The 69,527-nt window shown below is 39.6% G+C and overlaps 7 protein-coding genes and 2 long non-coding RNA genes across 12 annotated transcripts in view; 7 read left to right on the top strand and 2 right to left on the bottom strand.

The window, feature by feature from the left end:
* The window catches only part of LOC121991295 (ras-related protein RABH1c-like), a 3,045-nt gene extending 1,401 nt beyond the window's left edge, over nt 1-1,644 (top strand). The window contains exons 4-6 of the mRNA XM_042545308.1: nt 1-26; nt 1,235-1,328; nt 1,496-1,644. The exon at nt 1-26 is cut by the window's left edge and continues 48 nt beyond it. Coding sequence (XP_042401242.1) covers nt 1-26; nt 1,235-1,328; nt 1,496-1,644 — 269 coding nt within the window. The remainder of the gene's footprint in view (nt 27-1,234; nt 1,329-1,495) is intronic.
* Nucleotides 1,645-21,747: 20,103 nt separating this feature from the next.
* LOC121988547 lies at nt 21,748-24,853 on the top strand. Its single transcript, XM_042542019.1, has 3 exons — nt 21,748-22,237; nt 22,708-22,842; nt 22,936-24,853. The coding sequence occupies exons 1-3, from the start codon at nt 21,806-21,808 to the stop codon at nt 24,580-24,582; spliced, it is 2,214 nt and encodes a 737-aa protein (XP_042397953.1). The 5' UTR covers nt 21,748-21,805; the 3' UTR covers nt 24,583-24,853.
* Nucleotides 24,854-26,244: 1,391 nt separating this feature from the next.
* LOC121988546 (protein transport protein SEC23-like) lies at nt 26,245-33,797 on the bottom strand. 3 transcript variants are annotated; one of them, XM_042542017.1, is made up of 13 exons: nt 32,908-33,797; nt 32,636-32,809; nt 31,440-31,601; nt 30,588-30,730; nt 29,692-29,767; nt 29,398-29,570; nt 29,235-29,313; nt 28,277-28,354; nt 27,913-28,074; nt 27,560-27,823; nt 27,179-27,283; nt 26,748-26,902; nt 26,245-26,420 (listed from the first exon to the last, which is right to left on the bottom strand). In XM_042542017.1, the coding sequence occupies exons 1-12, from the start codon at nt 33,682-33,684 to the stop codon at nt 26,756-26,758; spliced, it is 2,340 nt and encodes a 779-aa protein (XP_042397951.1). In that variant the 5' UTR covers nt 33,685-33,797; the 3' UTR covers nt 26,245-26,420; nt 26,748-26,755. The 3 variants fall into 3 exon arrangements, with proteins under 3 accessions (XP_042397951.1, XP_042397952.1, XP_042397950.1); XM_042542018.1 differs by lacking the exon at nt 26,245-26,420 and adding an exon at nt 26,422-26,624; XM_042542016.1 differs by lacking the exon at nt 26,245-26,420 and having other exon boundaries at nt 26,422-26,902.
* A 455-nt stretch (nt 33,798-34,252) lies between these two features.
* Nucleotides 34,253-37,637, bottom strand: LOC121988544 (aminomethyltransferase, mitochondrial-like). Its single transcript, XM_042542012.1, has 3 exons — nt 36,804-37,637; nt 35,610-35,728; nt 34,253-34,887 (listed from the first exon to the last, which is right to left on the bottom strand). Exons 1-3 carry the CDS (start codon nt 37,380-37,382, stop codon nt 34,341-34,343), a joined length of 1,245 nt encoding a protein of 414 aa, XP_042397946.1. The 5' UTR covers nt 37,383-37,637; the 3' UTR covers nt 34,253-34,340.
* A 216-nt stretch (nt 37,638-37,853) lies between these two features.
* On the top strand, nt 37,854-46,247 carry LOC121988543. The gene is made up of 5 exons (XM_042542011.1): nt 37,854-38,365; nt 42,349-42,561; nt 42,867-43,015; nt 43,139-43,207; nt 44,723-46,247. Exons 1-5 carry the CDS (start codon nt 38,177-38,179, stop codon nt 46,011-46,013), a joined length of 1,911 nt encoding a protein of 636 aa, XP_042397945.1. The 5' UTR covers nt 37,854-38,176; the 3' UTR covers nt 46,014-46,247.
* Nucleotides 46,248-46,442: 195 nt separating this feature from the next.
* Nucleotides 46,443-49,154, top strand: LOC121988545. 2 transcript variants are annotated; one of them, XM_042542014.1, is made up of 5 exons: nt 46,443-48,038; nt 48,188-48,324; nt 48,418-48,632; nt 48,728-49,010; nt 49,092-49,154. In XM_042542014.1, exon 1 carries the CDS (start codon nt 46,541-46,543, stop codon nt 47,741-47,743), a length of 1,203 nt encoding a protein of 400 aa, XP_042397948.1. In that variant the 5' UTR covers nt 46,443-46,540; the 3' UTR covers nt 47,744-48,038; nt 48,188-48,324; nt 48,418-48,632; nt 48,728-49,010; nt 49,092-49,154. The 2 variants fall into 2 exon arrangements, with proteins under 2 accessions (XP_042397948.1, XP_042397949.1); XM_042542015.1 differs by having other exon boundaries at nt 48,728-49,154.
* Nucleotides 49,155-50,800: 1,646 nt separating this feature from the next.
* Nucleotides 50,801-61,740, top strand: LOC121988542. Its single transcript, XM_042542010.1, has 5 exons — nt 50,801-51,621; nt 60,334-60,413; nt 60,689-60,953; nt 61,053-61,351; nt 61,520-61,740. The coding sequence occupies exons 1-4, from the start codon at nt 50,880-50,882 to the stop codon at nt 61,328-61,330; spliced, it is 1,365 nt and encodes a 454-aa protein (XP_042397944.1). The 5' UTR covers nt 50,801-50,879; the 3' UTR covers nt 61,331-61,351; nt 61,520-61,740.
* A 459-nt stretch (nt 61,741-62,199) lies between these two features.
* On the top strand, nt 62,200-63,377 carry LOC121990488. Its single transcript, XR_006114608.1, has 2 exons — nt 62,200-62,330; nt 63,062-63,377. It is a non-coding gene; the product is annotated as an uncharacterized LOC121990488 (long non-coding RNA).
* Nucleotides 63,378-63,942: 565 nt separating this feature from the next.
* LOC121990487 lies at nt 63,943-64,699 on the top strand. The gene is made up of 2 exons (XR_006114607.1): nt 63,943-64,376; nt 64,501-64,699. It is a non-coding gene; the product is annotated as an uncharacterized LOC121990487 (long non-coding RNA).
* Nucleotides 64,700-69,527: the final 4,828 nt, after the last annotated feature.

Below are 69,527 nucleotides of genomic sequence, written 5' to 3'. Positions count from 1 at the left end.
TGGAATCTAGACAGGTTTCTGCTGAGGCAAGTTTATTCCATCATCACTGCTATTTCATATCATATTGTAACACATTTTGCTAATAATATGTTTTGAGGCCTTGTTCTTTGAGGCGGGCTACTGCCATCTTATCTAAAGCTGAACCTGTAGCAGTAAAGGAAATATGCTTCTGATTAGGAGGAAAGAAGTTAACCTAAAATCATATATTTGATAGTTTGTATTTTGCAACTTTAAGCTTATCTCCAGATTAATTGGTTTTTCTGCTGCTGTATATACTAAATAAATCAAGCTTGAGAGTCAAGAGTGGCCAGCAGGATTATATCAAATGATTATTCTGCTTAGATTCACTAGTTCTGTTGTTTAACTTGAAAAACCTCAAGATAGTCAAATCACCTAGGTGGTAATTCAGACCATGAATTTGTCTCATTTTCATTCAATTGCCTTCTGATCAACATAGATCGTTATTGGTCCTTTATCATCTCTTTATTTGGTCATTTATTGTTTCCAACTGTTTGAAAAAAAAAACACTCATCTGTTGCTCATCTCTGGGCTTATAAGTTGATCTATTGAATTCTCAAGTGGCTTATGCAAAGAGGCTTCCCTATTTTATACTCGTCTATTCCGTGATTGGCCTACATTTTTGCTACTTGTTTGTGACTAAACCAAGTTCATTTCCACCTACTCTAATTGAGGAAGTGGTCGTTATAAATACATGGTAGACTAGTCAAAGTTGTAACTTTACTTTTTAGCCAAGAAAATGGGCATCCCATGATTGCCAAATTGACTGTTTAATATATTTTTAGTTTCGTCTGAATTTATCTTGAGTGGTGAAAATTCACAACCGGCAGGAGGTTGCTATGGTGTTCATTAAATCCTAGTTTTCCCTGGCCATAATGGAGCAAGTCCACTGTTTGTCTTTTCCTATTCGTTCTTCAGACTAACGCATTTTTGGTTTTAGCTAACAGAGTGGATATCATTGTTCTCATGTCTTTGTGGTGTTAAAAGTATAGTAGTTGGATTTTTGTGCTCGGGTCACCTCTTTGAAAATCCTAGTTTCATCATGGAACGTCACATCAGGATCAGTATATTATCCATGTCAGTTGTTGGCTGATGATATTGAGTTCCAACAGTATACGTATGTCATTAAGTAGGTGCCAAGATGGAAATATGGATATATGCATTACCATTTTGTTTTATAAGGTGCATAACTAGTAATGCATTTGTGATACTGCAGGAAGCCCAGAGCTATGCTCAGGAGAATGGTCTTTTTTTCATGGAAACTTCTGCTAAAACAGCAGTCAATGTCAACGATATATTCTATGAAATTGGTAAATCACTTTCCGGGTTTTCTTTAATCTAGCAAGCATGGTTCTATTTTTTCTTGGATGTGTGTTTGCATCATATTGTCAACGGTGTTTCTTATATTAGAATTTCGTTCGAGTGTCAATAATAACAATTAACAATTAGCCGTGAATTGCATTGTTTTCTTCTGAAGAAAAAGCAAACACCTTTGTTCCTAATGCCCAAGAAAAGAGGTGTTCAATCATTGCATCAAGCACAGGAAAGCTAATAGACATTGATGTTGAGTCTGTGAAGAACGCAGTGGGAATTTTTGAAGGCTCTAAAGTACTGATTAATTTTTGAATGCAGTGTCCAATCATTGTTATGTAAACCCTCATAGACATCGGTGCTCTTACTAATTTTTCAACTATGATTTTTAGTCTTGGTTTACTAATATATTATTTATGTGTTTTTACAGTTTACAAATCTCAAGTACTCCAGAGTTGAAATTGATGAAGTGCGGTTCGAGTGGGCTGAATGCATGCTAGATTACATTTGAAGTACGGTTCTACCTTGATGTGTTATTAAAAGAATGTTCTACCTTAATTTTGATATATATTAGCTAGCTTTTGATGTAAAAAGAATGTTTGAGTATTTTATTGATACTGTTGTAAGAAGATTATTTATATAATTTATGAATATTTGTGTATTTTATGGATATTGTTGAATGAAGAGTATTTGTATAATTTGTGAATATTTGTGTTTTTTTTTTATTATTGTCGGTTTTTCATTGTTTCGGAAATCAAATTTGTGCTGTTAAAAAATATACATATTACATCGGTTTTCCACCGCTGCAAAACCGGTGTTATTAACTAATATTACATCGGTCATTTACCGCTGCCAAAACTGGTGTTATTAACATACAATATTACATCGGTTTTACACCGTTGATAAAACAGTGTCGTTAAGTGATACTACATCGGTTAATAACCGATTCGAAGACCGGTGTCGTTAAGTGATACTACATCGGTTTTAACCCGATGTATAAAATGGCAGACTTTTAACATCGGCTTCATAGACATCGGTCGAAAATGAAATAGACACCGGTCGAAAATCGATGTCTATGAGGATTTTTGTTGTAGTGAAGGGAGCATGCTCTCGCGACCAACGACCTCTCGGTCGGGCTCCAGACTCTCGCTTCAGTACGAGTTATAAGTGAGCATGCTCTCACGCCTCCAAACTCTCGCCCCAATGCGAGTTATAAGTGAGCATGCTCTCACGCCTCCAGACTCTCGCCTCAGTGTGAGTTATAAGTGAGTATGCTCTCAAGCCTCCAGACTCGCTCCGGCACGAGTTATAAGTGAGCATTCTCTCACGCCTCCAGACTCTTGCCCCAGTGCGAGTTATAAGTGAGCATGCCCTCACGCCTCCAGACTCTCACCCCAGTGTGAATTATAAGTGAGCATGTCCTCACGCCTCCAGACTCACGCCGTAGTGCAAGTTATAAGCGAGCATGCTCTCGTGACCAACAACCTCCTGGTCGGGTTCTAGACTCTCGCCTTAGGGTGAGTTATAAGTGAGTGTGCCCTCACGACCAACGATCTCCCGATTAGGCTCTCACTCTCAACTACTAGTCGGTCGGGTTACTCCCTAGCCAGGGGCTCGCCTCACTCGCTGCTCTGCCCGGCACTCATCACACTTGTTTCACTCGCCGCTCTGTCCGGCACTCTCAATTCGCATTTTCGCTCACCGTTGTTGTTCGGTCGGCACTTACTGCCCACTCGCCGCTCTGCCCGGCACTCACCATACTCGCCTCACTCGCCGCTTTGTCCGGCACTCATCACATTCGCTCCACTTGCCGCTCTGCCTGGCGCTCATCGTTTGTGACTCACCTGCCTGACACTCACTATTCACGTCTCAATCATGGCTATGCCTGACACTCACCGCTCCTGCCTCACTTGTCGCTTTGCCCGGAACTCGTCCCTCACATCTCACTCATCACTTTGCCCCGCATTTGTTGCTCGGTCGATACCCACTTTCCTCCTTTCACGGCATTCGCATAACCGCCTGGTTGTTCTGCTCCCGTTCGTGCTCCATCCACAAGCTCTACTTGCATTCGCGCTCGATCCACGGGCTATGCTCCCATTCTCATTTGGTCTCAAGTTCCATGTCTATCCAGCGTACAGGCTTCGCGCTCACTTGGCATTCTTTTGATCACCAGGTTGGCCTTCTCTTAGTTAACTGATCAATATCGCTTGGCTATTTGTTCGGTTGTTCGCTTTGTACCGGTCGACATTTTTCCCGGTCGTGATTTATTGTCGCTCGGTTGACATTTTCTCGATCGCGTGTTTGATATCACTCACCCATCGTCTTTCGATCCGCTCAACATTTTTTGATCCAGGTCAGCATTTTTCGATTGCTAGGTCAGCATTTTTCAATTATCAAGTCGGCATTATTCGATGGCCCGGTCGCGATTTACTGTCGCTCGGTCGACATTTTTTCTCGGTCGCGCTCACGACTTTGCTCGTCCATCATTCTCTCTATTACCCAGCCGCCATTGTTCGATTGTCCAGTCGTGATTTATTGCCACTCAGTCGATATTTTCTCGGTTGCACGCTCGACATCGCTCGCTCATTCTCATTCCATCCGAACGACATTATTTCTATTTCTCGGTCGACATTTTCTTGATCGCTCGTTTGACACTGTCCGCCTATCGTCTTTCCACCCGTTCAGCATGCCCCCTATTGCCCGCTCAGCATTCGTTCTATCGCTCGGTTTAGCATTGCATGATCGTCTGCTGGATATCGCTCGATCTCCCGCTCAGCATTCGCTCTATCGCTCTGTTTAGCATCGCATGACCGCCTATTCAATGTCACTCGATCTCCCGCTCGACATCCGATCGATCGCTGGCTCGGTATCGCTCAGTTTCTCACTTGGCATTCGACCGATTGCTTGCTTGACACGATGATTTGACTCTGCATTCAGGAGGGACTTTATTGTTTGTTTAGTTGGGTCTAGTCAGTCGGACTCGCGCCTCCTTCAACTAGACTTGAAGGGGAGGCTTGTGATACAGATATAGGGTAAAAAGGAAATTAGGGAAAAGAGGAGGGGTAATTTGGGCTTTTCACATGTGGAGGGTTTTGGGGGTTTTTGTGGCACTGTTCATCATGTTGAAGGCTCTCCTTTTTTCTATGTTTTTTGGTCCATCACCAAGAAAGGGGGTCGGCCTCTTTCCCTCACGTTAAGCTCCTCGCCGGCGCTGGCGTCAGCCGCCACGCCTCTTCTTCTCCTCCTAGCGCCATCAACACGAACAGGGGGTTTTTTCTTCCTTCTTTGTGGGTTTCTCTGCCGCCGCCAATGAAAAAAGAGGAGGGCAACTTCCTCTCTCGCCGCCACCCCCGATCAACGGCCACCGGCGACGACTGCCTCCTTCCTCTTCCTTCTTCTCCTCGCGACACCGGCCACAACCTTCCTTCCCCCTTCGCCGGCAGCCTCCACACACTTCAACCCCTTCGTCGGTAGCCTCCACACATTTCAACCCCTTCGCCGGCAGCCTCCACTTGCCGCAGCCTTCCTGGCCGGCAGCCATCACACGGTGACAGTCCATGCGTCAGCAGTTCATGTGCCGACTCCGTCTTAGTTTCGATTTTGTCATTGTTGTATGCTGACCCCCGTGCTAATCAAGTTGTGTGTCGTATCCCGAGCTACCACCATAATGCACATCACTACTATGTTTTGGCTTTCGAGCTGCAGTTGAATCTCGATCTATGTGTCGTCATCATTGTATCTCGGCTTGCGAGCCACGGTTGTATTTCGGACTGTGTGCTTTGTGTCTAGCATTTGTGTTGTTGTCCTATCCTGGCCTGCGTGCTTGTGTCTTATCTTGGTCTACGTGCAGATGTCTTATCCCGGCCAGCATGCCGAGGTCGCATCTGGTTTCGTGTTGTCACTTCCGGCTCCATGACGCGTCCAACTCCGTTTCATCAGATCCAGTTCTTCATCCGACTTATCCATCTACGCTTCTGGATCACGACAACTCGAGCAGCGTCCTATCCGAGGGCGCCCCTTGGGCCAGAGACCGGAGCGATCCGATCGCTGGCTGCAAGTAGCGTTGACAAAAGGACTTTTGACGACTTGGTCAACACAGAAGTCATCTCAGCTCCCCCCCCCCCCCTCTGGGACATCGCGACTCAGTTAACATTCCATTCACCTCACCCGGCAGTCCATCTGACTCAGATTCCGAACAGAATCACTATCTTTTAGCAGATGAAGTGGATGATCCTTTAGGTTGTTTACCACTTAGATTCTTTTGATCAATTTGTCAAGCTCTTCTTCCTTCATATCAATAAAGTGAATTGAACAGTTAAAGCTCTTTGGCTTGTTGCAGTACTTGTCTATTCTTGTAATTTCAACTTCTGTTCTTCGGCCTACTGGTAGCACAACTTTATGCAGAATAGACCAAGGATGAGAACACAAACAATAGTCATATGAGGAAGAAGAGACACCCGAAGTTACTGAGACTTGGACGTTCGCTTCTTTGTCGTGCCTCCATAAACATGTCCACCACGCCACGACCATTTTTCATGAATTCTCTAGTGTTTACCATGTTGGGATTGGACCAGTCACCTCCTACTAGTTAACGTGTCTAATTAGATTTATCATTTTTTTTCTAGTATTCACTATGTTGAAATAGTGATAGGATCGCAGCATGAGGGGAGATTTTATGGAAGGCGTATTAGAGCATGAAGTTTGTTTTCATATTAAAATTGGTAAAACAAATTAGAATTGATGCATTGTTTTGTAGATTCTATTGCAAAGAGAAAGAAAAATGGATCTAGGAATGAACATTAGTTTTCAAAAAGTTGTTTCTGAAATATGCTGGTCTTTACATCCCAAGTAGTTGATTTATACGAACTTAGAAACATGTGATTTAAGTCCTGATGAATTATGAATCTCTATTACTGATGTATGCTGATGTCGAAGATAGCATTATTCGAACGAGAAGCTTTCAAATCCCCATCCAGTTTTTGTGAATTCTTGACCCACTATGTGGACAAGAAGACACTGACATTTGAAACCTCATCGACCTCAAGCCCCCTAGCATATTGTTCAGGGGAGTCGAAAGGTGCCTCCAAGGTAGGGTTGAGTGTGTTACTGCAGGACATAACTTACTATAATGGTAGGGCTTGATTATTGGCAAATCTGGACAAATAACCCTCTTCGACAATGGTCAATTATAACTTCTTAATTTACCTCACAAATAGTTGTGAGGCTAACTGTGTAGGACCACTAGATGACTGATTATATCATTTCCTTATAGGGGAGTCGAAAGGTATGACGAGCCTAACTCGACAACATTGAGCTCTTCCTAAGGGTGTCAAAAATGAACCCGATCCGACGACCCAACCCGAGTCGACCTGAAAAAATCAAGTTCGGATTGGGCATTTTTGGGTTCGGGTTGGGTTCAGGTTGGAGGGTTTTCGGGTTGAAAATTTTCGGGTTGGGTCGAGTTGGGTTTGGGTTGATCCGGGTTGACCCAAATATAGGATTTATTCGATTTTTTTGGGGTTAAATTGAATTTTATTTTGAGAATTAAGATGTTTTATGTATATTAATATCAATGTTAGTATGATAATGATGAAGTATTGGGATAAAAGTGAAGAATTATAGGAAAAATAGTAAAAAAAAAGTCATTTTGAATTGACTTTTTGGATTATTCAGGTTGGGTTCGGGTTTAGGGGTTTCAAGTTGAATTTGGGCTCGGGCTCGGGTTCGGGTTGAGTAAAAAAAAAAATCAATCCAACCTGATCCTACCCACCCGAATTGACACCCTTAGCTCTTCCATCGTATTTCTTGCAAATTGTATTCTATTTTTTGTTCAATTAAATTAAATTAGAGTGTGAATATTGTTCAATTAAATTAAAGTGCGAATATTATTTTATATAGGCTTTGAACGGTTAAACAAATTAGAATATTTAGGTGGTGTTTGGTTTAGGAGTTTAGAAATGAGAGAATGGATTCATTCTCAAATCTTGTCTTTGGTTGATGAGAATAGAATTAAAATTTTTGAATGAAACTCAAAAACTTGGGTTTTGATGAAATCCACCTCCTCTCTTGGGTTTTGATAGGAATGAGAATGAGAATTAAGTTTTGAGTGAAAATATTCTTAATATATTTGATCAATTTTTCTTTCATATTACTTTTTCTCTCATTGTTTTGTCTCATTATATTTTCTCTTTTCTCCTTCTATCATCATATTTTATCTCTCATCATATTTTCTCTCTCCTTAATTTATCTCATTATACACTCTCGCTCCGTATTTTCTCTCATCACACTTTCTCTTCATTCTCTCCCATCATACTTTCTCTTTTCTCATTCTCTTTTGTCATGATCTTTCTCTCCCATCACATTCTCTTTTATCATTTTTTTTCTTACCATACTTTTTCTTTCATCATGCATTCTCTCCTTAATCTCTCTCATCACACACTCTCTCCTCATTTTCTCTTATCATATTTTCTCTCTCTTCATTCTCTCATCATCATACTTTCTCTTTTCTCATCTTCTCTCATCATGCTTTGTCTCCCATCACACTCTCTTTCATCTTTTTTTTTCTTATCACATTTTCTCTTTCATCATACATTTTCTCTCCTTAATTTCTCCCATCATACACTCTTTCTCCTCATTTTCTCTCATCACACTTTCTATCTTTTCATTCTCTTCCATTATACTTTTTCTCTCATCACATTTTCTCTCCTCATTCTCTCTCATCATGTTCTCTCCCATCACATTTTCTTTCATCATTTTCTCTCATCACACTTTCTTTTTATTCTTTCCCATCATATTTGCTCTCTCATCACACTTTTTCTTTCATCATGCTCTCATCATATTTTTCTCTCACATTTAATTTTTTCTCTTATTTATCTCTAAGGGTAAAAAATAAAATTTAGGTTTATTCCGATAGAAAATATTCAACTAATCAAATATTATTTTTAAAAGTGATACTCATACCCATTTCTATTCCACAATACTATGATTCCTATTCCCATTCTAATTCCTAGGAAAGAATCAAACGTCACCTTAGCTCTGAGTGAATTACTTCATTAGAATGGTTCATTTTTATTTGGTGGGACAGGCCAACCGGTTATCTTAGTAGGTTGGGAAATTTCCAATGAAACTCAAGGTAAGTTATGAATTAGATGGGCCAACCCATGAGCCCAAAAATATAAAATATTAAAAAAAAACTTATTTGGAGCCCAAAAATATAAAATAATAATAAAAAACTTATTTGGCCGTAGTTGACCGTTTATCCTTTTTTTGTCAAGATAATGATACATTATGAGGTCCCTTGACCATCTATTTTCCTCCTGTAATACGTACAAGAGGGATGTCTCATCAGAACGGATAGTTAGCTAACATATGGTGGTATTGCTACTATGAAATTCTAGAGTCAAATCTTGGTTAGTCGTCAGGTGTCTGTCCGCCTCCATGTGCTATTCATCTGTCCAAGGCTAGTAGTTATCCATGATTTACCTCTTTCGTGTTGGTCTAGCAAAGACATTGGGAGCGAACGAATCACCTTTGCCACCAAGAGGTCTGACCAGGCTCAGGTGTTTGGCCTTAGCTGACATAATTTTCTATAAGTAATTACCCTTATCGCCTCTATCTTTTCTTAATCTAATTTATGCAAAAGAAGTTCTTGATTGTGAATTAATGTATTTTATGTAAAATACTAATCAAGGCACCATCTCATATATTGGAATGAAGAGGCATGATATCAATAACATTGTTATTACTGCTTATGTGGTTGAAGGATGGTTAGTCTATTGTATAGTTAAGTAACATTCTAATAGACTCTAGTCTGGTTACTGGGGCATATGTTTCATCATAGTCAAGTCTCTCTACTTGACTAAACCCTTTAGCAACTAGTCTAGCCTTGTTTCTAATAATCTCTCCATTTTCACTTAATTTATTTCTGAATACCCATTTTTTTCTATTATCTTTTTATTTTTAGGTGGTGGTACTAAGTCTCAGACTTAGTTTCTCTCAAATTAGGCTAATTCTTCTTGCATAGCTATGATCTAGTCTGGGTCAAGTAATGATTCAACTATTATTTCGGGTTCAATTTTTGAGATTAGGGATATCTGACTTAAGTTTCTGAAGGATGACCTTGAACTTTTAGGTCTGGGTCACCAATTATTTGGTCAATTGGATGATTTGGGTTGACTCTTATGGTTCTAGTAGGTTCATTCATTTGAGGTTGATCTTCTTCTTCTTGACTTAGATTTTTACTGGCTCCCCCTTGACTAGTGTTAATTTGAACAAAATCAATTGGTTGAATCTGGGTTTGTTCTAAGTTTTGGTTGATCTCTTCAAATTTTACATTTGAGGTTCTATAACTTCTATTGTTTAATGAGTATCCTACAAAGATTTCATTTTCTATTTTTGATGCAAATTTTTCTAAGTGTTCTTTTGCATTTAGTATGTAGGTTGGACATCCAAATACTTTAAAGTATTTAATATTAGGTTGTTGCTATAATATATTTTAAATAAAGTTTTATTATGAGTTATATTTATTGTGGTTCGATTTTGTACATAGCAGACTGTGCTAACAGTTTTTGCCCAAAAGTATTTTGGTAGGTTATACTTATTTAACATTGTCCTAGAGGCTTCAAGTAGTGTTCTGTTCTTTCTTTCTATAATTCCATTTTGTTGAGGTGTTTTAGGACATGAATATTCGTGATGGTAACCGTTTTCAAGGCAAAATTGGTTAAAGTTATGATTTTTAAATTCACCTCCGTTGTCACTTTTAATTCTTTTAATTTTTAGGTCTTTTTCATTTTCAACTTGTTTGCAAAAATTAGTAAAGATTTCAAATGTTTCATCTTTATTTTTTAAAAATTTTACTCAGGTGCATCTAGAGTAGTCATCTATTATTACTAGGCAATATAGACTTTCATTTATTGATTTGACCCCATGGTAATCAAATAGGTCTAGTGCAATAGTTCTAGTATTGAATCTGTTTGAAGTTGATTAATTGATTTGTGAAGAGATTTTGTTTATTTTTCTTGTTGACAATTATTACAGATTGTTGAGCCTAAGTTAGGTAATTTTGGTAGGCCTCTAACTAATCCATTTAATTTACTTAGATTTCTAAAGTTTGTGTGTGACATTCTTCTATGATATAACCAGATTTCTTATTTTTATATTAAGTAACACTTGGATTAATTACATAGATATTGTCCTTTCTAAATCCTTTTAGGCTTATAGTAAGATTATCTAAGTGCTTAGTTAAACATTCAGAAGAAAGAAACATAACATTATATTCAGAATCACACAATTGACTTATACTAAGAAGGTTGTATTTGAGTTTTTCAATAAGTAATACTTTTTTAACAATTAAATTAGTTTTGAGTTCAATATTACCTATCCCAATTATTTTGAGTTTGTTATTGTTTCCAAAGACAACTATTCCTAAGCTTTTATATGCTAATTGAGTGAATTTGGTGTAATCTCCAGTCATGTGTTTGAAACAACCATTGTCCAATATTCACTTGGTTTCCTACAACAGATAGGAGTTAAGATTAGTTTTATTTTAAGTTAATTTTAATTTCAAGTTAATTTTAACTTAATTTATTTTAAGTTAATTTAATTTAGGTTTTATTTAATTTAAATTTTAAATTAATTTTAAGTTTATTTTAAGTTAAATTTAAGTTAATTTTAATTTTAAGTTAATTTAAGTCAATCTAAGTTAATTTAAATTTTAAGTTAATTTAGGTAAGTTAACTTTTAATTTTAATTTAAGTTTTAGACTAAGTTAAGTTTTAGTTACGTTAATTTTTAATTAAGTTTATTTTAAGTTAATTTACTTTAAGTTAATTTTAAGTTTGAGTTTAATTTAATTTTTAAGTTTAAGTTTAAGTTAAAGTTGAATTTAATTTTTAATTTTAAGTTTAATTTAATTTTTTATTTTAAGTTTAATTTAATTTTTAATTTAAGTTTAATTTAATTTTAATTTTAAGTTTTATTTAATTTTTAAGTTTTATTTAATTTTTTAATTTAATTTTAAGTTTAAGTTTAATTTAATTTTTATTAATTTTAAGTTTAATTTAATTTTAAGTTTAAGTTTAAGTTTAATTTATTTTTAAGTTTAATTTAATTTTTAGGTTTAAGTTTAATTTAATTTTTTTAAGTTTAAGTTTAATTTAATTTTTAATTTAAGTTTAATTTAATTTTTAACTTTAAGTGTAATTTAATTTTGAGCTTAATTTAATTTTAAATTTTAAATTTAATATTTAATTTAATTTTAAGTTTATTCTTTTGTTTAATTTTTAATTTTAAGTTTTATTTAATTTTTAAGTTTAAGTTTTATTTAATTTTTTGAGTTTAAGTTTAATTTAATTTTAAGTTCTTAGTCATCTCATCTGATTTATGTTTTCAATCAGGGAATCCTATAATTTTGTGAGATGAGTTAAGTTTAATTTTAGGGTTTAGTTTAACCTTGTGTTAGATTTAGGTTTAGCTTTGGATTCAACAAACAGGAATTCTTTGGATAAACTTCTGGGGTATGGTGAGTCACCTGGACATCAATAGAGTAATCATGCCTTTAAGGTTTTCCAAATAGTCTCATCCACTGAACTTAATACAAAATTTTGGTCTAACTAGTTATAATTCGTAAAGGGTAGCTTCAGTTAGTTCCACTAAGTCAAATGCACCAAGTCAAAGTCATATCTTCCTAGTCATGCATAGACAGAACTTTCCTAATCTATTATTATCCAAAACTTCACTAGTACCGTAGGTCAAGTTAAATTTTTTAACCTTTTTACTCTAAAATCCTAATTACCCTGTCGGGTAGGTTTTTTTTTTGGAGGTGCAACTAGTTTGGAGCCTCTCCTGAATTATTGATTTGGATTTCTTAAGTTTTAGTTTTGGGTTTATGTCGGTTACTTTTGTAATTATAATAGACTTGATGATAGTTTGAGTTTGAGTTGGTTTTGTAGTTCTTTCTATGATTTGTCTTTGGTTTAGTTGATTTAGTTTTATGTTTTGGATTTTGATTTGGGTTATTTGATTTTACATAATATATTTTGTTTTGGGGTATATAGTATTAGTTAATTCCTACTTGCGTCGTTAGGCACGCTTTTGGAACCCAAGCTTTAGTTTGTGTTTTATTTTGAGTTATGAGTGATATGAATGATTTATTTTTTGAACTGGACTTGTATCCAAGCCCAGATTTATTGTATACAGTTTTTTGATTTTTAAGAATTAGATCTAAGTTTTTAGATCTAGTTGTAAAATTTTCTAGCAATCATTTAAGTTTGTTAATTTCAATTTTTAATGTTAAGTTTTCCTTCTCAAGTTTTACATCTTGATTTGGATTAGAATTTTCGATCTATTTCTTGAGGTGTTGATTTTCCTCAAGGAGCATTTTATTTTGATTTTGATTTTCATTTTCGGTTAATTTTTTATTTAAGCATGTAATGGTTTTGAAATTTTTTTTTGCTTAAATTAAGGTTTACCTCATCAGAATCTTTGGAAATGAGTACGGATTCGTGGCTCGATTCGGGTTAGAACCCGTCTTCTGATTCGCCTTCCGATTCTGATTCGTAGGCCATCAGTGCGAGGTAACTTCGGTGCTTCTATTCTTCGACGTTTGATTCATCCGAAGATGATTCATCCCATGTCGCCTTGAATGCTTTCTTCTTGGTTTTGTCATTCTTCAGCTTTGGGAACTCGTTCTTGTAGTGCCCCTTCTTGTTGCATCCGAAGCAGGTCACGTTTTTGTTGTTAGGATCGGTAGTGGAGTTGATCTTCTGCAAGTCATTTCTGCTGAAGTTCTTCTTTCTCCTGGTGAACATTTTTCTTACCAAGTTTACTAGGTATTCTTTGTCTTTTGGGTCTTGGTTAGACTCACCTTCAAGTTCAGGATTGGTTCTTGGCTTGTCTTTCGAGGAACTTCCAAAAAGGGCAATTCCTTTCTCGACCTGTTTTGGGTTAGTTTGTTCATGGAGTTCGAGTTCACAAAATAGTTCATCTAGCTTTAATTTGGAAAAAATCTTCGAAATCTTGTAAGCATCCATGATGGATGCCCACACTGCATTTTGAGGAAACACATTAAGGTCATACCTTATCAGGTTGCGGTTCTCCATCTGGTGGCTGATGTTGTGAAGCCCGTTGAGGATGCCCCTTAATCCTCACGTGGAGTTAACTCGTAGTTTCCCCTTCCTGCATTTATTAAATAGTTTATTTAGATAGAGGTCTCTTTTGGTTACCTTCGCGTCGCTAGTTCCCTCGTGCAATTCGATGAGCTTGTCTCATAGTTCCTTCGCATTTTCATGTGGGTCGACGCGGTTCAGTTCTTCTTTCATTAGCCCGCACTGGAGGGTGTTGAGAGCCTTGAAATATATTTGGGGTTTTTTCTTCATCTCCGGATTTCACTGTTTTGGGTCCATCAGAATTCTGGCGTTATCGACCTGAGCCTTGTAGCCTCTGGTGATGTTGAACCACTGGTCGAAGTTGGTCTTCAAATAGACCTCCATTCACTTCTTCTAGTACGGGAAGTCGTCGTTGTTGAAGAGGGAGGACGGGCAGTGCTGTATCCCTTGTTTTGGGTCATTGCTCTTGCACATAATAAAGAAAAATAGAGATGGTCCCAAAACTTTTGGTCTTGGTTTAGTAGTGTGGGATAAAAATAAAAATATTAAGACTGAATTGGTGTTGCACCAATTCAGATTGGTTTGCTATGAGAAAGTATTTCTAAAGAGGTAATTGTACTAATTTAGATTATGTCGAAAAATTTAAAACTAAAAATAAGAAAATAAAATTTTCACCCCCTTTGCCTGATTGGTGGTTGCACTAAATCAGAGCGGTACCTGCTCTGATACCACTTGTTGGATCGAAAAGAACGCTAGAGGGGAGGGGGGGGGGGGGGAATAGCGATCGTTGAAAAATCGTTATCAAGTTAAAGTACGCAGAGGAAAATAATAATGAAAACAATGCTAACACACCAAGTTTAACTTGGTTCGGAGCCTTCGTCAACTCCTACTCTAAGGCTTGCACGTGAAAGTGCTTTCGTTGAGCAATCCACTAATAGTTCGCAAAAGAGTTACACAATAAGTACAAGAACTATAAAATAAAGTTACCGACAACAAGGAAAATAAAAACTGAATCGCAGGTTGTCGGAGAAGCTTTACAGCGTCGCAGGAGGGTCTTTGGAGCAGCGCGCAAGAAAGCAGTTGCGGAGAGAAGTTGTATTTTGTGCTCCTGGTGGAAGGTTGCTTATATAGGTAGTTCTGAGCGCATGGATCCCTTCTGAGTGCCTGGACCATGACATTAGTCATCCAATCAACACGCTCCAAGCTGGCGACAAGATTGATTTTGGGCATTCCGGGTGCCCGGACCAACTTTTCCAGCAACCTTTATTTCCTGCAAAATGAAGTTAGTCCGAGACAATAAAACTTATATTACCCTGCAAAACAAGTGTTAGCACAATTATAGTCAAGAGTAGTAATTAGATTCTATCTCCTCGAAATCATTATCTAGTCAAAATCTTAACTTAGATTTTTCAAATGGATCTAAGTTGGATCGACACCTACTATTTCCTCAAACGGGGAATGCGTCCTCACCAAGTCACTCTCCTCGAGTGACTTACCTTAACTTATCATTTTGCCAGACATTCGGTCAGTCCGTCGACCTATCTGGACTTCATGCTAGCTATCCGGTCAACTTGTTGACCAAGCTAGACTTCGTACCAGATATCCGGCCAATTTGTCGACCTATCTGGACTTCGTACCAGCTATCCAGTCAATCCGTCGACCTAGTTAGATTTTTGCCAGATATTCGGTAGCCCGTCGACCTATCTGAACTTCTCCTGCACATTTTAGTTAAATTGTTAGATCACATTAAACCTAACTTAACTTACTTTGTCATTCATCAAAACCTGAGTTAGACCGTTAGTGCAACCTGCACCAACACTTGTCCCATAGTTCCTTTCCATTCTCGTGCGAGTTGAATCGATTGAGTTCTTCTTTTGTGAGTCTACATTGAATTGTGTTCAATGCTTTGGAGTCGATCTGGGCCTTCTTTTTGCCTTCTGGACTCCATCTTTCTAGATCGAGTGGTATTTTTTTTGTTTCATCAACATGTGCCCGGTACCCTCATTGGATGGTGAACCATTGCTCGATGTCCGTTTTCAGATAAACTTCCGTCTTCTTCTTCCAGTACGGAAAGTCATTTCCGTTGAAGAGAGGAGCAAGAGCAGTGCTGAATCCTTTAAGTTGGGCCATTTGTTTTGCTGAAAAAGAAAATTAGAAGGAGGTACCAAGATAGGTCTTGGATTAGTAGTGTTTGAGAGAGAAAAGAGATTGACGACTCAAGTGGTGTTGCACCGATTTCGAATAAGAACCTAATGAGAAATAATTATTTGAAATGGTGAATTTTACCAAGTCAAATAAATTATGAAAAATCGAAAATACCAAAAAATGGTTCCCCAGACTTGAGTGGTGTTGCACTAGTTCATAGCAGAACCCGACTCTGATACCACTTGTTGGATCGAGACACATGTGAGATGGGGGAGGGCGGGGGTGAATCACGTGATTTTAGAAAATTGACTTTTTTAGTTTTGAATAACAAAGTGTGCAACGAAAAATTAAGTAAGAAAGTGAAATAAACAAACAAGAAAAAAAATGATTCGATTTTTACTTAGATCGGAGTCTTCGGCGACTCCTACTCCAAGACCCAGGTCCCGCAAACCTATCAACAGGTAATTCACTAAATCCTCTTCTGAAACTGCCGGAAGAGTAATCGAATACAAAGAAAGTTGGAGAAGTTTAACATGCTACACTTCCCGTTCGCAGAAAGTAAGTACAGTAATTAACTTTTTACAGTCGGTCAACTAGAGCTTTGTGTTTGGGTGGCTACTCGGTGGCAGTCGGACATAGTAGAGTCATAGCAGGGCAGCAGTAGCAAGCTGGAGCAGTTGGAAACTCGATTTGACGCTTAGAAGTTCGTATGGAAGTTGTTGTTGAAGTCTTGGGTGAAACATCCTTTTATTGAGCATGAAAGACGCCTTCCATAACCTTGAAGGCACCTCCAATGTGAGGAATCAGATCCCGAACTACTCGCTCCTTATCTGCGATGAAGTCTGAATTTTATCCTGCGGAAGGCGCCTTTCATATGAATAGTGCAGAGGCACCTTCCATGTTCACCCAAGGCCTTTTGTGCTTCTTTTGCCCTGCAACAAGTGTTAGTCCAATAACTTAAAAGACAATGTTAGCACAATAATAATAGTAGTAATTAGATCATGTTTTCCCAAGACCAAGATCTAGTCAGAGTCTTAATTTAGATTTTTGAAATTGACCTAAATTGGACCGACGTCTACTGTCCCTTCGAATGGGAATGCACCCTCACTTAGTCACTCTCCTCCATGGACTTATCTCTACTTACCAGATGTAGAGTTACCTCTGGAATCACACATCCGGACTTCAGGAATCAAATATTTCGATCCACCGAAATCACACATCCGGTCTTCTCCTATAGGGAATCGCACATCCTGACCTACCTGAATCGTACATTCGATCTTCTTCAATCTGGAATCACACATCTCGACCCTTGCTAGAATCCCACATCTAGACTTCAACCTATCTGGAATCGAACATCCCGACTTATCAGAATCACACATCCGGTTTTCAACTAATCAGGAATCAAACATCCTAACTGGGTTTAGTCAACCCTGCACACTTGATAACAACGTTAGACTACAACAACATCTAACTTAGATTACTTGTCATTCATAAAAATATGAGTTAGATCGTTAGTACAAATTACACCTATAATAAGGGTTAATGAGTACCTTTATTATACAAAGTCTCGTATTCGGCTAATTCAAAGACTTATACATGTGGCACAAGCGATAAACTTACAACATGTTAGAAGATCCACAAATTTTATGGCGCATAATATTGCTCGTTTTACTTCTTCTTTCCCCTCTCCGCTTATTTGAGAGAGTGGGAATTTTCATACTTGGATGGAAATATTGTAATTTAATGTTTACCTTTAATAAAAGTTACAATTTTCCTCTTAAAAAAAAGGATAAATTTTCTGCATTACCCAACCCAATTTATCTTTTTTTTTTCCTTAACCCGCAGGCCAACCCAAGCCCGCTGTGGGTCGACCCGCGTGGGTCGTGGGCTTGAGCGAGTCAGTTCACCCGGACCTACCTTTAAATGGATTATAAAATTTAACTCAATTTACTTACATTGTTTGGCGAGACGAGTCATCCCGATGAGCCAAATCAAAATTGACGACTTTAGCTATCTATCAGGTCCCTTGCCCCACCAGGACTTCCTGCCAGATCTCAACTAATCTAGACTTCAGCCAGTTGTCAATCCAACTAGACTTCCTTCTGCCATATTTCAACCAATCCAGACTTCAGCTAGTTGTCAACCCAACTAGATTTTTTTCTGCCATTTCTTAACCAATCTGGACTTTGTGCTAGCTATCAACTTAGACTGACTTCAGCATGGTGTTTCGGTCTTCTAGGCCCATCAAGTTCATATCCTGCACACTGTTGGGACCTTAATGTCTGGGAGGAGGGGGTGAATAGCTAATCACTCACTTTGATCGATTCCTACAACTTGTTAGTACGCAGCTCAAACCTCCTTCTTGGTGGATAAATCTTACCGCAACCTTGATCCAAAAATCCTTAGATCACAAGAAGAGCTTGGAGCACTTAGGAGACTTCTAATAGACTTTAACCAAGTCTATTTCGTCAATCCAAACCAAGCTCCAAAGCCTTGGTTATATAGGTCATGGGTTAGAAAATCTCGCCTACCAATCGACTAGTAAGTATACAGTTGACTACCCTCTGTGAAATTCGACCGTTAAATGTCAACAGCTCGATATCAGTCGATTGATGAAAATATCAGTCGACTACTATAGTAACTACTATAGTACCTATTTAACTGCTACATTCCCAGTTGACTGCTACAATGCTGGTTGACTAGTTTTCGCAGCTGTTGGGCACAAAAATATTCTGTGTCCTGGCCTAATCGACTGGTCCAGTTGTCAGTCGACTGATAAAATCCTAAACCTAAGATTTTACCCTGAGTACAATCTTTTATGCACTCGTCTTTGCCCGCACAACGTCAACCTTGCCTTCTAGCCTCCTCTATCAGATTCACGTTCCTCATACGCCTCCCCATCCTTAACACCTTGTCTTTAGGAGCTTCCTTTAGCCTTATCCTTGTTATCGGATCTTCCATTGCCAAGAGGCTCCTCACCTCCGTGATTTCAACCTTGCCAAGTCACACTTTGACTTACATTACCAAGACTATATACTTAGACTTACACCGTCAAGACTCCACTTGGACTTACATCGCCAAAAACTCCACTTGGACTTTCACCTTTGGAAAGATCACACTTAGACTTTGCCTTTACCAAGATCACACTTGGACTTTACCTTTGTTATACCTGCATCTTGCATACTCATAACTTATATAAAATATAATAATAATCCTAATTTAAACCTTTGCCCAAACAACAAAACTTAGGATCACACAGATTGCTCCAACACACACTTGGTAGACAGATTAGACAAATATAACATCTAACTTTAATCGATTTGTTATTCATCAAAACTCAGATTTGATCATTAGTGCCAACTGTACCAACATCTTGGTGACAATCTCATTTCATAGAATTTCAAGAAACAACATGTTGTCGCTCGGTCTAGTACTGAGTCTGAATACAAGGTCCTAGCTCATGCTACTGCTGAACTCTGCTAGGTACAATCACACTTAACGGAACTCCAATTGTCTTTACCAGACCCACCGATCATTTGGTGCGACAATATTGGTGCGACTTTCTTAACTACTAATCCGGTGTTTCACGCACGAATCAAACATATTGAGATTGATTTCCACTTTGTTCATGAACTAGTCATTCATAAATTACTTCATATACACTATATTTCTATCCAAGATCATGTTGATGATATCTTCATGAAGGACCTCTCCTCACATCGATTTGCTCTTCTCCGGTACAAGCTCACGGTGTGCGCTTCCTCGTTTCGCTTGAGGAGGGGGGCCGTTATTAGAGATAATAATTCAATCGTCCAAGATAAATCACAATCAGATAAGTATAATCACATCGACTTCATAAAATTAGCCAAGCATTAATATTTGATTGGATCTCCATAAATACGTGATTACACTCTAATTTTAGCATAGTTTTCTAAATATTTGACTAGCATAGATTTATTTATAAATGAAGGGGAGCCTTGGCGTAATGGTAAAGTTGTTGTCATGTGACCAAAAAGTTATGGATTTGAATCCTGGAAACAGTCTCTTGCAAAAAGTAGGATAAGACTACATACAATGGATCCTTCCCCTGGACTCCACATGACGGAAGCTTCATGCATCGGACTACCTTTTTTTTTATAGATTTATTTATAAATAAAGATATAATTGATATAGTGAATACACTACAAAGTTTTTCTCCTTACTCATTGTTTTCTTTAACTTCAACTTTTTTGACTCATTAATCGTTGTGCAAGCCGAGGGGTTGATGAATACCTTCATTATACAAGGTCTCGTATTCAGCTAATTCAAAGACTTATAGATGCGGCACAAGCCATAAATTTACAACATGTCAGAAGATTCACAAATTTTATGATGCATAATATTGCTCATTTTACTTCTTCTTTCCCCACTCTGCTTGTCCGGGAGAGCGGGAATTTTCCTACTTGAATGGAAATATTGTAATTTAACGTTTACCTCTAATAAAATTTACAATTTTCCTCAAAAAAAAAAAAGATTATAATTTTCTCACCTAACCTAGCTCAATTTATCTTTTTTTCCCCTCAACCCGTAGGGCAACCCAAGCCGACCCGCACGTGTCGTGGACTCAGGCGAATTGGTCCATTTGGATCCGCCTTTAAATGAGTTGATAAAATTTTAACCTAATCCACTTAAATTATTTGGCAAGCCGACGAACTAAATCCAAATTGACGACTATGGCTATTTATCATAATAATGGTCATTTACTAAGAATTAATTAATCAATAGCTTAAGCCTTTAAGTGGATCATTACTAGAGTAAAATTGAGACTCCAAAATGGGAATTTATTTTAACAAAGTAGAAAGAAATCGAGGTGGAATAAAGAAAATTGGAACAGATTGAAATAGAATTGAATGAGAGATTATGATTTATGGCATTAATAATAGAATTGGATAGTATTTACGATATATTTTAACAAAAATTTTAATATTAATTATAAAAGATGTAAATATTAATTACTAAAATAAAAAGATATGTAATTTTTTTTACCAAATTTAAAAAAACATGGCACGCAGTGTGCATGCCATGAATTAATGCAAAAGACTGCTTTGCATTTAAATGGTTGCCATAATGTTTGTGGGCCCAATGATAATAATAATTTACGGTGTTTTTCATGATAAATGAAGTAGAATGTTTCGAAATTTCGCACTTTGATTTGACTATCCCAATAACGTTATGAGATGTTTTAAATGAATCCAAAGTTAATAAATAAGTTTAGTATTTAATTTCATAACATTTTTTTTTTATTTAGTTAGATTACTTAATATTCATCCTTGTTCCAATGTTATTGTAAGTAAAAATAAAATAGTTCAATTTTGTTAAAAATTTTATACATAAAATATTGTTATATTAAAAATTTCTTTATCAATTTGCTTAAAATTGATCAAATTATTTCAACATGATCAAATTCATCATAGCAATGATTAATTAATTGTTTCCAACTGTAGCAGACATTAAATGACCAACTATAGTGTAGTAACAAATCAATAACTAATATAATAGTGTAGCAGTCAATTAATTAATTACTATAATATTTTTTAATAAATCTGAATATATTAAAGAAATTTTAATTAAATTTGAATAATTTTAGATTTGTTTTATCAAATTAAATTTATTTTTAAACATGGTAATAGTAGCTTATAACTATTGTCACAGTGGTACAATAAAGACATCTTTAGTATAAAAAAATATGATAAAATACCTTTTTAACTGTTTTAAAAATATTTTTTTATAATTAACAGTTCCCTTCTAATTTTTACATTATATTTGTTATTAAAAATGAAAATAAAGGGCATTGAGTAAAAAGAAAAAGAAAAGTAGGGGAAAGTTTTGGTATATTGCCATTTTTTATTATTATTTTGCATTTTTTGAATTTTCGAGACATTCACGAATCTTGCCTACTAAATAAATTATTTGGCAAAAAATGAATGTAAATGTAAATATAAATATAGCTTTAAAAAGATAAAATAGGGTGTGTTTGGGTAAAAAATGAAACTAAGGGTGGGTTTTTAGTATGCAGCCTAAAATTGTAATTTTATACTTAAAATATGTTCGCATGGGTAAATAGGTAATTAAAATAGCAACAATCATGTGTTGGTGTTTCCTGTTTTATAGGGGATCACTGATCCATTGTCGCCTCCCTCCGCCCCACTCTTTTTCTTTGGATGCTCTCGCGGTGAACGTTGTAGCCAATGCCGACCTCGGCCGCCGCCGCCGCGAACCGCCTCCACGAGATCCTTCCGTCTAAGTCCGTGGCGCCTCCTCCCGACTCCGATCTCCGTCCTCCACGAAAGCCCCACCCCCGCCGCCGGATCCGCGGCCCCGCATTCCCAGGCGCCGCCGCCGCAGTGTCTCGGCCCAGGAAGGGCGGATCCACCTCCGGGGGAAGGAGGAGTGGCCCCAGCACCCCCCTGCTTCGATGGAAGTTCAACGAGAAGGCCGCTTCTCAGGCCGGGCGGAAGGTTGAGGATGTCACGGTCGGAGAGGTGGCGCCGCCTCCCCTGCTTCCTCGGATCTCTGCGAGGAAGCTAGCCGCTGGGATCTGGAGTCTACGGCCTCTAGACGCTGATGCCTCTGCCGGATGCGGTGGCAGAGAAGGTCCCCGAGCTCCCCCTGGCCGTGAGGTATGACACTGGCTGGATCCTCACAACCTTAACATATTGTTTCTAGGGTCCTGTTCTCTCTTGTCAAGATCCGTATGATTCTTGAAGTAAGTTTACATTTTGACATGATGCTTCGGAGAAAAATGGTGTACTTGCTTACCTTGTTCCAAATCACACAAACTGGAACATTTTCTTCAAAATATCTTACAAAATGGGGGAGGCTTTAAATGGGCATGTCTGGTTTATCCTCTAACAATACATCAAATGGATAGGTTTAGTCAAAATCAGTTCAAATCTACGATCTTTTAGCTTTAGGTTAGTTGAGTGGAACATGATCTTGGAAGCTTGAACTACCATCTAGTGCTCGTGTTGGTGGTTAGTGAACCATTAATTACGAGGATGGGATGGTGTATTTTTTGTCTCTTCCTGTGTGATGGTATATGTTTGTTCCTTGAACAATGAAAGCGATTAATTATAGCTCCACTTTTCAGCCTATCTCTTGTCATCAAAAAGTTCAGCTGCTTTACAATCCCCTTAGCACTGACCTCCATACTAAGAAGAGCAAGAAGCATGAATTTGAAAGTCCTGTCTCCGTCTTAAGTCCTCAATATGGTGAACTCCACAAGGTATATTTTTGAGTTCCATAGATTTGGTTAATATCTACACTTTTCTTCTCAGTTAGCTTATGTAATTTGAGTTGGCATATTTTTGTTGTGCAGTTTGCTGGTTTTCCTACTTCTGCAATGGAGAAGGCAACTAAATGGGATCCTGGGAGCTCAATGACATCAGAAGAGGTTTACAGATTCTACAGTCACTTGAAGCTTCTTGAAGACCAGGAGCTGAACACTGTCTCTGTTGTCTCTTCACTCAGGGCTGAGCTTGAAAAGGCTCATGCTCACATTAGTGAGCTCGAGACAGAACGGAGAACTGCAAAGAAAAAGCTGGACCAGTTCTTGAAAAGACTTGCAGAGGAGAAGGCAACATGGCGGAGCAGAGAACACGAGAAGGTACGTGCTGTAATTGAGGCAATTAAGGCTGACCTTGATAGAGAGAGGAAGAAGCGGCAGAGGATAGAGATTGTTCATTCCAAGCTTGTCAATGAGCTTGCTGAGGCCAAAATGACTGCAAAGAAGCTCTTGCAGGATTATGAGAATGAATGCAAAGCTCGTGTGCTCGTTGAGGAGGTCTGTGATGAGCTTGCGAAAGAGATTGGGGAAGACAAAGCAGAAATTGAGGCTCTCAAGGTTGAAGTAATGAAGATGAGAGAAGAAGTTGAAGAGGAGAAGAGGATGCTGCAGATGGCAGAAGTATGGCGTGAAGAACGGGTTCAGATGAAGTTAATGGATGCAAAATTAACTCTCGGGGAAAAGTATTCACAGATGAGGGAGCTAAAAGCAGAGGTAGATGCATTTTTAGCTGCAAAGAAAGCTGAAGATATGGATGTGGCAGTATCGAGAGAGGCTGAGTTACTCAAAGACAAAATAAACTCTGTTAATGTTGAGGCCATAAAGGAATTCACTTACCAGCCACCACCTGATTCTGAAGACATCTATTCTGTCTTTGAAGAACTCCAGTCAAGACAAGAAACTAACGAGAGAGACATTCAACCTTGCTGTGGTCACAGCCCCAGAAGTCATACCTCAAAGATTAACACTAGCAGTCCCGAGACAGATGTCTTTCTTGAGCATCCCATAAAACACCATGTACATGAGTTCATAGATAGCAATGACGATGCGGAAGAAGACAGTGACTGGGAAGCAGTTAGTCACGCTGAGGAACAAGGCTCCAGCAATACTCTCGATGGTAGTGAACAATATGTTAATGGTTACTGCAAGGAAACTCATGCTTCACCAAATGAAGCCAACCGGAAGGAAAGTGGGGACAACAAACTAAACACTGAAACCATAGAAGTTTGTTCTACAAACGCAAATTTAAGGAAAAAGGTGTCTTCACTGTATAGGCTATGGAGATCGGCAACACATGATAACGTAGAAGATCTCAAGAAAACATCGGTTGAGGTAAAACCTGGGAGAATGTCATTGTCAGATGGGAGGCTTTCCAATGGCACACTCACTTCAAATAATGACGAAGAGTTAAAGAAGCATTCTGTCGAGCATGCTAACGGATGGCTATCAAATGGAACCCTATCTTCTGATTTAGGATTAGGCGAAACTGGATTCAGCCCAGGGAGCATAGGACAGTGGAGCTCACCTGACTCGTTGAATCCTTATATTGCTCGAGGAATGAAAGGGTGCATTGAGTGGCCACTGGGTAATCAGAAGCAAAGTTTAAAGGCAAAGCTTATGGAGGCTAGAATGGAGAGTCAAAAGGTTCAGTTGCGTCATGTCCTTAAACAGAAAATTTAGCTCATCAATGAAAATATCTGTAGCGCAACAAGGTGAGCACATTCTTAGACTGCAAGAAATGAATGTTCCTTTGTTGAAGATGTTTCTGGCGTTACACTTCCATCAATAAAGCATTCGATACATTGTTCTCAGAGGCTACTACATTTGAACCTTCTGATAAGCAACTTTAGTATCAATCTATTTTTGAACTTTGTACTCTAGTCTACTGTAAATGCTATTAGACAACTAAATTTTCTGTCAATGCAATAATACACTGCTGTTGCTACTTGTATTAAGAACTCTTAATCTGCAGATCCAGTAGAAAATTACTAGTGAAAATTTTCTCCTTTCCCAAAAGCATCAGCCTTGAATACTTATGACACTTGTTGCTTGAAGTTCATATCGAGATATTTAAGTTTGTAGATATGATGTCTTGTTTCTTCAAATATAGTTTCCTTGTGATAACTTATAAGTTCAAGTTTACTACTACTACTACTACCACCCTTTGAGTGATCATTTTATATTTAATCTCTGATTCAGGAAATGAAAAACAGAAGTAATAATTTGATGAACAAATTTGTTGCTGCATCACTGTCACCCAGCTCATTCTGCAGGCAAACTTCTTGATTCCAAGTGCACATAATGCATGCCTTGTCTTCCAGATCCAAATCATTGTCTATTATTGCCTGTTTCCTCTGGATGATGATTCCCATTGCAATGCATTTTGCATTCGACGCTGTCAAAAGAATAATGATAAAGGATTTTCCGAGATTTTTTTTATTAGGATACACTAAAATATTAATGTCATTATTGATATAATAATCAAATTAAAATAGTTTTGATCATACTCAAATAATAAAAAATGTTTTAATATAATAGTATTCTATATATATTTTAATTAATTCGAGTCTTAGTTTATAATTATTTTTTTATATATATTATGTTTCCGAGCTTTAATTTATATTATGTTCCGAGCTTTAATCTGGGCAGATCAAACTGTCGTTGATAGACTTTATACGTGCCCAGGAAAGGTCTGGAAGAAAGATGATAGTAAGAGACAATCTCATTGGGGAAGAATGGAGCTGACTAAATTTTAAAATTAAAAGAGAATTTGAATTAGGATTATATATTTATTAAACTTTAAAATAATTAACTAATTTAATTATTAAGAAACTAAATTAGATAATTATAACACTAGATAATGTATATCCACCATTTTTTATCAAAAAAATAAAAATGTCCTATCTAATTTTTAATCTACCTCACTCTTAATCTGCTGATCTTTATTACTGGTTCATCAAATTTTTTTTATTATGATTATCTTTACAAATATATCAGTAACAATAGGAAAAGGACTACTCCTAATGGTTAATTTAGTTGATCTTTCTGGATGCATTTTAATCACTTTTCTAGTGTAATTAAATAAAGAATAATGACTCTTGTGATTGATAAATTTTTTTATCAATTTTTTTTCCATTACGAATATACTAATAAAACAGGAGATATACATGATTACTAATATGATCATACTGATGGGATGGAATATTATATCTTTACAAAATCTCACTTACGCAGAACTGTTCTTCTATGAATTATTTTTCTCTAAAATGGATCTTTTAGATTTTGCCATAAGAAAATGTTCTCTTGTGAATCCTCTACTACATTATGATGTGATCACAGAGAGCAAACAAGTACCAAGATATATTCTCAAATGCTCTTCATTCTTTTCTCACAATACAACTCAATAGAGAGAAATTTCATATAAGGGATTCTGAAAAATTAGGATAAACACCCTTGATGGTGGTAATAGTTTTGGAATACATTAAACACCCGTGAAATCAGTCAATGGCTTTGATATGCTGTCAAAGGAGTGCATTTATTATCAAGATTCGCACTACAAATGTTTTATAAGTCAAAAAGAACATAACGGAATATCCTATACTTGATAAATGGAAGCATGCAAATTATGGATTAACTGCTACTCTACATGACTATTCCAATTCTGTTTCGCTACATGACAAGGCCAACACGCCACCTCAACTTAACAATCGAGCAACAAAACCCTGGATGATTTCATCCTTGTGAATGGTCAAGGAATTTAACTAAGAACAAATGCGAAGAAGTTGAAGTGGCGCATGCCATGATCTAACTCAAACCCAAGTAAGATAGAACAAGGAGAAGCATACCTATCTCCTCACGACTGAACAGCCAATTTCTGGAGATGCTCACAGAAAACTTGAAGACTGACATCATCGGTAAATATGATATCACTGCCAGGAACAACCTCATGGGCGGAGTTATACGTTGCTGATGGGTTCAACTTTGCCAACAGAAATCTTGCCTGCAGAGGAGACAAACACGCATTTGACGATCAGCACCATAACTGAGAAAAAATGGATACAACTGATCGCCCATACAGTTCTGATGTGATCATTATATAGGGAATTCTCAGTTTATACAAGTCCTAGGAGGGTTAAGGCTATTTTTTTTACTTAAGCATTTTCGAATGAATTTAGAAAGAAAATTTTTGGTATATTTTTGCACAAAGACATTGTGCAGCGATTTCAGCAATGATGGGTTTGACATATAACACGTAGAAAGTGCAGTGTAAAAGTACCTGGGAACCGTGCTGGTCACAGACAACTAATCTGGGAACTGGAAAGCGTTCTCGGATGATTGCTTGAGCATCAACTTGAGGATCTTGTAATAGCTGAGCAAATGCCTGCAAGTGTTTAGAAATGCAAGGATCAAATTTCATACACCTTTTGTAGTACCGTAGCAGAAAATATCAAAATCCCATTAATTTCCTACTGAGGCATATATGTAAGTTGAATATGGAAACATCATAAACATCGAAAATAGTTATGAAATTAGAAAGTATTAACAATTAAAGCAATAATTTTCAATGGTACCATTATGGATATCCATCTCTAAAGATGGGGGAAAAAAATCATGTTTGTAAGAAGCTAAGTAGTCATCACAAGGAACACCATTATACCTGATGTTCTGGCTGATTCTGATATCCAATATTGCGCCACTGAGCAATGGTCACACCGTGAAAAATGACAATACTGAAATATGCATCAAACAATAATATACGATCTAGAGCTATAGATGACACATCTAACAATGCAGGGGTAGGGGGCGAATTGAAAGAGTAAGAAAGCAGTGAAGGCTGGATCATCACTACGGAGTTGGTGATACTCTCACGATTCAGCAACATACGGAAATAAGCAGTCTCATCAGGGCTGTTGTTAAAAACCTGTAGCAAGAAAATCCACCCAAAAATAATAAACAAAGAGGTGTATGGCACACTGAAATAATGCTTGTGATGTCAACGAGAGAAAGTACCTGGACAAATTGTGAGCGTCGTAAATTAAACATGAATTGTGGTAGGATCGAGAAGTTTGGATGTAGTGTAAATGAAGCAGGATCATCTTTTCGGTAATCACCAAATCGTGAACAAATGCGAATGAGAGACCTATCCAGCCATCGTGTTGCATCAAATTCTTCCTAAAGAAAATTATTAGTGAATACAAAAGAACTGTATCATCTCAAAGCATATTTCATAATTCTAGCAATAGACTAATTTTCCCTACTGGTGTGACAAAAGGAAAAAAATAAGAAAGAGAACACACTAAACTGTGCAAAGAAATAAGGATATATGCCAACTGCCAAGCCATGTTACCAAAAGCCAGATCGTAAAAGATTTTACCTCCATCTCCATTTTTAAGGATATATATCTTGCTAATACAACAGCTGCAGTTTCCTGGTCAAATCCTTCCACCAATTCCTTCACATTGAGTAATGTGACAGATAAGAAATCAAGTCTAATCATAGTAAGAAACCAATAAATTGAAATTAAAGATTTGCAAATCAAATTTAAATTAAGCTACTTCAACTATTTATATCAAATAAGGAATTCAATATTTTTAAGTTGAAGAAAAATATCCAAATAACATGTCTTAGTTTTTCAATAATCCATATTTCTAGCAATGATGAAATATTATTGTCTATCGTTCTTGCCAGTATGATATGATCAATTACAAATATCTATGATTCTATAAAGGACCAGAAATTCCTTGCTTACGTATCATTGGAAAATGCATTAACATAAATACAGTAGTAAGAAGAGGCAATACAAAAGTGTGTAAACTATAAAAACGAGTTAAAGTAGATTGGCCCACACTAGCACTTCCACGTAATAACTCTACCAAAGGCGATCCTATTCCAAGGATAGCTTCAGGTACGCCCGCCACAATTTTGATTGCTCAATAACCAATTTGTTCCCAAGGTAAGGAATAACCAGTTACGCCAAAAGATGCGGTCAATACAACCAAAACCACACCTATAACCCAAGTTAATTTGCGGGGTTTTTTAAATCCACCTGTAAGGTACACACGAAATACGTGAAGAATCATCATTAGAATCATCATACTAGCCGACCATCGATGAACTAATCGGATTAACCAACCAAAGTTGGCCTCAATCATTATGTATTGAACCGATGAAAAAGCCTATGTAACAGTCGGATGGTAGTAAAAAGTCATAGCAAAACCTGTAGCTACTTGTACGAAAAAACAAGTGTGAATGTGTGATCCCCCGTTAAGAGCATACGGACAAGGAACAATAACCTAGAAACTCATATATAAAGTGGAAAACTGGGAACTTACCTCTGTATTGGAGCCATCAACCCATTTCCTGGTAACTGTTGTAACACGTAACCTCATTTGACCATCAGGATTCTGATAGCTAAGCATCCATCAAATCGATAATTATCGTAACTTGCATTTTAAAAATGGAACATATATAATAGTAACGAAGAAAACAACATACTTGGTTAGGAATTGTATATACAACTGTGGATTTGGAATTCCAGATTGATTTGATTTTTCACTTGGTGAAACATCAAAGAAAATTGTAAGACAAGTAGTTCTATCGAGACCGCACATCTTCCATGAAGTTGTATTCCCTTGTCCTACGATAGTGTCTGCAGAGAGAGCGCCCTTCTGCAGTTGTCCATTAGTCAGCTTTGCATTCACTAGACAGAAAAATTTCAACTTTTTTTCCAAAATGCATTCCATCATAAATAAACCACTCAAGTCAAGTTCAGCATTTAAATATAATAACCTTCTCCAAGGATGTACACGGTCCAATAATTCCCTGAATTTTGATGTCCTTTGAGCAATTGATCTCTAGTGTACCACTGAGATTATAGAAAGAGCCATAAGTATTGTGTTCCTTGAAGAATTGTAAGAGTACAGAACTATATAATCACCACTGATTTCTTCCCCTAACAAAAACTATTTGGCCTATGATATCCTAATGTTCATGATAATGTTACTTTGAGTTAAAAGGTTAAAGGAACATGATTGTCTTATGGATAAAGAAAGGAGTGCTAGGAATATGCTGATTAAAAAAAATATTAGTGCACCATAAATTCAAGACAAAATAGGGGGTCTAAGCAACCTTTTGCTAGAAAGTAGAGAATCAATTGGCAATTGGCAAAATAATCAATAAATATATATGGCGCAATAGTAGTTGTTGCGTGACCTAGAAGTCACAGGTTTGAGTCTTGGAAACAACCTCTTGTAAAGTAGGGTATAGTTACATACAATACACCCTTCCCGGGGTCTCGCATTGGCGGGAGCTTTATGCATCGAGCTGCCTTTTTTTTTAATTGAAAATGTATGCCTGGAAATGCTTAATCGCTAACTAACATGCTTTGTCACAGTTTCACTACAACACAAGGATTGTGGCTGAATAAGCTCCGAGGCTCATATATAATGCTCATATATAATCAGGAAGAGTAAAACATGGAACTCATACTATAACAAATAATAAGACAGAATATTCATGTTAAAAATGCTTTTGATCGCTAATAGATCTATCTTGATTCCTTAGTTAATGTCTGCAACTGGACAGCAGATTTAACTACAGCTACCCAAGTACAACAATTTTATCTACAAAGAGATAAGTATACTGATGTGACATATAACTATTGAAAAATATTGCAACCTACTTACTTAAAGGAAAGCCCAAGAGACTGCTCGCCATCCTCAAATATTCTCTTAAATGAATCCTTAAAAACTGGATGCCCAAAACTTTCAGCAAGGACAACTAGCCCACCTGTCCTTTCAACTACTACTTTCATCTCTGCAACCCCAACCTGCATATATTTTCATGGGCAAGAAAATCATTTCACTTTTGTCATACATATAACAGATTCTATGAGAAAAAAATCAGTTGAAGCCTACAATAAAACTTATTTATCATGTTTGGCAGGTCTTCCAAAGTTAAAACACCATAAATTATATAGCAATTTGAGGAGCTATAAATAAACATCTTGTTTTCTAAAATCAAGTGGTTATGGTCTTACAAGTTAGGGTAATGTCTTAACAATACAAATCATAAAAACTGGAATATGACAATTATATGTGGTTCCTTATTTCGTCTTGGTACAATGTGGATATATGGCCACCATGCAAACTCTACAAACAAATATGCAGCCATATAAGTAGCATTTTTTATTTAAAAACTTCAAATATACATGTGGAGCATTTATTTGAAGGCTGTTGACAATCAACATGCATATTGTAAAGATAAGATATGTTTTAAAGCATTATACAGACGATAACAAAGTGTCAAGACAAGTGATAATTAAAACATTTGAAGAAAGTAACCAGTGCAACCAGTCCAACATAGACAATAAATAGCTATATAAAAATTTTAAAATTTTCACACTTTACATTGCTTCCATGCATTCGAATCCTATGTTCATCAAATATAAAACAGTATGATCGCAACAATTGCTGCATGCAACTTCCAAAGAAGTTTGCTAAAATGGAAAGATGGCTATGAGATTGAACAAACTAAACCTGATCAAGTGCTGAAGCAAAAAGGTCCAGGACATGGCCCTGGTTAACCAGCTGCTTTGCGAGATTATCATAAAACTTGATAGCTTTGTGGAAGTGGGGAGCAGCATCTTTATCAAGGTCTTTATGTGAACGGACTGGCTCTGATTGGTCTTCTGACACGATCTGCAAGTGATATACTATAAGTTCTAACAAACAGTGGATTGACTGGATTCCAAACCACCCATCATAATTTTTTTAAACAAATGACATCAGAAGGGACCAAAATTGCATGCTCAAACTTTAATCTAGCAAGGTGAAATCATATTTTAGCAACACAATTATCATCATGTAAAGGAGAAAACAAGAAAAAGAACTGCAAAGCATAATTTACACACTAAACTAGCAGCTTCAATATGAAACATACACTAAAAAAAGCACCTGAACCTAATAGAACTGAGACAGAGAGATGTTTAAGCACAGAGATGCTTGGTGACACACAACAATCATATTCGAGAGTAGTGATAGATCACAACTCAATAAACATATAAGGATTCCTATAAACACCAAGGATTCCAGTTGTAACTTGTAAGAGCATACTACACTATTGCCATCATTATCATCATCAACACCTTGAATATCCTGACTATTTAAAGTCCATCTTAACAAAATAAATCCATCACTTATGCCAAAAACTATGAAGCATATCTAATTTACACATGGTTTTTTAAAAAACAGCTTAAGTGAATGCCTAATCTTTTTGGCATACTCCCGCTTTGTGTACTAGGCAGCCCTTTTGGGAGCCCAATTTGGTTCATTGAGGAAAACAAGCAATTTAGTGGAAGAGATGGGTCCAATAACGAATAATATTAATCCCTTAGTCTCAAGCATACATCCTAAGTTGACTGTATGATGCCAGTTATCTATTTTCGTGCAATGTGAATTGATCATACTTAATTAATATTTTAATATGATTTTTTCCCAATTAAATGCAAAGCAAGATATATTTTGTTATTATTGTTACATGCTTAGTGATTTTTAATATGATTGTAAACTTGAGTGCCTAACCATATTTTAATTCCAAACTGGCTAGGCCCTGCCTAGGCTGCCGCCTGCCGCTGGGCTCTAGAACTGACAAGAATCACTTGTTAATACCTTGAATTTAATATTACAATATCATGAGGGCAAAAAGGGCTATCAAAGGAAGCAGGGTATATTACCATTCCAGGGCCAACAGTACACGGTCCCCCAATTAAAGCTATGATCCGAGCACCAGTACCAGCAATGCATGCTCCTAGTAAGCCAGCTGCAACAGAAAGGGCAACTCCAGTGCAACGCAGCGGCCGATTACCTGCCTCCACAGGCCAGCGATCTAATTGCAACTCATCTAGCAGCTGGAATGGAACAAATACGGGAAGGAAGAAAATTTTTAGCATAAGATTAGAAACGCTATCGCTCAAACTAATTTGGCCAAGTAGATAGTGGATCTCACAGCATTGAGAGTATATTCACAATCGGATGCTGGAAGCAAGAATCTATTGACGGATGTCGAAGGATGCAGCGCATTAGCCTGGTGTCCCTTGGGATACCCAGGAGCAACAGAGCCATGTCGAACACCAGCGAACGAAAGCCCCAACTGTTCCAAGACCTGCTCTTTCGTGATCTCCTTCGTACCACGGAACACATAGACCTTCGTCAAATCAGCAAAACCTAGTTCGTGGAGGAGGACCTGGGTGCCGAAGGTGATGAACCCAACAAGGGCATGGTCGGGCAAAAGGCCGATGGCGCGACGCATGGCGGACTTGACGAAGTCAAGCTCCTCCTCTATGAGGCATATGTCAAGAACGAAGAGGAACACGGGAGGCGGCGGCGGCGGTGCGGCGGCATCAATGTGCGGGGGAGCATACTCGATCGTGGAGCACTGGGCGTAAAGCTCCGCCGGGTAGTTGGTCTCGCTGATGCCGGCATAGTGGGAAGGGAATTGGTTGCGGGAGAAGCATATGGGGCAGATCCAGATCTTCGCGCCGAAATCGACGCGGGCGAACGGGTTAAGGACGGCGGCGCAAGGCGGCCTGCAGCGGAGAGGGAGGTAGGGGAGGACAGTGAGGGAGGAGGAGGATCGGATCGGGGAGAAGGAAGCGGCCACGGGGACGACGCACTTGCTCGCCTCCACCTTGGATCGGGGCCAGGAGTTCCAGGTCATGCGGACGCCGTCGGGTCCGTCAGGGTCGGGGGCGGTGGTTGCGCCTCCCGCGAAGTCTTCCTCCATCGGAGAATAGATGCCGGCGTCGAGAAGAGCAGAGATCGATCGCCGGCGGGGAAGAGATTGAGATTGGAATTGGGATGGAAAGACCGCATAAAAATGAAGTGAAACAAGTAGTAACGCGTGGAGAAGACAGGTAAAATTGGGCTGTTTAATCGAGTCGAATTGGGCCGGGCCGTTACAATATTCAAACCCGATGAAGGTTCCATTTCTTGTCAAGGGATATCTTCAATTTACTCCCCGAAATTTATTTCCATTTCAAATGCCTTCCATAGTTTTAAAAACTCTTTTCATTTTAACCTTCAACCATTAACACTGTCCATGGTAATTTCAGCTCTTATCAGTCATTTGCATCAACTAAGATAGCTTCAACACAATTTTGATAAAACATATCATTCATTAAGAAAATAATTTGATAAATTAAAATTTTATTGATTTTACATTTAGATCTTTTTTTAATTTTAGAACAAGATATCATTTTTTTATCAAGTTGTTTCAAGCCTGAAGCATTGATTTGAAGCCCAAAATTAAGTCAAAGCTTCAAGGAACCACAAACACAAATGAAGCAGTGACCTGTAAAACTTGGAAGGTGTTCTTATTTGCAGTTGTTCATTATCTCCATAGAAACAGATTGGAAACTCTCAAACTCAAATTAAACAGATCTAGGATGACTTATAGTATTTCGTTGGTACGAACGGCATCTTCGTAATGACACCATCGTTTGACTTCCCCCGAATGATGATCTTGACGTCAGTTCCTGGCTTGTGGAGACCAGATTTGACATACCCCATTGCGATGTTCTTCTTCAGGCAGGGACTGAACCCACCACTCGTCACCTCTCCGATCTTTTCACCATCGCTGCTCAAGATCTCGCTGTGACTTCGTGGGGGTGGGCCTGTTGAGAAGAAACCAACGCGTCGGACCGGTGGCCCTTCCTCGAGTTGCTTCAGGATCACGGCTGCGCCCAAGAAGCCACCTTCTTTTCTTCTTCGTTTGCCAATTGCCCATGTGAGGCCAGCCTCAACAGGTGTGGTGTGTTGCTCCATGTCGTTCCCGTATAGACATAGGCCAGCTTCAAGGCGAAGACTGTCACGGGCACCTAACCCTGTCAACTTTATTTTCCTTTCAGATCTCTCCAGAATTGCTTTGGCAAGATCCACAGCATTCTCTGATGGAACCGATATCTCGAAACCATCTTCGCCTGTATAGCTGAAAATCTCAGGAAGATGAGATAAGGGAATAGTTGTGATTCAAGAAGCAGCAAGAAATGGTGGCATGACTTCTAGTTTGCCTATGGTCGCATGGGGTATTTAAGCTACAAATTTAAAGATGATTTTAAAATGATTTGAGATAGATGATTAGACATGCTGACTCAATTAGCGATGACAATATAAGGGTTTAAGCAGCAAAATATGAGAGATACTTAGGATGCCATAGAGGGAATCCTTCGACTAGTATCCACCATCAATTTCATAGACACCATTCATACTATCTTGAAAAGCAATACGACTATAGTATAATAGATCAAGCATTTTGAACTGTACTGTAATGCTTATACGGCATTGATATTATCCAGAGAGGGCAACTGTTTTGATTTCACTTCGCCAAGGACTAAGTTGTTTGCATTCACTCACAGGTATGGGATGATATAGGAAAAAAGATTTAACTATGTTCATTCCTCAAAATTAATAGTTTGATGCCTTGACCTAAGGATCATTTAGTTCTCTCTCTTAAAAAAATAGATAGTTATCTACTTGTTCAACAGTCAACACATTCGTAGGGAGCATGACAGCATATTCTCGCTATGTCCTTTTGTTGCAATTTTATTCAATCAAGGCCTTGAGTGTTGAAAAAAAAAATTATTGTCCTGATCCATGTCACATAACTTCCTGAAATCCTAAAAAAAAAAAAAGAAAGAAAGAAACATGTACCCAGTTCTTGTAAGGAAACAATGGGATCCGTTGATGTCCAATGTGCAGAACTCACTGAAATAAAGTTTGCTTAGATCCACTTTTGTCAGCAACTGAAGGACTGATGCAGCAAGAGGACCCTGGATTTGTTCATGAAGAATGGAAAGCCAATTCAGAGTTAGCCAGCATGGAAATTGATCAAAAAACAGTAAAATAGCTGATGCACAGACTGATGAGAGTGGTTTTTATAAGGATATAGATTGCATTCGATACAAGTGTTAGGTTATATATGAATTCTTAAGCATGAAAGTAAAGGCAAAGAAATGGAATCATGCTTAAGATATGAGCAAATTGAGGCATTAAGGACGAGCTATAGCCATCAAAGACCAACTGACATAGCAACTTCTGTCCTTGAAGCGATTGATGCCTCACCATATGTCGAAAGTTAATCAAAATAATTTCTCAAGAAGAAATCTGATAACATCAAAATCTTATATCCATAAAAACAATTTAATTTTCAGAATTTTTCTTGGATTAAAATAAACAAAGCCATGTCTATAACTGTATAGTGCACTGGCCATTTGATTGTAGTAGCTCAGTCACAAACTTGATGGACAAATGAATTCGATATCAAACAGAATTATATTCTGCTAGGATAAGCATTAAACAATGATGTCCTACCTACGCAGGTGTTTAAAATGATGTTTATCACATTCCAGTATGCACTATTTCATCAAGTAAAAGTAGAATGAAATCTTGAATCTTATTAATTTGATTGTAATGAATGCTCAGAATGTATATGATCTCTATGCAATGTAGAGAATTTAAAATACCAACATTCATACAACCAATTGAGATCTCTACAATTGAATTAAAATATGCACAAAGGTGGGATTCAGATATCTAACAACCTCAAAGCTGGAAACGACATTGATGTTTCGTTCCCTAAATGTTAAGTAACAGTTTCTCTATAGCTTATTCATGATGATGAGTAAGCAAAGTACTAAAAAAAACACATCAGTTTTGATGAACTAGATGGAAACACCAGCAATAGAATCTGAAAACTATGAACTGAATTCTGTAAGTATGATGGTCTACTCTTTAATTAATTATCAAGATCGACCGCAGCAGAGATCTTTATGTAGAAATGAAATAGAGAAGAAATCAAGATCAGATTTGTGGCCTTAAGATCGACCTAGAGCAGATCTGGAATACCTGGAGGGCAAGCAGCGACCTTTCGTCGTGAACGTGCCAATCAACAACCCCTCCCTTCTTCTTGAAGGCCTCCATATGGGCGCCGATGTGCGCCAGGTCCTTGTCTCTGCACCCAGCGTTCACCACCAGGTAAATGTGGTCGTCCTGCACCTTCGTCACCACGGAGTCATCGACGGCGCCGCCGCGCTCGTTGGTGAACACGGTGAGCGACCCAGTGCCGGGGCGCATCCCGGCGACGTCAGCCACGACGAGCGTCTCGAGGAAGGGAATGGCGTCGCGGCCGCGGAGGCTGAGGCCGCACATGTGGGAGACGTCGAACAGGCTCCCAAAGGCGCGGCAGTTGAGGGTGGAGTCCATGATGGAATCCTTATACTGGAGGGGCATGCTCCACCCGGCGAAAGGCACCATCTTTCCCCCGTTCTCGACGTGGAAGTCGTAGAGCGCGGTCTTCTTGAGCTCCACCGGCTCCGCGGCGGGGGCGGCCGAAAAGGGACGGGCTTTGGGGGCGGCGCCGGGCCTCGATTGGGCGATGCGCCGGGAGAGGCATTGGCCGAGCTGCCACAGGCCGCCTCCTCGCATCTCGGACTCCGATTGAACCGGATCGAATTGGAACGGAAAAGAGAGAAGAGTGACTGAGAGAAAGGTTGGCGGAGTGATCGGAGAAGAGATCGGAGAGAGATTTATATGGAGACGAAGAGATAGAAGAAGAGATGGAGTGGGTGGAGGAGGATCCGCTGATCCATTGGCGTGTGAGGAGGCAAGGGATGGGCTGCCAGTGGCAACCCTTCGTCTATTTTCGTTCTTTCAGCTCGGTAACTTTCGATGGCATTTGTGCATGATATTAAATTTTGTAATGGCAAATTGCAAAATTAAATTTTAAAATAATAAAAATTTTAAAAGGGTAAAAAATAATAATATAATTTAACATGGGAGTTAAAAACCAAACCCAAATGGACTTTTAAGTAAAAAAAAAATTAAAAAATAAAACCCCTATAATTTTGAACTTGGCTCTCGCTGTCTCGCATCACCTCCTCGTTCGTACATTTCACCTCCGCTCGCATTTGGAAGCGGCACTCCGGCGATAGCAAGTGGTTTTCCGGCTTCGAAGAGGCAGGAGCGAGGGGTTTTTTTGCTGGGACTGGGAGTCCTTTTCCACAGGTGACAGCGGGCAAGGGCCCTCTGATTGGCCCCTCCATCTCCTTCGAGGTTTAGCTCCAAGAAACTGGTTTTCCGGCAACAAAATCAAAGGAGTCTCCGAGGGTTCAGCCTGTTGGCTGAGTCTGAGAATGTCTTAAGAGTTTCTGAGGCAAAAGATGATTTCTTGAAAGAGGGTTCTCTTTGTTTCCGCCAAGAAAATTTGGGGCACGGTGGCGATGTGGAGCACGGCAAAGAAGTTTTCGGCGAGAGCGACGGAGAAATTGGAGCCTCCGTGGACGGTTCCGTGTACTCCCCATAAGGCGACGGTGGTCGCGAGCAATTTGAGCTATTGTACACCTTCCGGCCATGGGATGCCAAATCTGCAGCCGCAGGGCTCCCCTTATGTGCTAGCCAAACACGCCCAGGCAAGCAGAATTGAAATTTTCTAGCATTGCAACAAGAAATCTATCCTTTCTAAAAACATTATTATAAGTTGATAACTTGCTCCTCGTGGTTACTGAATCGTTTTTATTCGCTCTTATGGAATTCCGTTGCCCATCTGAGTGATAAACTGTTTGATTTCGTTATGTTTCTTAAGAATAATCTATCTGTAAGATTCAATCTACATAATTTCCTTTTCATTATGTGTGATACCCCAATTTTGTCCTACATAGCAAACTGTTGGCTAAGAAAGATAATTTATGATCTTAGATGGGTGAATACTTAAGAAGGCACAAAGTCAGGTTCCACTTCTCTTAATTTACTCGTATACATCATTACCATCATCCAGGAGTATTTGTCCCAAATATTTGGCCAGGTTACATGAATCTTGTCGCCTAGTGAACTCTACAAAGGTTTATATCATTGGTCATAGTTTACTCATGGTATGGGAGTGATTTAACCTTTGACGTCATTGTGTGAGTTGGTATTGTTTCTGTTGTAGTAATCAGATAGTTAATTTTGTTTATCTTTTTCCTATGGGAATTACAAATTCATTTTTGCCCACTTTTAAGACAACAAGAACTTTCACAGGGCAATCATTTTCTAGTTCTCTTTATATAATTTCTATATCTCTGACTGACTATCAAACAATTTTTCAATGCAATCTATTATAGGAATTGTGTTATTTGGTTGCTTTAGCAAATTACGTTTGAAATTAGAATTTATACCATTGTACAATTTTAACTCGTAAGCTTGGTTCTCCTTATGTAGCTTGTGTGCTAAGTGTTATGATGACAGTAATCATATTTCTTCCTCACAACTATTTTTGGAATAGAGAAAAGATCTCTAATTGTTATTTGATAATCTAAAGAGATTTTCTAATTATCTAAACTTTTTGTATCCATAGCTGCTGTTATGACCCCCTTGATATTCTTATAGGTTTTCTAGACCAGAATATTTCTTGTTGAGTGGTATTTTGTCAGTATTTGCATGGATGGTATGTGAATGTTCTGTGTGATTTGTTTATATTATTTTGAACTTGATATCATAAAAGGAGCGACACCGATAAGCATACCAGCATGTGTTGCATAGCCATTACTCGTTCAACTAAGCAACCATCATTGTTCGGTGACAAAAGCAAAGGCATGCAAGTTTGATAGTTGAATGATCTTAAACCTGATAACAATTTGCATTTCCTGGTAAAAACATAGAGATTCACAACTACAATAGCTTAATATTCCAATTTTTGACAATTTTCATATATTAACATACACCGGAATACATTTCGAAGCCATGTGAGCTATTATGCTACTAGCATATGGGACCTATTGTAGAAAAGCTTTGTTGGTCTCATCTAAGATGACACTACCAACTCCACTTAGAATCGATATGACTACTATAGACGGTCCAATACTAAACAAATGAAGATCTCCTCTAGACGGGAGAAGATCTTCTTTTAAAAGTAGTTTAGTTCCATCTGCCAAAGCTTGAAGAATTCCCAAGGGGCCAACATATTAAGGCCCAATACGTTATTCTAGTGCTGCAGATATTTCTCTTTCCAACCACACAATTACTAGTACCCCTATTATAATCCTCAATGTAAGGATTAAAATGGGCTTTCAGGAGAGTTTACCTTTTGTCAAACCGGTCCTTCAGACGTTTGGACTTTTGCTCAACATCAGATAATTCAGGACTTTCACCTAGTATCCTTGACCCTCGGATTTCTTGCCTGGTGTCCGTGACCTTAGGACTTTCACCTAGTGTCCTCGACCCTAGGATTTCGCCCGACATCCTCGACCTGCCGAGACTTTGCCCAGTCCCACGAACTAGGACTTGTAGTCACAACTAGGACTTCTCACTTTCCTAGTGTCCACTAGGACTTCTTTGCTTAGCCTCAACTAGGGCTTTCACTTTGCCTAAAATCACTTAAGACTTTCCTCCACACTCAGTTAGACTTATTAGATCACAACTTAACTTTGAACCTTACCAAATATTAAAACACAAGTTTGATTAGCTAGTGCTTACACAACAACAACAACCAAGCCTTTTCCCACTAAGTGGGGTCGGCTGTATGAATCCTTTTACGCCATTGAGCTCTATCTCCTATTATATCATCATCTATATTTAAATAAATTTTATCTTGTTTTATTGTTGCTAACCAAGTCTTTTTTGGTCTTCCTCTTCCTCGTTTTATATGCATGTTTATCATAGTTTCACATCGCCTAACTGGAGCATTTATTGGTCGTCTAAGTACATGTCCGTACCATCTTAAACGTGTCTCTCTGAGTTTTTCCTCAATAGATGCAACTCCTACTTTCTCTCTAATGCTCTCATTTCTTATTTTGTCCATCCTCGTATGTCCACACATCCACCTTAACATCCTCATCTCTGCAACTCTCATCTTCTGCTCATGTGCTCGAGTCATAGCCCAACATTCAGCTCCATATAACATAGCAGGTCTAACTGCTGTTTTATAGAACTTACCTTTAAGTTTAAGAAGTACTTTACGGTCACATAAAACACTCGACGCTCCCCTCCATTTCACCCATCCTGCTTGTATTCTATGTAAGACATCTCTCTCAATCCCTCCATCATTTTGTAAAAATGATCCTAAATATTTAAATTTCTCGGTTCCAGGCAACTCGTCCTCTCCTATCTTAACAATTGTTTCATTACTTCTAATATTGCTAAACTTAAATTCCATATATTCAGTCTTTAATCTACTAAGCTTAAAACCTTTCCTTCTAGTGTTTTCCTCTAAGATTCTAGCTTAGCATTTACTCCTTCACGTGTCTCATCTACCAAAATAATATTATCTGCAAACAACATGCACCACGGTACTGTGTCTTGAATGTGTGCGGTGAGTTCGTCCATAATTAATGTAAAAAGATAGGGACTTAGAGTCGATCCTTGATGTAACCATATCTTTATTGGAAATGCTTCAGTTACTCCGCCTGAAGTCTTTACTCTAGTCGTTACATTAGTTCAATATATGTTACGCTAACACCTCTCTTTTCTAAAATTCTCCATATAATTTCTCTTGGGACTCTATCATATGCCTTTTCTAAGTCAATGAATACCATGTGTAGATCTTGTTTTTGCTCTCGATATTTTTCAATTAATTATCTAAGAAGATGTATAGCTTCTATTGTCGACCTTCCAGGCATGAACCCAAATTGATTTTCTGTCACTATGGTCTCCTTCCTTAATCTTTTTTCTATTACTTTTTCCCAAAGTTTCATAGTATGACTCATTAGTTTAATGCCCCTATAGTTTGCACAATTTTGTACGTCTCCCTTATTCTTATATAAGGGAACTAGAGTACTTATCCTCCATTGATCAGGCATTTTTTTCGTTTTCAATATCATGCTAAATAATTTTGTAAGTCATTCAATACTTTGTTTCCCTAAGCACTTCCATACCTCTATCGGAATATCATCTGGTCCAACGGCTTTTCCATTGTGCATCTCATTTAAAGCTTGTTTTACTTCTGAAGTTTGAATTCTACGATAAAAATTAAAATTTCGATGCTCATTTGACCTAATTAAATTACCTAAGTTAAGTTGGTAATTAGCTAGTTTGAATTCTAGCTTGATTAGCTAGTGCTTATGCTATAAAAATAGGAAATTATTTGACTAGCTCCGTTAATTTATTCAGGCATCATTCACAACTTTGTGGATTGAAGTATTGCATGAAATGGGCCTTTTGTGCACTTAATTCTTTCATGAGCATGGACCAAATTGAGGAAATCAGTCATTACTAACCCACTTTTGGCAACACTTCAGTATGGCAACTTCAAATTGAGAAGGCAATGAAACTAAATATTCTTTTTCGTAAATCTATAGTTCTTGCTACTGTTCTGGCTCTTGAAGATATATATTGTTCATTCTTACATCCTCATCAGTTAATACCTTCCTTCATAATTAGTGGTTAACTTGGACTCACAATTTTTCTGGATGAATGGCAGATTATTGACAAAGATCCACAAAAGTCAATTCCATTATTTTGGGCTGCTATAAACAGTGGTGACCGAGTTGACAGTGCACTGAAGGACATGGCCTTTTCAATGAAACAGATGAATCGAGCTGAAGAAGCCATAGAGGCTATTAAATCTTTTCGCCACCTATGCTCTCCCCTATCACAAGAATCCATCGACAATGTCCTTCTTGAACTCTACAAGGTAAGTTCAACTTTTTAGAGAACCACAAGGTAAATTAATGCCTACTGTACTATAAGAAAATAAACGCTAATCGTTATGAATGCTAGTTTTCATCTTGGTAATTAGTATCACAGATTATCTGCTCATGATCTATACTACCAGTGGATCAACAAACTATTTCCCATTTTATTGGAGGATCAATAATATTCTCAACTATATCTCACATTATAGAATTTATATTGGTATCAATTTCTGTAGTAAATTTCATACAAAGAATAATTTGTGTAATCTGGTGGTAATCTCCTGTTCTTCATGTGCATTACTAGAAATGTGGGAGAATAAATGACCAAATTGAGATGCTAAACTTCAAGTTAAAGATGCTTGATGAGGGGCTAGCCTTTGGTGGGAGGAAAACAAAGTTAACAAGATACAAAGGCAAAAGGTTTTATGTCTCCCTTGACCATGAAAAATGCAGGTAGCTAGGTTTCTGGTCATTTTATCTCTATAATAAATGTATTGGCAAATGTTATTATCTCTAGTTTGGACACACTGAACTCTGAATATCAAATTTCATTTGATCAAGAACATGTTTTCGCAGGCTTCTAGGAAACCTTGCCTGGCTTCACATGCAATCTGAGAATTATGGAGAAGCCGAACAACTTTACAGGTGAGGTTCTGTGAATCACTTTTGCTACCATTTCCTAACATTTACCTTAATAATTTACTTTAGTGGTGATCAAGTGAATGTTTTATTTTAACAAAATAAAAAGTAAATAATTTGTGCATCTATGCTATTGGCTTACTGATTAATGATTGAGTAAACAGGAAATTGATTTATGTTTAATCACTCACCTAGCTTCTTGTTTAAACAATTCAAAGGTTGTTCCATTTTTGCAATAAAGTGCAAAGATAAGGATGAAACCATTTTTTATGCTAGCGGTGGGCTCAAGTAAAGAAGCTCTAGTGATGAGTTTTGGGTTTTATTCTGATAACACGCATGTGGTGTTACTGGCACAGTTGGTACTTGCATGTGGTGTTGTTGCAATAGGTAATGGGGTCATGTATAACCTAGTTATATAACCAAATGTTGTGAATAACCTATCTTAGTATTTTACTGTATTACCCTTAGTTACAAAACTAATTATTATTATTATTATTATTATTATTTTAACTCTACATTTTCCCTTTTTTTTAAGTTTTTTTTAAGTTTTTTTTAATTATTTTTTTATTATTTTTTACGTTTTAAAATTTTTTAATTTTAATCTTTAATTTTTAAATTTTTTATATATTTTTAAAAATTTTTACGTTTTTTCTATATTTTTTTTTACGTTTTTCCATTTTTTTTATTTTTTTTTTATTTGTATGTTTTTTTTATTTTTTAAAATTTTTACTTTTTTTATTATTTTTTTATATTTTTCTATTTTTTTAATGTTTTTTTTTATTGAAGGGTATTTTTGGTTAAAAAAAAATCGTTAACCCCGGAATCAAGAAAAACCTCAATTTTCTGAAATTCCGGGTTGCATGCCCCTTTTGCTTACGTATTGAACATAGAGCATTCGTCAAGAATCATCGATTACTTAAACCAACAGAGTTTTTGTTGATAACCTTGGATGGATAACCAAGGTTATCAAGGATAACCTCCAATCAAACGCACCCCTAAAAGTTTATCTTTTTGCCATTCATTTAACTTGCAGTAAACTACCAGTTTCCAGCATATATAATCTAACACTAACAAGATGTATAGTAGATAGTTCTTGTACAAAGCAATTAGCTCAATTCCTGGAACTCCTAACATAAGTGCCATATAATACAATTGAAAATATCACTGTAGAAAAAGTTAAGTGTGATATTCGTTGCTATCTTTCTCCTTAACTACTTTTGTAGCTTGCTCCAAAGTCTAGATGATGGTTATATATTTTGTATAATTTTTGTGCGTCAGGTTACTCTTTAAAAAGTTTAACAAGCAACTCACAGTTTATGATTGCTGAGTCAAAGAAGGATATTTGGCTTAATTATTTCTGAAATATAATGCCTGAGCTACTCAAAGCTACTGTCCTGTCTTGACACACAGATTTATCACTTAAAAGGTTCTTGACTATTCAGTTTGCAGGTGGAAAGGGGAAAGTTGCATGAGAAACTGAAGATTAAGCCACTAAAATTTTCCTTTTGTGTATGGTTGCAGGAAAGCATTGGCAATCGAGGAGGATAACAACAAGCAGTGTAATTTAGCCATCTGCTTGATGAAGAACGGAAGACTTGTGGAGGCTAAGTCAATCCTACAATCTGTTAGAAGTGCACTAGTAGAAGCTTTTGATGAGCTCTCCCTTAAATCTTTGAAAAGGGCTGTTAAAGTGCTCATGGAACTTGAACCTCAAGGTGATCCTTTTGGCAACGAGGAAGATTTTCTAAAAGAGGATATTTTACAAGGTGGGAATGACCAACTCTTCAATATTCAATATTGGTGGGAGAAAAAACCTAAAATGACAGATCATGTGCCGGAGAAGTTTGCATTTACTAGCAATCTTGATCAGAATGAGTTTGATGGTATTAGCTCTAGCTGTTATTTAGATTTGGCCAGTAAGAACAAAAGCCAAAGGTCTGTCTTAGGTAAAGAAAGACAGAGTTACCATGAAATTGACACAGAATCAGCTTTAGAAAACGATTCAGTCTTGATCAGGGGATCAGGTCAAACACCAGATTCTTCAAATTTAACTAGACAAAGAGCAGCGATACAAGAGCATGTTTACCTGAAATCTAGAGAAAAAGATCATGTCTTGAAACCCAAGAGCTTGAACAGAATATGGTCGACTGCGACGGTAAAATCACAACAAAAAAGTGATGGGAGCTTGCCAAGTAGCAGAAATCAGAATTGGAACACAGAACCTAATGCCTTTATTAATGATGAGAGGCTAACTAACATCTTTGAGACTCCCACAAGAATTTCGAAGGATGGTCATTCCCCAGCTTTAAGTAGAGCAGGTACAAAGAAACACGATTCTTTTCTGACTGGTGTACGGGCGTGGTACGACTTGATAGAGGAGTTAAGAAGTTTCAACATCAGCATAGATACCGCAGCTTCAAATTCCACTACATCTGAAGTTAATCTCAAGACTCAACTGATCAGGAAGACTGAGAGGAAACTTTGGGCTGACATGGTTGAGGAGGAAGAAGAACTTGCAAATCAGAAACTAAGCATGCATGTGGAAGCTACTAACAAATGCATAGTTGAATCCGAAATTTGTCTCAGGACTCAGCTGGTCCAAAAGAGTCGAAAGAGAAACTGGAATGGCAGGGTAGATGAAGAAGAATCCTCAAACTTTGATAGCAGAGGGAGAAGCTGGATTGATATGCCAGAGGATGATAGATCCATATCTGATGCAAAATTAGCTAATGGTTCACCGATGCAACCCAGTTCATCAGTCCGTCGAGCGCTCTTGTTAGGCTTTGAAGACTCTGATGTAACAATTGATTGAATTGCAAGCCAAAGGCTGTTAGGCTTTGAAGATATGTAGAAAATCACTTTGTAAGTTGGAAATCAGATAAATTGTAAATGAAATTTGTCTACTGTGATTGCTTTTGTTCTTTCATTTTATTTTTTTCAACTTGTATAGAGGAAAGATGATCTAATTCTCACTATTACTGAAAGGATTGTAAATCCTTTTCTCTTTGAAAAGTGCGTTAGACAAGAAATTACATGGCTCGAAAGGACGCAGCGAAAGAGAGGCACGGGACAGACGTTTGTGCCGTTACCAAAACTATCCCAGAGTTAGTTGTTTGTTTCAGGGAAAGTTTATCTGACGTCCGGAATGTTTTTCTCTTTTTAAAACTGACCCCTAAATCTTTAAAATCATTTAAAAATCAGGATGTTCAAAAATAAATTTTTTTTTTTTAAATTTTGTTAGCTAAAGACAAAGGACGGATAAATAAATGAAACCTCGATCGACTCAAACACTTCGCCCACGTCTCTTTCTCCCTCTGCGGCCCGTTTTTCTGCTTCGTGATGGCTTCCGCTCTGCTAAACAGCGTCACCCTCTCACCGCCGCCGACGCCAACGGAGGCGTTCGCCTGGCTCGGTCCCAGGATCTCCTTCAGCGACGATGCCACCGATCCTTCTGCCGAGGTGGCCCCTCCTGATGAAGGCCATCCCGACGCCTCCCCCGAGGACTTCGAGTTCCGCCTCCACGACGATCCCGTCTCCATGCTCGCCGCTGATGAGCTCTTCTCCGAGGGAAAGCTGGTTCCGCTTCAGATGGCGACTCCGAAAATGGGGGAGGTGAAGGCGGAGGCGGAGCCACTCTCAGCCACGAAGATCGGCCTGCCGGATCCCCCTAGGAAGGCGGAGATCGCCGCCGGTGCCGATCCGTACGCGTGCTCCCCCCGCGCGCCACGGTGCGCCTCTCGCTGGCGCGAGTTTCTCGGCTTCAAGAGAGCGCGGGCTGCGAAGTCTATCGGCGTGCAAGCGGTGCTCGGTGCACCGGTCGCCGAAGCGGCGAGGGCATCTGTCGGTTCGAGAAGCGCTATCCCTAGGTCGGCACTCAAGCATCTTCTACTCCACCGGCAATCCAAGACTGACTCCCTCGACGCGTCGCTGAGACTCCCCCTCCTCCGCGACTCGGATCACGACTCGGCGCCGGTTGCCTCCCGTCTATCCCACTCCTCTTCCTCCTCCTCCTCTTCCTCCTCGGGCCCCGACCATGAGGACCTCGTCAGGCTCTCCATCGATACAGACAAGCCACGCCCCATCCCTCCCCGAGTCCGCCTTATACGGCCGCACTCCGCCATGCCGGCGTCTACGAGAGACGGGTTAAACCCTAGTCGGCGGGCTGCCGATCTGACAACGCAATCACCGCGAGGAGTGTCGGTGGAAAGCCCGCGGATGAGCTCGTCGGGCAAAATCGTGTTCCAAGGCCTGGAGCGAAGCTCGAGCAGTCCGGGGAGCTTCACCGGTGGCCCGAGGCCGCGACAGAGGGGCGTCGAGAGGTCTTACTCCGCCAACGTCAGGGTAGCGCCCGTACTAAACGTTCTACCCGTGGGCTCTCTCCGCGGCTCCGGCAAGACCGTCTCCGTCTTCGGCCTCGCCCACTTCTTCTCGTCGCAGCAGAAGAAGAATCGCGACGGCCACGCATCGAACCGGACGGAATTTGCCCGGTCTGCCCGGCGCCACCGGCGTCAGGATCGCCATGCCTCCCCAAAAATAAACTAGAACATAATAGAAAACAAAATAAATAAATTCAAATGTCTTTTTGTTCCTAAATCCTTGTGCTTCAAGAATTCCTGATCTAGTCATGTTGCTCTTTGATATTCGAATCTTACCCCTTGTTTTTTCTCCGGCGAGCGGCGTACATTAGCGAGCCGCCGCTCATACGGCTTGTGTATTTTGCGCCGGTACGTCTTCGTTGTCAAACCGGGCGCGCGTTAGCCGCGTCAACTGCCCTAGAGCTGCTAACGTACGCCTCCTCCTTCCTTCCCTCAATCCGGAATCCGGATCAGATGCTCAGGTTAGCATGTTGTCCTCCATGACCGTACTGTTGTATAATATCCGTGTGGCGAGCCTTTACCTACATCGCCACCGTATTTATTCATCGCATTTTAAACCACCTTCTGCATCTAATCCATATCTTCTTTTCCAAAATTCAATTTTTCGCAGGAAAATAGGCCGTCTCAGAGACTGACATAGAGCGGCAGCAGCACTCCCACTCTCGCTCAGCTCGGCGGCCGGCGACGTCACGATGCGATCGGAAGGCTTCTGCTGGTCCAGCAGGCAAAGATACCCATCTCTGCGATGTATGGCATGTTCTTTATTACCCCCTTCCTTCTCTCTCTCTTTACTCTTTATGTATATAAAAAAAAAAACAATTTTGCTGCTTGTTTTGGCAGCTAGTGAGTCAAAGAACAATTATTAAGCCGAAGAAACAGCCAATTCCTGAGCTGTTGTTCCAAGAGTGCGAGCTAGTAGTAGAAAATTAACCATGTGATCGTTAGTTGTACTTGGTTGATCTTTCTTAATACAAGAGATTGATGCTTTGTGAGTCCTGTGCCCTCTCTCAGCTCCGCTGGGTCCCCTGGAATCACAAGAATAGATTGCAATGGTGGTAAGATCCGCTCTGCTCTACTAATTAGCAATTTTAAAGTAAACTCATACTCCCTCGCTCAAGGTCTTGTTAATATATATATATATATGTGTCAGAGATCAAGATGAGCATGGCTGCTTGTGACGCTGGCCTACTCCAGTTGGTGATTGCTGTTGCGGAACAGGAAGGAACAAAGCTCGTTTGGATGGAACAAAGTCGAGGCATGTGAGGTGTGGGACTGGGAACCGCTCAGACATCACGAGGCCATTTACTGGGCCATGCAGATGAAATGGCTGGCTATATAAACAGTTGAAGAGTTTATTTCCCAAACGACCTTGAATGCGACTTTTTTCTATTCTAATGTTAATTTGCAAACACCGAAGCCACAAGGGATCCGTGGTGGGAAAATATTTATGATCTTAAATATATTTCTTATCGCTTCTTTTATCTAGTTGGCTTTCATGAATTCATTTCTGACAGTGAACAAGGATGCAGGACAGTGCCATCTGAGGTGCTAATAGGAGCACTCGAGGAACAATAGAGAAAGAAAGAAAGGGAGAGTTACGGGTCTGAACTGGAATCCGAGGAGAAAAAGGGTAACAAGAGAGTTTTTTTTTTTTTACTTTCTTTTCCATTCTCTTTGAGTTCAATTAAGATACAGTCGTTCTTCGAAGTAAATTAATGATTAATGTTCTTCACAAGCATTAGAAGGATATATTAGGATTTTCTTATCTTAGTTCTAGTTTCTCTACTTACAGTTCATGGTCTAGAAGAACTACGAATCAAATGCATAGGTCTTCTGACAGGTTACATAGATATCTGGGAACCAAGTTTACTGTAAATGTCCATTTTACTTCATGTTCTTTTACCTTCTTTTTCAAAATATTTCCCAAATTTTCAAATTTCTCAAGATGTTTTCTGGAGTTATCAGACTTTTATCATTGCTTTGTCATTATTCTGTCAAATATAGTAGATGTGTAAATGATGGAGGGTGAAATGGCAAGTATTTGAAAATTTTGGAGGGAATTTTGAAGAACTCGTGACTCAGCACCTTTGTTTATATGCTGACAATCTTAAAACTGCCTTATTCTGTGAGGTGCTCACCCTCTCTTCATTTTTCAGGTGAGCTCTAAACCTCAGGACTGCAGAAAATGGCTTAACAATGGAAGGCTGTGTATCGAATTGAACCAGATTCATTGATCAATACCTAGTTGACTTGTTATCTATTGGGTGTTGGCTCAACACAACATCTAATCATATTCGCAATATTTTTAAATTGTGATACAATATACATGAGTCTTGTTGTTATGAACTTTGAATGTGAAACTATTCCTCTATTTAGATTGGATTCAATTTCATCCATTTTTATTCGCCTTTTCCAACACCCATGCCATGAGCTACATACACTTGAATCGATTCCCGTAAGATTTGATCTCAATCATGTTATGACACAAAAGCATCCAACACCCCCTCCTCCCCTTTATTACCTTCCCTATATACCAATTGACAACATCTTCTCCTCATCCCTTCGTAGGTTTAGGGTTTAGCACGATTATGATGTTTCAACTAATTTTTTTTCATATTTTCTTGATATGGGGTCAGCCAAACTACATACATTATGATTAGCACTTGCCGAGTTATGATTAACAAGAAGATTAACTTTCAAGTCAACATTTTGTGGCCAAAAGTGAAGTAGATATGCATAATAGTTTAAGAATTAATCACGATATTAATCCACATGTAGAGATACATATACATACATCATTTTACATTTTGTAGTTTGTACAATTTTAAACCAAATCTTAATTCACTTTTCAAGAATGCCAACATTGATTAATTTAACAAACACTAGTTCTCCTAACAATTAATCAAATAATTATGACTTCCATGGAAGCTACGAGGAAGGATATAAATTAATTAAGTATACAAGTTAAATTGCTTCGTGAATCTACATTTAAATCCCCCCAAAAAAACCATTTAATAAAACTAAGTTTTTCTATGGCATTGTTTGACTCGATCGATTCAATTTGAATTTAGAAACTTCATTTTTGAACTTATTTTCGTTGACTAATAATAATTAATAAAATATTATCCCCCTTCGTCCTCTTTATCCTGTTTAATTAATTCCCATTTCCAGATTAATCAAGACTTAATCATAGTTTATCGATTAAATACCTGCTCAACTTCATTAATACTGAACCCTGCAACCAACCCAATCTACCCTGTTTCCTCCTCCCCGCCTTCGCAACCACCACCGCCGCGTTCTCCATGGAGGAGTTCGACGGCAGTGCCGCCGAAGGAAGAGATGACGTTCACCTCCTCCACCGAGATGCCCTCGACTCCTTCGACGAGGTTAAGCAGCGCGCCTACAGTTTCGACGGCCGCGGCCACTGCTCCACCCGGGGTTGGGACCTCTCCGCCGCGACCTCCACCGCAGGCGACGGCTTCTATTGGTTCCACGTCGAGCTTCCTCGAGGCAACGGAGCTTCCCACCACCACCGCCTCGCGCTGTCGGCGCAATCGTTAATCCACGCGCTCTGCCCGCCGCTCAAGCTCCAGGACATTCTCGCGCTCTCCAGCAACGGGCCTTTCTGCAGCCACGTCGACGGCGCGCTAGTTTTCCGAGTCAACTCCCCCGGCCCCGCTTCCTCCGCCTTCACCCTCCGCCTCGCGGCGCGCCTCACCGAGTCATCCCTCATCACCGTAGCCCTCGGCCGCGTGCCGCGCCTAGGGTTTTCCCCCGCCTCCGCCCGGTCCCTCCTTTCGGAGATCCCAAAGGTGGAGCGGGATCCGGGCGGCAACGAAGATAGCGGGGGTGGCGTGACGATTCCGGCCCACGTCCTTGAGTTCTTGTTGACGATGAACCACTCGGAGGAGGGCGACAACCCGGTGCCCCTGAGCATGTCCAATCTGCTGGTGCACGTCGTTGACACGCATGTGGATCATCTGCAGGACATCGTAGCAGGGCTCGAGAAGGAATTGGACGCCGTCGAGCTGGAATTGGATTCAGGTTAGTAATTAGGAAAACTGCAATTGATTAGCATCTCCTTGATCGGTTGCTGTTCGGCCTGCAATTAGTGTGTGCTTTCTTGAGATCTCGCAAGTTCTTGATTGATTGTCTCAGCCGGATTGAAGTACAGGGCTTTACACGTTGAATGAAAAGAAAAGTCCCCAGAATTTTCACAACTAAGTGAATATTGTGAAAAGTCAATGTTTTGACATCATAAGAATAAATACAATGAACTCTTTGTTTTTTAAGAACTACATTACATATGATCTTGTTCAGAAACAGTGAAGATGGTAAGCTGGGGATGTGAATTTGAAGTTGATGTGATAAAGACTCCACGTAACCTTGCAACACAAAAGCGTCAAACTGGGAAGGGATTCCCGGCGTTAGCCCTCTGAAGCTCAAGTCAGTCTCCGACGATCTCAAGAAATGGAGAATTGTAGCTAAGAGATGTAGAAAATGAAGTTGCGCATACCTCTTCATGTAGATGGGTATAGCGTCACTGTAGTGTTCGTCCACACATCCCAAAGCGTAGACACGTTTTCCTAGTTGTCTTAGAAAAAGATAAGTAAAAAAGTATCCCTGACATCATTCTTTAAGCAGTCATCCAGTTCTCTGATGTGACAGTCTGAAAGCTTCGAAAGTACGATTGTGACATGCCTCGCTGTCAGCGGTATAAACTCCCAAAAGGACATGACAAGATATTTGGTGGGATCATGTGCGGCTACCGGAGTCCGTCGGCTAGGCTATCTCCGCTCGACAGTATCCTTAGGGCCTGCGGACCCGTCTCTTTCTTTGCTTCCTGGCTCTTGTCGGTTATCTCATTCTGACTGGACACGAAGCTCGGTCGGCGAGACCTCTCAGCTCTCTTTATTGTTGGAGGGCAATTTTATCCGGTCGGGGAGAGCCCAACGTACTTGTCTCTTGAGCTAGTACCATCCGCTTGGCAGTACCTGGTCCATTCGGTCATACTCGGTCCGCTTGGCCATACCTAGTCCTTTCGGCTGACTTGGCTACCCCATTTGGTTTGTCTTCCACGTCAGCAGGTTTTCCTTATTTTGACCTATCTCTGGTGGGAACCCATCATTACCGGATCACAAGTCTCCCCTTCAAGTCTAGTCAAATGAGGCTGCAAGTCTGATTGACTGGACCATTAGTATGTTCTTGCGCCTCTCTCCTCGATCAAGCGCTCGGTCGCTCAGGGTCTCCCAAAGACTTTGTTGACATCCTTACACAGTTTTATAGTCGTCGTTCGATTGCTGATAACGAAGACATTCGGTTTTATAATCGTTGTTCGGCTGCTAAGGGCGTAGACATTCGGTTTTATAGCCGTTGTTCGGCTGCTGATGGCGAAGACATTCGGTTTTATAGCCGTCGTTTGGCTGCTGATGGCGAAGACATTCGATTTTATAACCACCGTTCGACTGCTGATAGTGAAGACATTCGGTTTTATAGCCGTCGTTAGGTTGCTGTTGACATAGACATTCGGTTTTATAGCCGGCGTTCGGTTGCTGATGGTGAAGATTATCGGTTTTATAGTCGTTGTTCGTCTCTGTCGTGTGCGATACTTAGCCAATTTTCTGACTCTTTGCTGAGCTCTGCATCCGACTGCTGTGCTTCCTAATTATCGCTGATGTCATTGTAATTTCTCGAAAATCATTCAAATCTTCATCCATTAATGCAGAGCATGCTCAGTCATGCCCTGTAATCATGCTCTCTGCCTCATCATTAATGCCACCAATGACAAAATGCCACGTGTCGCCTCCCCATGCGATGTACGTGATGTGACAGGTAGCTGTTTGGCTTTGATGTGACAACTGCCTTTTTGAATTCAACAATCGTGATGAACCCATATTTTCCAAGGCCCTTGATCGAACGGCTCAGGGTAGCCGTTCTCCAGGTTTTTAAGCCCGCGACTTTTTCTCTCGCCCCATCGTCTTCCTTGCACTCTCCATCTTTCTCCTTCTTTGTTCGCCACAGACAGTCTCCACTACTCCCATAAGTTCCTCCTTTTCCGCTCTCAATCCTTGATTTCTATTCGTGATCCCATGACCCATCCTACTTCTCCTCCTCAAGCAGTTGCTGGCTTGTGGTATACTTCCACAGAATTTGATTTCAACAAGGATGAGATTCTCCAACTGCAAATGACTTACCACATCCCCGATGACTACCCAATTGTCATCCCTTCCGCCTATGCACGTCCCCACACTCCGCCAGATGGCTTCCTTCCCTTCTTTAAAGATTAAATTTTAGCCGGCTTGCGTTTCCCGATCCACTCTTTTTTTTTTATGTCTGTAAATACTTCCGTATTTCTCTGCACCAGTTAGTGCCTAATTCGTTTAGGTTTCTGTGCAGTGTGGTAATACTATTCCGTCTATATAGAATTCCACTCGTGCCTCACATTTTTCATTATTTTTACTATCTCAAACTATCCGAGCCGAACACCTTCCTCCTCCAAGCCCGTATAAGCTCTGTATTTTTGATAAAATGTCTGCTTCCAATAAGCACTGGAAGGAGCATTACTTCTTTATTCCCCTTCCCAACTAGCCCTCTTTCCTAACCGGTTGGCAAATGGAGCTTCCCAAGCCACCTGCCTTGAGAAAATATCATTGGGAGTCGTCCTGATTTCATTTTCTTTTTTACAATCGAAGTCATGTTGAGGGCACGACTGAGCAGCAAGAGCAAACTTGTCGACGTAGAGATCAACACCTGAGGCGCCGTCGAGCTAGAAAGCTGAGCCCTGCTGCCGGTCGAGCAATCGGAAGAGTCGACCAACGACACCGGCGGGAGTCATATGGCGGTAAGCGACGCTGCAACCACCACCCGTGAGCTGCCCCCGAATGGCAATCTATGGCACCGATTGCGGTGCCCTCAGAATCGACCACTTCCAGTGAGTCGTTAATCCAATGCTACAAAAGGCACCAGTAGGAGGCTTCTTCCCACTCGGCCATTTCTACTCTTCTGCCCACAACTCCTTCAACCTCTCGCCTTCCATCCAAGCGGGACGAAGCTTCCTCCTCAGTCATTCTTGAGAGAGGCTTTTCTTCCTACCTCTCCATCTTCCGATCGGACGCTTGCACTATCTATGTTGTCGGTTGGGACGATATGTGCATCACCGGTCGCCTTCCTGCAGCCTCCGCCAATCAGGACAGTCGGCCAGATGTCCCTCATTCGCTCCTCCCCTATGTTCAAGTCCAAGGGCTCGTCCTCCTCAGAGCCATCAGCCCCAAGCAGCCAGCGAAGCATCAAGGCCATTCTTTACCTGCCCACTGATGAGTATCGTCACCCGAAGAGTGCCGAGCTGCGCTCCCCTCGGCACCAAATAAATATTGAGGGTCTGCTTGCCCAAACATGGGCAGATACCCGGGCCAGGGCGGCAACCCTTCCCTCCGGGAAGACGGTCGGCAGCTTCACTCAGAAATCCACGAGGGTAAATTTTTACTAAGTCTTCCCTTTGTATTTCCTTATGGACACTAATCCCTCTTTGGTTCTGTAGTTCTGGGTAGAGAGCTTGACACTATGCCAACAACTGACATTTCTGGAGCACGAGAACCAGGAGCTACGGGCCCCATCCGGCCAAGCCCACACGTCGCAGGCATAAGTTGAGCAGCTCACAGCGGAGGTTGCCCAATTGAAGAAGGACTTGGCGCGGATTGCCCAATTGAAGAAGGACTTGTCGCGGAACTCTGAGCAACTGTTGGGCTTCGAGCAAGCGCTCACCATGGAGAAGAATAAGAGCCACAAGCAAGCCCTGCAACTTGACTGGCTGACCAAGAAGGCTCATAACTTTGAGTCGAAGATAAATTCCGCCAACGCCAGGAAGTTCTGAGCCATCGAAGACCTTGACATCAACAACAAAGAGGCTCGGGTCTTAGCGCAAAATCTTAAAGAGGCAGAAGCCGCTCTAGCAGCCGTGCAGGTCAGCCGAACGATCGAGCAAGTGGAGAGTCAGGTCTAGCTTGAAGCGAAAAATGCCGAGCTGACATCCCTTAAAGCTGATTTGGAGGCATCCAAGTTGGCCTTCGACAAGTATAAAGAGGGGGAACCCAGCCGGTTGGAATCATTCAGAGTAGACGACCTCCGCTCTGACGCATTTAATGACATGTTTACCGACTGGACTATCCGCCTGTTTAATTACAACATTGATGGGACCCTCCTGCAACTTAAGGACGACGACTATTGTAGGATCGAAAAGCGCTAGAGGGGGGGTTGAATAGCGCTCGTGGCTAATTTGTTCGTTTTAAAATAATCGAGTAAATGCAGCGGAATAAGAACAATTAAAGAAAACAATGACACAAGTTGGTTTTACTTGATTCGAAGCCTGTGATGACTTCTACTCCAAAGCTCACACTCGTTGAGTGTTTACTTTGGGCAATTCACTATCAATCTGAAATATTATAAATTAAAGTGCAGTTAATTAAGTGTAGTAAAATTATACCAACAACTAAGAAATCTAGAATTGGAGCTTTAGGTTGTCGGAACAACGTTATGACTTTGTCGGAATGTCTTTTGAGCAACACACCGAAGAAGACTTGCAAATTTCTGATTTTTACCTCTGCTCGAACCAGGCTTAAGTAAGCCATTGAGGGCGCCTCCAACCTCTATAGGAGGCGCCTTCAGCGGGGATACTAATCCCGATTTCGTAGTGTCGATAAGCTCCGCGGTGTCCGCTGCTTATCCACCCGAAGTAGCCTCCAAGCTCCATGAAGGGCGCCCTCCATCCAGCGTTCAAGCCGCCTTCTATCTCCTTGGAATCCGCCTTCACGCCTTGCTGCGCGAGGCTTTCGACTAAGGCACCCGAGGCGCCTCCAAGCTCCATGGAGGGTGCCTCGGGAACTGTTCATCCAAGGCTTTTAAGTCCTTTTCTCTCCCTATAAGATGCGTTAGTCCAAAATACAAAACATATCCTGTAAAATAAAGTTAGCACAATAAAATATGAAATAATAAGTTATTTTGATAGTCTCCGGACTGTCCGTTTCTGACTTCGGATTTCACCTCTGGAAACCTTAGGTTGAATCGACGGCTACTGTTCTCTTACCGGGGAACGCGTCCTCACCTACCCCTCTCAGGAGAGTTTACCTGTTGCTAGACCGGTCTTCCAGACTGAACTTTTGCTCCGCGTCCGAGTCTTTAGGACTTTTCTGCCGAGCGTCCGTTTCCCGACCCGTCCAGTCTTCCACATGGTTCGCGACCACCGGGATTTTCACCTAGAGTCTCCGACTCTAGGATTTCGCCCAAAGATTCTCGACCCGCCAAGACTTTCCGCCTAGGGTTACCACCCCCTAGGGTTTTCCACCTACTTAACCGCTGTTAGGACTTTTGCCTAAGAACACTTAGGACTTTCCTACAATCTCATTCAAACTTGTCAGACAACAAATAACATTAACTTTGAACCTTTTGCCATTATCAAAACCCAGGTTCGATCGTCTGATGCTTCCCGCACCAACAACTATCTCTCACCAGATCTGACAAGTATAATTATAAACAGGGATAAGATCACTGAGTCGTTCCGGATGAGGTCCTTGATTACTTAGCGTAGTTTCTACTTTAAGTTTTTCGTCAGCTTTTTGTACTCCCCCAACACTTTTTTAAAAATCTATAAGTATAAATGAATGCGTGCTCATTCGACGCTTTTAAAGTTCTTTCGATCTTGGTGAGACTGCTCAATGGGGCTTCGGCTTGAGACTATAACACTCTCTGGTGTTATGTGTCGCCACCCGATGGAACGAGCAGAAGAGTGGCGTCCATTGTCGTCTTTCGGTGGATCTTCCCCGCTCAGCCTCCACATGCTGGACCGCGTGTGTACGGGGCTCTTGGTGTTGTTGTGTTGCTCTTGCTTGGGGCCCTTTTAGTGGTGGGTTTGGATGGGCCATTCCGCGTTCCGAGACGACTGTTAACTCGGGGATCGGTTCCTTCCTCCGAGCTGCCTGGGCCCTTCAACGTTGATGTACTCGATAGTCTGCCCGAGTAGGTGATTGAAGTCTCGTGGGGGCTTTCGGATGAGCGACCGAAAGAACTCGCCCTATAAAAGCCCTTGTGAGAACAAACTTAAAAGGATCTCCAGAGTGGCTGATGGGACCTTCATAGCCACTTGGTTAATTCTTTTAATGTAGGCCCGCAAGACTTCCTTAGGCCCTTGCTTAACAGCGAACAAGTTGGCATTCGTCTTCCGGTGACGGCGACTGCTAGTGAATTGTTGTAGGAACGTTGATCGGAAAGTCCTTGAAACTGCAGATCGCCTCGATCGGCAACTGCCTGAACCACCTCTGCGCTGATTCGGACAATGTGGTGAGGAAAACCTGACATTTGACTCTGTCGATATACTGATAGAGCGTGGCCATATTGTCGAACTTGATGAGGTGATCCTCAGGGTCAATCGCCCTCGTGTACTCTATGATTGATAGCGGCGTGTAATGTCGTGACATCTGGTCGTCCAGGATCTCCTGAGACAATTGTCTATTTATTCGTTCGGGAGAATCATCGTGGTGCTTTACCCTTTCGCTTGTCCCGAGCGAGCGCATCCCCCGATGAGGATCATTGGGCCCTATCCCTTGTTCCTTTGAAGGGTTGAAGAACAACGCTCGGTGATAGGGGATCGGCGCATTTGGTGCATCTCCAAATGTGTCAATCGTCTTGTTGTTCGGCAAACGAGAGGTGAGGTTTTCCGCTAGGGCTCTATGGTCAGCTTGCTGGTCGGTCGCCAACGCTGTGAGTTCATTCGCTTGGCAATCGGCTATTGCTGCTCCAATATCTTAGTCGCTTGTGCTTGTATCAACATTTCCAACTCCTTTTGCATCAACGTTACTGTGGTGAGTCGTCCAGCGTCCTCTATCTTTGCGTTTTGGATTCAGGTAAGATTAACACAGACGGCGCCAAATATGATCCTATCCAGAAACATTGAAGATAACAAGATGGGGATGTGGCTTCGAAGTTGACGCGATGAAGATTCCACATAACCCTGCAACACAAAAACTTCAGTGCCGGGCCGAGAAGGGGTTCCAGGCGTTGGCTCTTCGACGTTCAAGTCAGTCTCTGACGATCTCAAGAAATGGAGAACTATAGCTAAGAAATATAGAAAATGAAGTTGTGCATACCTCTCCATGTAAATGGGAGCCCCCTTTCATAGCGTCACTATAGTGTTCGTGTACGCATTCCAAAGCGTAGCCATATTTTCCTATGTGTCCTAGGAAAAGACAAGTCAAAAAGTATCATTCACACCATTCCTTAAGTAGTCATGCAGTTCTCTGATGTGACAGTCTGGAAGCTTCGAAAGTACGATTGCCTGCTGGACATGTCTTGCTGTCAGCGACACAAATTCCCAAAAGGATATTACAAGATATTTGGTAGGATCATGTGCAGCCAGCCGAAGTCCGCTCGGCTGGGCTGCTCGGCAGTATCCTTAGGGGTTGTCGACCCGTCTCTTTCCCTGCTTCCTGGCCCTTGTCGGTTATCCCATTCTAACCAAACGTGAAGCTTGGTCGGTGAGACCGCCTACTGCTCTAACTCTCTTTGTTGTCGGAGGATAATTTTATCCGGCCGAGGAGAGCCCTGCATACTTGTCTCTTGCTAGTACCATCCACTTTGCAGTACTCGGTCCGCTCGGCTACACCCGGTCCGCTTGGCCTACCCGGCCTGTTCGGCCGACTTAGCTGTAGGATCGAAAAGAATTTAGATATCTCCACAATTGCATGATATTGTCCACTTTGGGCCTAGACCCTCATGGCTTTGCTCTTGGGCTCTCCCCAAAAGGCCTCATGCCAATGGAGATATCTTTTCTCTTATAAACCCATGATCTTTCCCATGTGTTTCCAATATGGGACTATGTTTGCAACCTTACAACCCCAACAATCCCCCCCTCAAACAAAGGACCATGAGTTTCCCACGTCCGATCCTCGACCCACCAGGTCTTCCTGCCCCTCAGTCTACCCGACCTACTAGGACTTCCTGCCCCTCGGTCTACCCGACCTACTAGGACTTCCTTGCCTAGCCGCAACTAGGACTTCCTGCCCCTCGGTCCACCCGACCTACTAGGACTTCCTGCCTGGTGTCTGGTCCTCTTGATCCGAACATAAGAGCCCCCACTTTTTTTGTTTGAGGTCAATATTGTACTCACATGGTTCAATCAGACCATAACTCTTGTGCACAGTCGGCGGTTAAACCTTATGGCAGTCCGGGCTCTGATACCAATTGTAGGATCGAAAAGAATTTAGATATCTCCACAATTGCATGATATTGTCCACTTTGGGCCTAGACCCTCATGGCTTTGCTCTTGGGCTCTCCCCAAAAGGCCTCATGCCAATGGAGATATCTTTTCTCTTATAAACTCATGATCTTTCCCATGTGTTTCCAATATGGGACTATGTTTGCAACCTTACAACCCCAACAATAGCTACCCTGCTTGACTTTGTCTTCCATGTCAGCAGATTTTCCTTATTTTGACCTATCTTTGGTAAGAACCCCCATCATTACCAGATCAATATATATATATACCAATAACATCAAGAGGAAGATAAGCTTACATGCTATGTGATGAACTCATTCCTATTTGTTTTGATTTTGTTCTAATTGTGTAACTCTCACTTGTGTAGTTGCATAAGAAATTTTCATTTCATAGCAAGTAAAAACGGCAATGGGGTTTGTTCTCTCTTGATGTGGTCCATCTCAATTGCTTATCTTTACATGTTTTTATGAGTAATCAGTGGGCTATTCCTGAAGGTGGCTCCTTGTTGAAGAAACAAATGTTGGACGACCGGAGATTCCCCAAAATGCATCTCGACTTGCAACGTCTTCTACAGGTGTTTCCCTTGTGTTGATAAGGATTCACAGATATAGAGAAGAATTTTCATATGATGCTTGTTCTTGTTGGTGTTGCAGAAGTCATAGCATATGAAACTTTATTTTGATTTGCGAACAACAGATTCCTTGCTTATACAGTTTAGTCGACATTCCTCGAACTTTAATCTTGATATAATAGTTGTGCTTGTACTTTTGTTTCTAGTACTCTTTAGCTACTGATTGTTCGTGTCCTTAAGTTTGAGCTTTTGAGTTACTAGTACTACTGCATTTTCAGGCAGTTTCTCACGGTGAGCAAGTTTTCCCTCGCGTAAAAGAGAAATGTGCCACTAAACCTTGGTTCTCTAGTGAAGATGTCATTGCTCTTGAAGAGCTGATCGGTCGCCTTCGCAGGCTAAAGGAGAACTTGGGGTTCATTGTGAATCGTGTTACCGCTGTCCAAGCAGGTCTTGATAGTTGGCAGGCTGAGCAAATAAACAAAAGACTATACTACCTTTCGTTCCTCTCGATAATCTTTCTTCCATTGTCTGTATTAACCGGAAGTGAGTTCTGTTCTTCTTTTATACAAAAACTTAGGATCGATATGTCGAAAAGAAAGATATCAAAGCCATAATCCTGCTTTGCATTCACTTGTTTTACAGTATTCGGGATGAATGTAGGAGGTGTTCCATGGACTGCACAAAAGGACCCTCAAATTGAGGATGGCTTTCTGAATGTTATGATCCTTTGCATTGTGCTACTAGTTTGTCTACTACTGTGCTTCATGTTTCCAACTCTTTATGCAAGAATATTAATTTGGCGAAAGAAGCATTCGTTGAAACGGAAATGGTCTTTCAAAGGGAAGTCATATTTACAAGGACATTCTTCAAGTGAAATTTTGACAAACGGAGTGGAGAAGAGCAATTCCTTGCCAGTTTAATTGAGAAGAAAGATCAATGAGGTACCACATCCAATCTTATGTTTGCAAGCAGAAACAATCTGAACTCTGACTCCATGATTTTCCTATCGAGAATTCATGTTTCCGCTTGTCGAAAATGAAAGTACAAAAACTAAGAACCATCTCCTTCCACTTCTTATGTTGACTAATGGATGTTTAAATCTCTTGCAGACTTGCAGTTAAAAACAAAATACAGCAAAGATCATTGGAAGAATATTTATTCGATTTTTTTTTCCTGCTAAAGGAATTTCTTGGGAGGGAAATGATCACATTCATAAGCTGTGGATTTGTAAACTGTGGAACCCTTAATTTGATGAAATTTGTGTAACTTAAGATTTGTGTGCAGAATGTCTATATGAGCAAACTAATTGTTGTTCTTTCAATTGTATTCACAGGAACACTGTTCTAAAGTAGTACATGGACATTGATGATCTGCAGTGAAAACAGTTTACGAACAATATTCTCTCTTTGGCTTCAAGAAATTTGTATGATTATAAATTCACTCACCACATCAAATGATGCTGTGCAGTTTGTGGTTGCCATTGATTGAGCTTTTGTCAATGAATGATAAAAATTTTGAGGCGTCATTTTGAAAATATAACATGTGCAACCGAAAGTCGTGTAAATATAAGGGGTGAAATGAAATTTCTCCTTTTTTTTTTAGTTATTCGAAAGGCGACTAAAATTTATTTATATTTCCATTTGAAATTGTCACCCAATTGTGTTCCACCTCATACTTGAAATGGGAGGGCTTCCTTACGCTTATTAATTGAACGCGGGCCGGCCCATTATATAAAATGCCATTAGGTTTATTCATACTTGCCAGCCCGGTTTTATTGATAATTACGAAAATGCCATTAGGGTTCTAACTCTATATGTTTCCCCAAGCTCGTCACCGTACACAGTTGTCGGCGCCGCGACACAGGACGCAGGGAGAAGGGGAGTAGCAGCGAACGATTGCGGGGACGGAATGAGGGCAAAGGTAAATAATCTGATGGGGTTACGATCTTCTTGAGACTATTATATCCTTGTTCCTTGACTGCTGTAGATCGCATTGATATCCTCTCTACTCTTTTATTCCGCCTGCATTTCGTGATCGTAAAAATCTTGTTGAGACCTTGTACTGTTTCCAAAATTAAGATTCCTTTCATTTCACTTGGTAACTTTTCTTGGAATACATGACTTCCTTAAAAATGCCATTTTTTTTTACTCGATGGAAGCTTTAAAATGTTATCTTCCTTCTTTTATATCGACTGTTTCTCTGATGCGAATTATCTCCAGTCTACGTTCATTTCTCGCTTGCATCTCGTGATTGGAAAAGTTTTCTTTTTAATATACGATTAGATTAAGGTGCTCAATTTTACTCTTCTAAAGTTCAAAAGCTCCCGTTTTCTTTCGTAAGTTTAGGATTCCTTTGTGCGTTCTATAGCCCTTGTTTCCTTTTATTGTTTTTTTTTTCAAAATAAATCTCGTTCATAGAATTCAAGATGCACATCACATGTTTGTTAAATGTCTAGTTGTTGTTTTCTTTCTGTTTTAACTAAAATGAGTAAGATATCGAAGCAATTTGTTTGTGAAAACCTATTCTTTATTCTCTCACCCTCTCTCTCTCTCTCTCTCTCTCTATATATATATATATATATATATATTTCTTTCTTGGATCCGTAACCAACACTTGTTCTCATCTTTGAGCTTGTTCTATCTTTGCCTCAGTGGAAGAAGAAGCGCATGAGGAGGCTCAAGAGGAAGCGCCGAAAGATGAGGCAGAGATCTAAGTAGGGCCGCGATGGTGGTCATCAAGCTTCATCACCACATTCCCAATATCTGAGATTCTGGTTCAGCTTCCATTCTCCACATATTTCGGATGTGCATTGGTGAAAGTGAACTTTAAGTAGTGTTTTCTAGTCGTTTAACGTTGTAGGAACTAGTGCTCTGCTTTCGATGTTTTCTTCATGATTTTGTGGTTATTTAAACTTTTTGAGATGCTTAACGTTTGCAGTTTGAATAAATTATCATCAATTTCAGATTAGATACTAAATTTTTAAAAATGAAGTCTAAATTATAAAATTAGTTTAATTTTTGGAAAGAAGGAATAAATTCCAAAAAGAAGATATTGTCAGAAAAGATTAAATTATAAAATTGAAATAGAAGAAGGCTAAGTTATGAAATTGCTGTTCTGAAAAGCGTGATGGAAGTGTAAAATTAAATAAAGAAAGATCAAATTGCTGCCAACTATACCCAAGTCATAAATCAACTAAATTCTAAAAGGACTAGATTGAAAAATTGTATGCCTAAGTTAGAAATCAAGTAAATGAAACCCAAAAGCCAAAAAAAAAAAAGGTATTAAGATGGAGGACTAACTTCTAAATTTATAGAAAAACAAGGATTGATGAGTTAAGCGTCCCTTGAAGCATGCTCCCCGCCAAAGCAACAAACGGGAAACTTCTGATTGCGCTTGCATTAGGATTTAGGAATGACTAATTAAAGACACTGGGAACCTTCCACTGCCTGCACGCAAAAGGGCCCGTCGCATCGGCCGCGTACAGAATCAATGATAAAATTCGCACTCGACTTTTATTAACTTGTCAACGTTCTGAAACTGGAGAGATAGCGACAGGTGTTTGACCCTTTCTTCTTCACCTTATTCCTTTGTGTATAAACAAGGCAGAGCTCTCGCTCGAGTTGGGTGTCCAATTCTAAGTAACGAGATATGGAAGCGTCTGCAGGAGGAGGAGGGCGGGCTGTAGGCCGCCGTGACCTCGAGGCGGAACTCCTGAGGGAAGTAGGGTGGGCCACCATCCTGCTCTCCGCCTCCACCTTCCTCCTCTCGACCCACGACCCTCCTCTGTTTCGCCTCTTCTTGTTGCTGCTCCTCTTCCAAGGTTGCACCTTGCTGTTTGCGTCCTTCTTCACATTTCCGCCGGCGAGGAGAGTGGCGGTTCGCCTCGCGCTGCTGCTTCGCAGGATGCTACCTTGACCGAGATTAGGCCGTCAGAGGATCTACGGGGAGGGGGAGCAAAAAAGTAGTGTATGCTCTGCTAATTTGTGTGCTTGTTTTGATAGATTAGTATCAATAAATTACTTCTTTCTTCTTCCTCTCTTCTGTTTCTCTGTCCAACTCAATTAGTTATATACATAGATATGACTTGCAGAGAGACACGGTGACCCATGACCCGGCCCATGAGTTGGCTAAGCTTGAGCCCGGTTTTGCCTTGGCAGGGGCTGGTAAGATCTAGGATCGTATCGTGTCAGGCTAGGTCGACTCAGGTGGAGGCGGTTCAGTTTACTGCATCCCATTTCCTTAGGAGCGTGTAGCATTTCATCATATAAGTATTGATTTAATCGCTCTAACACGATGTGATGTTTTCATTATCACATAAATAAATCTCGACAGATCAATTTAGTGCCATACTTTATGTCCAATAAATAATTTAAATTTGTTATCTTAAATCCTAATATACTTGGATTCACTGAAGGACAGCATTTAGTGCGTATCGGCCAAAATATATCATTGTTTAAAAGTATAATTGGAAGGCGAGAAAGGATGGAGATCTAAATTAGGGTTTTTCCTCAGCTCCGCTCGTGGTTACGTGCCGACTGGTCGGTGGGTCTTTTTCCAGTTGTCCACTCTGATTTTCTCACAATCGAAACCTTTTTCAACGCGGTCAGAGTAGTATTCAATTGGTAAATAAAGGAGTAACGTATAAAGCTGAAATAGACGTGGATTAAATTGTAAAATGTCCAGAGAGGTACCAAATTATAAAACGTCAGGACCTCGTTTTTTTTAACAGACCTTCGACTCGGCTACAGGCTGTATTTGTCTAATTTATTTACTATTTTCCTTATTGAATTGTTAATTAGTTTGTTTAAATTTTATAAAATCACTTAGATACAAATCGATGATTTAATATATAAATATTTATATGTTTTGTTAAATACCTAATGTCTCGATTAACCGGATTTATTTTGATAATATGATATAAAGTTATTTTCCATAAATATTATTGTAAGATTTAATATATATATATATATAACCATAAATTAGTGTAATAGTTTTACAAACATAATAAAAATTATAATATGATATTAAATTTTTACTATGAATCCAGTTGAGTAATATATAGATTTATTATATGATCTATTAAATGAGGACGACGTTTTCCTAAAGAGTAATGAAATATACGTGTCAATTATTTTCCCATCTATAAATATATTACCTAAGACATGTGTGAGAAAGACATTTATTATCAATGAGTAATAGTCTTCCTCCTATAGGCACTCATAAATAAGTCATCCTAGATTTTGAAGGAATTCTATCGGATTGGCCACAAACTCAATGTATTTAACAAAAGTAAAAATCAAATTATAGTTAAACTTAAATATTACTGCATAAATATCAACTTACTTGAATAACATTCAATCTCGCAGTCTTAATTTACTTCTCCCTTGTTTTTATTTTATCAACTTCTTCTTCATCCTCAATTTCATCGCCAACTAATATAGCCTTATCTTCTTCTTTTATATCAAAATCAACCTCTCTAGACTTTATTTCAAAGTTACCCCCTTCACCCTCTTTTATTTTTCTGCTAGTCCTCTTCCTACCTGGGACCAATGCTAGCCAATTAAGTCTATCTTTAGGGGTGGATTTGAGATTATAGTGACTTCTTTCACATCCTCTGCTCATCACGTTGGTTGAAACAAGGTTGGGATGAAGATCTTTGGTAGTGTGGCTAGTTGGATAAGAAAAATCTTCCCTTTCCAATATAACAACTAATTCTCGATTAACTTTTACTAAACTTTCATTATCAAGAATAAGCTTTTGGATTTGTTTTTGCTTTTCAATGCAATGAGAACATCCCGTTTCTTCCTTTGAGTCTATGTGAAATTATGAAGCCGATATGTCACCCCATTGTGGCGTAGACTCAAATTTAATAAGGAGGGTGCCAAATAAATATGCTTTCTCAGGGTAGAGAAAATATCAACAATAATCTATAAAATCAATAACAATACATAATTAATTTAAACGCTTTAACTATATAAGATGAATTTAGCATGAGTTGAAATACACATAATAGTTACTTGGCTAGGTAAGACTCCTACTAACTTAGCCTTTATTTAAATTCTATGAGAATAAGTAGGTTTCCACTTACTTATCCTCAATGTTACGATGTTGTTTTCCATTTGAATAGGAACATGAACAAAAAAAAAATTAAGCCTATGTCATAATTCAATAATTAAATACTACTAAATATTTATGAAATAAATTAACTAACTAATAAAAACTTATAGCAAGTAGACTAACAAATCCCTTCATATAAGACAATGAGGGGATAGACCTAGAAGTCTTCAATACAAAAGTATTCTCAAATATTGAGAGTTGAGGAGTCATATTATTATATATTATCTTAACCAAATTATAACTTATTAGGATGTCGAAATCATCGACAATATCTATAATCCTTAAAGGTAGTTTATACGTACTAGAAGCAAATAAAACAGAAGAAAAAAGATACAAAATATAAAATCTACAAAATAGCAAAACATCCATATCTAAATCTACTCGGAGATAATATGCCCTATTAGATTTTTCCAATTTAGATCGATTTAGTTCTTTACTTAGAAAAAATATTTCAAATATTGCACTAGAAGAAACATTGAAATACATATGGATATGTTTGCCTCTATTTGGGGTTCTAAGCAATAATATTATATCTTTGGTTGTGAAGGCCACAACCACGTTGGAGAATTTGAATGTCTCTTCTTCTAAATCTCAATTCTTAAATATGTCAAATTTCTAGTATATTGAGGAATAATGCAAATGGGCTACTTCTTATAGCACTAATATATTTTTCGTGGAGTATAACTCCTAACTGACCCTTTGTCTTTCTCTTTGTTGAAATTTCAGAACAAAAATCTATAAAATGTCCAACCTTACTCATCTAATGTAACTTGTCCTTCAAAGTTGATAATTGAATCTCACTTGCTGAAATGTAATTCTTTTACTTTTCTGCCATCTAACAAAACAACAATCAAGTTTTGTAAAATTCAATAAAATATCTTTAGTAAAATAAAGTTAAACTAAATTTAGTCACTAATTCTATACAACGAAAACATAAATAACAATTATGGAATTAGAATGAATACAAACAAAAATAACATATAATCTAAAAAATTATTAAATTTATTGATAAGTTAAACTAAGTTGATGAACTAAGAAAAATAATACAATGAGATATATGCACAAGGGGTAGGTTAGAGATGGCATAACCTACTTAGATTAAGAGATCCTTAACAAATTTTAGGTAGGAAGTATGATATAGAAAAAATCAAAATGTGCTTTGTACCAAAGATAAATAGTATTAATAATTCATCTTGATAGTATTAACCTATTTAGATTAAGTATATTTTAGGCAATTCATCTTGATAGTGTTGGTGCGGTTTTCACTAATGGTCTAACTCAAGTTTTGATGAATGACAAGTAAGCTAAGCTAGGTTCTGTTGTAATCTAACCACATGATTAAGTGTGCAGTACGAAGTCTAGATAGGTCGACGGATCGATCGGATATTTGGCAGGAAACCCAGCTAGGTCAACGGGCCTATCGGATAGCTGGTATGAAGTCCAGATAAGTCGACAGGCTGATCGGATATCTGGCAAGAAATTCAGCTAAGTCGACGGGTCGACCGGATAGCTGATACGAAGTCCAGATAGGTCAACAGGCTGACCGGATATCTGGTGAGAAGTCCAACTATGACAACGGACCGACCGGATAGCTGGCATGAAGTCCAGGCAAGTCGACGGTCTGACCGGATGTATAGCAAGATGGTAAGTTAAGATAAGTCATTGGAGGAGAGTGACCAAGTGAGGGCACGCCCCGATTGAAGGGACAGTAGGTTGGTCCAGTTTAGGTCCATTTGGGATTCCTAAACTGATGCCTTGATTAGTTCCTGGTCCTGGGAGGACAGGAACTAAATACTACACCTTTTATTCATTATTATTGTCCTAATAGTTGTTTTGCAGGGTAATTTGAACTAACATTGTTTTGCAGGGCAAAATGAAGAAAATTATCTTCAGATGAACAGTGTTTAAAGGCGCCTTCAACAGAGATAGAAGGCGCCTTCGTACTATTCATCGAAGGCGCCTTCCATGGCTACGGAAGGCGCCTTCCGCAAGATGAATTTTTAACTTCGCAATGGATAAGTGACGAATAGTTCGGGATCGAACTTGCCTCATTGGAGGTGCCTTCCATGCCTTATTTAAGGCAGTCTCAAGAAGTCTTCATAATAACACCGATATACGAGCTACTACATGTTCATTTGAGCTTACGACTGCTCCAGGCTTCTACTATGACTCTGCTGCACAACTACTGCACCCGACGACGCATTCCATCTGAAGGCGCTGGAATTCCGTTCTGTTTAAATTTTCTTGTACAAAAAAATTGTACAAGATTAGAACTTTTCCTAGCAACCCGCATGTTTGATCAAATATGTGTTTGTTCAATCAAGCAAATTCTTGAATGGACAAAGCACACTTTGATCGAAGTACAAGATCGCTGGCCTTTTGTGTTGGTATTCAAAATCGATACAAAGAAAATCAAACTAATTACGCAGCATAATTAAAAAACTAGTTGTACCTTTTCTTTGTAGTTAAAGACTTCTTAATCTTCTGTCGTATTCCTCTCCTCTTCTTGGACGTCGTGTGGGTGACGATCTACCAAGACAACACCACTCTCCTTCTCGTCTCGGTTTTCAAACCACTGGCTACAAAAGGAGGCTCTAGGATGGGGTACCTTATAATTTTTTTCCTTCTTCTTTCCTCTTCTTCCTCTTCTCCAAGCCACCGCCCACTAAGGAGGATAAGCAAGAGCCGCCAGCCCCTAGCAAGGAAGGGGCGTCAGCCCTAGCAAGGAGAGATGAAGGGGGGTGCCGACCCTTAGGAAGGTGGAGGAGGCTTGTGTTGGATCGAAGAGTTTCACTAGAGGGGAGGTGAATAACGATTAAAAAATTCGAGTGAGTAAATACGCAGCGGAAAAAGTAAAACAAAAAGAATGACACAAGTAATTTTTTCCTTGGTTCGGAGCCTGTGTCGACTTCTACTCCAAGGCCCGCACACAAGGGTATTTTCGATGGGCAATCACTAATAATTCGAAATATGGATTACAAAAGAAGTACAAGAATTATT

The sequence above is a fragment of the Zingiber officinale genome, chromosome 6B (genome assembly GCF_018446385.1).
Source record: "Zingiber officinale cultivar Zhangliang chromosome 6B, Zo_v1.1, whole genome shotgun sequence".
NCBI lineage: Eukaryota > Viridiplantae > Streptophyta > Magnoliopsida > Zingiberales > Zingiberaceae > Zingiber > Zingiber officinale.
Note: the sequence above shows the minus strand (reverse complement) of the source record. Positions and strands in the feature narration are given on the sequence as shown.

Excerpts from the sequence above, each read along its gene's own strand:
- LOC121988546 (XM_042542017.1), bottom strand. The coding sequence starts at position 33,684 with ATGGAGGAAGACTTCGCGGGAGGCGCAACCACCGCCCCCGACCCTGAC. Across the intron at positions 29,314-29,397 it reads TATATACAATTCCTAACCAA|CTATCAGAATCCTGATGGTC; the intron begins GTATGTTGTTTT and ends ATGGATGCTTAG. Across the intron at positions 26,903-27,178 it reads GTGACCAGCACGGTTCCCAG|GCAAGATTTCTGTTGGCAAA; the intron begins GTACTTTTACAC and ends TCTCCTCTGCAG.
- LOC121988547 (XM_042542019.1), top strand. The coding sequence starts at position 21,806 with ATGCCGACCTCGGCCGCCGCCGCCGCGAACCGCCTCCACGAGATCCTT. Across the intron at positions 22,238-22,707 it reads GAGCTCCCCCTGGCCGTGAG|CCTATCTCTTGTCATCAAAA; the intron begins GTATGACACTGG and ends TCCACTTTTCAG. Across the intron at positions 22,843-22,935 it reads AATATGGTGAACTCCACAAG|TTTGCTGGTTTTCCTACTTC; the intron begins GTATATTTTTGA and ends TTTGTTGTGCAG.
- LOC121988542 (XM_042542010.1), top strand. The coding sequence starts at position 50,880 with ATGGAGGAGTTCGACGGCAGTGCCGCCGAAGGAAGAGATGACGTTCAC. Across the intron at positions 60,414-60,688 it reads ACTTGCAACGTCTTCTACAG|GCAGTTTCTCACGGTGAGCA; the intron begins GTGTTTCCCTTG and ends CTGCATTTTCAG. Across the intron at positions 60,954-61,052 it reads ATTGTCTGTATTAACCGGAA|TATTCGGGATGAATGTAGGA; the intron begins GTGAGTTCTGTT and ends CTTGTTTTACAG.
- LOC121988545 (XM_042542014.1), top strand. The coding sequence starts at position 46,541 with ATGGCTTCCGCTCTGCTAAACAGCGTCACCCTCTCACCGCCGCCGACG.
- LOC121988543 (XM_042542011.1), top strand. The coding sequence starts at position 38,177 with ATGTGGAGCACGGCAAAGAAGTTTTCGGCGAGAGCGACGGAGAAATTG. Across the intron at positions 38,366-42,348 it reads TGCTAGCCAAACACGCCCAG|ATTATTGACAAAGATCCACA; the intron begins GCAAGCAGAATT and ends GATGAATGGCAG. Across the intron at positions 43,016-43,138 it reads CTTGACCATGAAAAATGCAG|GCTTCTAGGAAACCTTGCCT; the intron begins GTAGCTAGGTTT and ends ATGTTTTCGCAG.
- LOC121988544 (XM_042542012.1), bottom strand. The coding sequence starts at position 37,382 with ATGCGAGGAGGCGGCCTGTGGCAGCTCGGCCAATGCCTCTCCCGGCGC. Across the intron at positions 35,729-36,803 it reads GGTCGCTGCTTGCCCTCCAG|GGTCCTCTTGCTGCATCAGT; the intron begins GTATTCCAGATC and ends GAACAAATCCAG. Across the intron at positions 34,888-35,609 it reads TGTTTCCTTACAAGAACTGG|CTATACAGGCGAAGATGGTT; the intron begins GTACATGTTTCT and ends TGAGATTTTCAG.